Source organism: Cololabis saira, chromosome 1 (genome assembly GCF_033807715.1).
Source record: "Cololabis saira isolate AMF1-May2022 chromosome 1, fColSai1.1, whole genome shotgun sequence".
Classification (NCBI taxonomy): Eukaryota; Metazoa; Chordata; class Actinopteri; order Beloniformes; family Belonidae; genus Cololabis; species Cololabis saira.
In genome coordinates, this window is record NC_084587.1 from 47,912,290 (window position 1) to 47,973,237 (window position 60,948).

Here is a 60,948-nt window from a genome sequence, read left to right on the forward strand (position 1 = left end):
TCCTTTGGTCATTCCTCTTTACAGTTTTCTGTTACAGTCATTAGTACAAGATCATTGCACTTGCTTTTTGCTACACAAATATCAGCTTGAGTGCGGGAAAAGGCCGCTCAGATCGTTGTGTCATCCATGCACACGCTTGCTATTTTGTTGCATTTATCAGTTTGGAGACAACCTTGTAAGTACTGTAAACAGCAACTTTTAGATTTACATTTTACAAAGTGTAACTGGTTGCTGTTATCCAAATCACACTGTGACTTGTTACCAAGTTATTTCATTCGTACAAACTGATTTTCTGAGTTCGACGGACAGTTGTAGCATCTTGCAGCACAATTATGTTTGGCTACATATTGTTTGAATAAAATATAACTTCTGTTCAGTAATTTTAGGACATTTATTTGATTATCTATCCATGCTCTGGTCTTCTTGATACATTTTTAGTTTCCATCCTCAGTCTGACCAGGACTAATGTGGGTGATTTCTACACTCATAAGTCAGATGGTATAAAAGTGCAGGAATTTGTTTTAAAACACTTTATCTCTTTTCTCTGTGGCTGGACTTCACAGACCCCCACTACTGAGGGGACTTCCTGCGTTTAACCCTCCATTTTACAATATAATCCAGCCCCCAGAGCCAGGATACTGATTTTGCAGCAAATCAGAAAATAAATTGTACGTAAAATTATGAATGCATTGTATTGTATGAAGCCCTCTCCTTTAGAGACAAATATTTACACATTCAAATAAAAAATAAACAGTAATATTTGAAAAATTAAATTTATATAAGCAGCACAAACTATGAAAACATAGAAAAGAGGATATGAAAACAATATCACATAATATCAGTCATAAAGTCATTATAATCATCATCCAAAAAGAAAGTTTTAAGTTTGCTCTTAACAGCAGAGGAGGTGTCAGCATCTGGTATCCAGCTGGTTCCACAGCTGGTTCCACAGCATTCAAGCTCAAAGCTCTGCCTCCTATTCTTAATTGGATACTCGGGGTGGGTTAAGCAAGCCTACGTTCTGAGAGTGACGTGTTCTTGAGTGTTGGATCTTTAAGATAACATAAAGACAGGTCATTCAGGTCTTTATGAACTCTTTATGAACTCCATATCTCCAACAAACTTTATTTACTTAAAAAAAGATTTGTTAGAACAGTCACGAGGACAGATTTCCAGGCCCCATCTGTTCCCCTTTTTTCTAAACTCAAGATTGTAAATATTTTTGATATCAATAAAATGCAAATCTCTATTTTTATTTACAAAATTCTGTATTTAACCAGTTACTACCACGCCACTTCCAACAATACTTTTGTATAAAATTCAATATTCACAGTTATCCAACTAGATTAGCATCTCATCTCCATCCACCTCGATGTCGCACCATTAGAGGGCAATGTAATATTAAATACAGAGGGGTCGGCCCGGGGGAATAACATCTCTAACCTAGTACCTAGCACTCCGTCCCTCCTTGTTTTCAAAAAAAGATTAAAAAACAAACTCATAGCTGAGATGTAAAGAGCTGCTGACCCAGTACCATCAACGTCTGCTGTAGCTTGTGTGTCTCTACATGTACAAGTACACTGTACACTGTATATACTATATATCCAGATGCTCTTTGTTTTGGTCTATGCTACATTCTGCTCCTTTTATCATATTTTTTTATGATGTCTGTTTTAACTATTATTTAATCATCTTGTGTTTTTTTTTCTAAAGTATTTTTTGTTTTCCTGTCTGAAGTGTATCATAGAGGGGAGGCCACTCCATAAGCCCTCAGGTTTCTGACCTCTCCAGCACAATTTCTTTCACGTTGTTGTTTTTTTTTGTTTTTTTCTCTCTAAACGCATTCCATTGTATATTTTTCTTTTCTTCTTTCAAAAATGTGCAAATAAATAAATCTAAAAAAAAAAATTGAAGAGGCAAATACAAGAAAGATGTGTTCACCTCCTCCAGCTCTTCTAGGGGATGCTGAGGCGTCACCCGGCCAGCCAGGAGATATAATCCCCCTGGTTGGAGACGCTTGAAACACCCTCCCAAAGAAGCATCCAGAGAGTATCTTTACAAGGTGTCTGCACAAAGTCAGCTGGCTGTTCTGGGTTTGGAGGAGCAGCAACTCTACTCCCAGTTCTTCCCTGATGACTGAACCTCTCACCCGGTAGCTAAGAAGGAGTCCCTGCTGCTGCTTTTATCCTTTATATTTTGGTCACTGTTGACTGTTTGTGACCATAGTTAAGGGTAGGAACAAAGATCAGCCGTTAAACTGAAAACCTAGAGAGCTTCAGCTCTCTCCTCACCACAACAGAACAGTACAGTCTTCTAACTGCAGATGTTGCATCGGTCTTCCTGTCCATCTCATGCTCCATTCTTCCTTCACTCATGCTCCCCTTGACGCAGGACCAGACCCAGAACCTGGTGAAGGCATTCCACCCTTTTCCAAACATTTGTGTTCAATTCTTATGATTATATGCTTTCCTAAAATGTGAGCAATAGAGATAGGATGTTATTTCCCAAAAAGAACTTATTCCCACACAGTTCCCTCTCCTTCATCTCACAGCAACTGAACAATCAGGAAATGGGCACAGCTCTTTCTCATCTACTGCACTGCAATAAGTGCCTTTTTCCATATGAGTTATGGTAAGAATAAAACCAAAACAGTAGCCTGGTAAATCTAACTGATGCTGAACTTTGCTGTTTGGCATTAAAGCACAAGTATACCTGAGGTGATGAGGGATGGGATTAGGTTAAACCATCAACCTCAAAGGGACATTAGAGGAAAACAGAGTTATGAAGTGCGGCCCACTAAGAAGCTTAAATCCTGGACAAATTTTCACTCAATACTTTTTCTCTCTTTTTATGCTGGGTGTATTTTTCCACTCACCACAGACTAGTGTGGTTTGAATTGTAAACATTGTTGAAGCTCATAAATCTGTCTTAATTGTCACCAGCACAAGCTTAAGCACATAGCTGGGGAAAATGGCAAATTGCCACATGTTGTTCCGATTAGTCATTTTGTGCTTGAAACCAAGTATTTACGGTCACAGAAGAACATTCATAGCTTAGGGTGACATGTGACCAATAAATCAGTCAATTGCAGCGCCCATCAAGTTCAAAGCTCTGCTTCGGGCTCCTCCAACAATCACCCAAACAGCTCCTCCCTACCTTTACTCCTTCATCCAATATGTTGTGTTTTTGCTCGGGGGTCATGTTCTGGTTCTCTGCAAAGCGCCTAGAGACAACTTCTGTTGAAATAGACGCTATAGAAATAAAATTGAATTGAATTGAAAAAAATCCAGAGATACACTCCCTCTCAACAGCTACGCCCAATCAGTGAAAGACGCCTGGTCCTTCCAGCGCGACGTGGCATGAAATCAGTAGCTAGACTCTTCTCCTCCGTTGTTCCCCGATGGTGGAACGACCTACCAAACTCTGTCCGATCTGCAGGGACTGTACCTACTTTTAGGAGCAGGCTAAAGACTCATTTCTGCATCTAGTAAACTTTTCTGCTCATCAGAATTAGTCAGAAGAGTTGTCCAGATCTTTGCACGACTCAGCACTGAGAAAGCTGCATGCACTTATGTCAAAATGGTGTCTTTTAAGATTTAGTTTTCTTGTATGAAGGGACTGTTGTGTTGGCAGGAAGGGGACACAAAAAATAAATCCTGTAGCACTGGCATGACAGCACTTGTGTCCAACTGGACTCTCAGCAGTCTGACCAGCATTTATCCAGCTGGATCTTCCTATGGTATTTCCTGCTTGTGTTGTTCTCTCTATAAGTTGCTTTGGATAAAAGTGTCAGTGTTAAATGACAGTAGTAGTCTCCTTGATTTACATGTTTCATCTGTATCAACCAGGTGTGGTTTCAGATTCAGGCAATTCAGACATTTTTCTATCTTCTGATCTCACATGTTGGAGCATGAAAGTTTTTTTTATCAAAAAGTGATGGGATGCCATATGTGTGTATGTTGGGATCCATGTATTATGTAATCACACTGTTCTGTTTTTCTGCATAATAAATGAAATTAGCTTTAGGTTTTTCTTAATGCCTTTGAAGTCAGTAGTCATTACTTCTCAAACAGGTTGTATAACTCACGGCTCTGAAATGTTCTTGGCTCGAAGGATGTGAGAGACAAAAGACAATGAGTACATTTCCTTGCCACAGCAAGGTTAAGTCTGTCTTGCTTTTGGCCTTAGGAGCGTTGCCTTCAAAACTGTGCCCATTAACCGCTATTAAGCACTTATGATCATAAAATTATGGTTTCTCAACAGGAAAAATAAATTAAACCCCTTCTAAATGTGCTCGAATGGTTTATGATGTACACTCAGCTACCCGCCAATATTACAGTATGAAAGCCCCTTTACAATTGCATGTGAAGATATATTTAGGGTAACATGGCGCTCATAGCAACTCTGCGAGCTATTAAATTATTTTATGGGTTCTAATGTTGAGTGATCTTTCCTTTTACATAACACATGTCAGTAAGGATGGGCATCGTTCCATGTTAACTTGACATGATGTTGGTTCAAAGCCAGAAAAAGTCAGTTCGTTACTGATCCATAGGCACTTGAACACAACCCCTAGGGGAGAAAGATGCATCATTTGAGTCCAAGTCCAACAACATGCTGGAGCACGTAAATTCAAGCTATATTTAAGTTTGTTAACTATGTTTATTTATTTCTGAGACTTTTTACGAGGCCAAAACGGCAAAGTGGGCGTGGGTATTGATTTGATTTTGCATGATATCAGTGGAGATGACGTTCAGCCATCTCTGTCCCCTTTGAGTCAGAGTCTTTTCTTCTCGTTTATTCCCACTGTCTGCATATACAACAAATCTTCAAGCATTCGTGCAAGTGTCGGCCAATCAAATCGTAGCTCCATGGCCTGGCGCTGGCCACTGAGGGGTGTGAGGCTGTGCAAACCAGGAAGGGTTTTGTTTGGTTGTTTTTTTGGTGTGACAAAGGAATTTCAACCACATGCACAGCGTAGGGTTGCTACAACAGTCCTGTGTGAGTGTGACAGCAATGGAAACACAAAATCTAAAATATCTGAATCATATAATCTGTTTGAAATCCCAAGTGAAAACACAGTGAAAACTTGGATCATTTGACCACGTTGACCTTGGATTATTTCATGAATGCCACTAATGTGAAAATTCTCCTTTGCTAAACATCATATCTGGTTATACCGTAAGATGTAAACCTTGAATTAACGGCATGGCTGCAAAATTAATGTCACCCTGCTTATTTCTGTGGCTTTCTTTGCATTTGTAATTGTCTCTTTGCTTTGTTCTGCTCTTTTACTTATTTCTTCTATAATCATTTTTATGTAGTATTCCATCAACCCGCCCAGGGACTACAGGTGGAAAATAGACAGCTGATACAACCTGGCACAATGCATATTCTCTTGTACAAGATTAATGTCTTTTTTGTGCACTGTCCCTGTTTTGGAATACTGTAAATAAATTACAAATGACCCTACTTATTTCTGTGGCTTTCTTTGCATGAACATGAAGTCAGTTACACAACTCCTGGTTGAGGTGCTGCAGGGCTGAAACCACACACCGGGGTAGGCCTATTTTTGAATGCAAAAATCACTTCCAATGAAATGAGTAATAGAGCATGTGAAAATGGACTAAAGGAATTTGTTTTGCTTCTGCTCCGCATTTCAAGGATTCCGCCACAGCAGCTCTTTAGTGTGCAGCCATCCTTGGCCGTCTGGAGTTCGTATCATTTCGTCTCATAGAAGGTCTCTGAATATTCTAATAAAGAAAAAAAAAATAGTTTGCGTTGAACCGTGCAACGCAAACTATTTTTGGGGTTGCCACCTTTCAGAAATAGAAATAAGGGACGCCTGCCAGCGCCAAAAAAGGGACATCCCCAAAATGTCTAAAATGCATAGAAATGTATATATTTTTATTTGAAAAAACATAATGCTTTGATTTAAAGTTTAAAGTGCTTTAATAGCATTGAATGTGCATGCCTGAACCTGAGCATGGCCATAGTAATTTTGATGAATGATTTTTTTGATTTCCTAAAATATTCTAATTTTTTGAGATTTTTTATTTGGGGTTTTCATAAACTGTGAGCCATAGTCATTAAAATAACAAATAAATATCTCACTTTGCATGTAGTGGTAAGTAATATATTTGTTTCACCTTTAGTTCAATTTACTGAAATGAATGAAGTTTTGCAATATATTCAAATTTTCCGACCTTCACCTGTAGATTACGACATCAACAACTTTTAATAACCGATTACGTAACAATTCCGTATTTCAAGCAACTTGCACGATTACTTGGCTCCCGTTTTTTAGTCTCTCCTCTTCTTAATGCGATATGACCTCTTCAAACAACATTTTGGCCAAACTAAACCAAAACTAAACAAAAACATTGACATGCCAGCAATGTACGTGTTGAAAACTAAAAATCACGTACTCTGAGGTTTTAATTTCAAACTTACCGACATGCGACACAGAGAAGTTGTGGGCTAATTAAGATAGCACGTGGCCGAGCGTCAGCGCAGCCGGTTCTATGGTGTAATGGTTAGCACTCTGGACTCTGAATCCAGCGATCCGAGTTCAAATCTCGGTAGAACCTGTCTTTTTCTGATAATTACCTACAGCTTGTTGATCAAATGATTAACCTCACGTGTCCATGCAGCTCAAATGAGCCGCTTATTATTCTTGTATATTGAAGAAAACTAATGCCATAACTATTTTCACGTTGTTGAACAGTTAGACAAGATGAAATGTACACTATGATTCATGCATTCAAAACTTTGCATGTAAAAATGTCTTTATTGGGTTGTTTTTACATATTTTTGGTAAAAAAAACAAACAAAACTTTTTTTTTCCATTTTACAAAGCAACAGTCAGCTGTCAAGTCGGCTGGCTTCCACACTTTTCCTCATTTTTTCTGCCTTTTCTTGGACGTTGCTGCCCCCTTCTGGTTGGAACTGAGCCCTGTATTTCTAAATAAAAAAGGGAAAAAGAAGAAAAAAAAAAGACTTGTTTCAATTCCAAGGCTTCACACATACGGATAAATACATACATACGCATATACATACACAGATATATATATATATATATAAAAAACCACACAGATATATATAAACACATACATAAAATCATCTGTTCATCACTAGTTATTAAAATGAAGAAAATTCATTGCCGGATGATACACATTAGACATGTTTTCATCATTCATCGAACAAAAATTAAGCCAAATGCAGAACAATGTTTGAAAAGCCAAGTACTACCCCTGATTTTGTAACATTAAGAACTACTTTTACATGTATAAACTTCAAATACTTACTTTCTGTTTGACATTATGACTTAACATCATTGTGAAGGAATCTCAGTGCAGTGAAGTTCTGTGGCATTTGTTTAATTCAATTACATTTTATTAATATAGCATCTATTACAACAGAAGTTGTCTCCAGGCGCTTTCCAGAGAACCAGAACATGTTTATGAAACACATTTATGTTTTTCTTCCTCAACATGGGATCACATTATTATATTCATATCCTACTTTTCTTTCTTCGCCGTCTCTGGTTGCAGTATCACCACCTCCTCCTCCTCGCTGTCCGATATCTCCACCACATCCCCTGTAAGACAATCAAATTCACTCTCATGTATAGATAACTCTGTTCCTCTTCAATCTAAATTAAGATGAATACTAAAGTAAAAACCTTCTCTGGTGTCATCCTTTGTCTGTTGTTCGTCATCCATCGCTATCACGTCTTCACTGTCGTCTTCTTCCTCCTCCTCCTCCTCCTCCTCCTCCTCCTCTTCCTCGTCGTCCTCCAGTCCCCAGGTGTTCTGCACACTCTGCCCCACCTGGCCGACCCCTGGGACCGGGAGCAGCGGTGAAGTTACCCTGGTGGGAGACGGGTCAAGGAGACCAACCAACAGAAATGGAAACATTTTCATCCGTCTGTGGAGCTCAGACCAGGATACGCTGGAGGAGAAGTGTCCGCCCTCTGCACGATGCCATCGGCTCTTTCGGTCGCGTCTGTCATCTCCACCGCCGTATCGTCCGTTTTGAGGGCTGTGATTCGCTCCTGAGGCATGGACTCTGCAAAACCGCACCTCCCGCCTGCTTTCCTGGAAAATTCAAAATGTATTATTTCACCTGAAAAAAAATAAATAAATAAAAAGAGCCGTGGGCCATGGGCTCCGCCACTCACCTGGCAGTCTTGTCGTTCAAAAGCGCTTTGCTGATGAGCTCTGTGATTTCAGACACCTTGACGCTGGCTACTTTACTGCACCTCATCACCTTTAATGACAAAGATTTAAAAGAAAAAATAATAATTATGGTTTCTGTTCAGGGGTGGGATGATTGCTCCACTAACAATGTTTAGGTTGAATGTTTCTTGGAGATACTACACTTGTGCCCAAACGTTTGCATATGCAAATCCAACTAGGGGTGGGCAAAAATATTGATACGGCAATATATCGCGATACATAGTCTCCCGATACGATATCGATATTCAATGTATGTATCGCGATATATTGCCGTATCAATATTTTTGCCCACCCCTAGCTGCACTTTTTGTGATTTCAGTGTGGGTGAGACACTGCATTTTATTTTGAGTATTTTGTATCTAAGAATAATGCAAACACTGCACTTTTCATTGTGTTTCAGTGTGTTTTTTCATGCAAATATGTTGCATAATTAAAATGGAAAGTTTGAATTACATTGTTTTGACTCAGTCTGTCCAATGCATTATCACTATCATCAGATGTACATATATACAACTTGGATTTTAAGATGTGTAATGCATTTTTAAATTTTTCGGTGAACTATGTAGAATATTGCGATATATCGGGATATATCGCATAATCGGGATATCGCAATTTGTATCGTATCGTGGCTCAAGTATCGTGATGCGTATCGTATCGTGAGGTCCTTCCCAATACCCACCCCTAAATCCAACTGTAGAGCACGACTGAAGACATGATCGTCAAAACAAGTCAAGAAAGGCAAGAGAAGAAACAACTCCTGTTCAAGTGTGCACACACTTAGTTCTTAACAGTGAATTCCCTCCTTTAGCATCAGCATCGTCAGCAACGACCCTAATTCTCTCTGCTGGCACACGTGCCCAGTCCTCTTGGCAAAGTCCCTCCAGGTTCTGAGCCTTATCTGACCATTTTGCATTAACCGCATGAATCTTGCATGATCTCCCCAAAGGGGCTGGCGAACAAGGACATCCGGAGACTCTGGCGGTCGCTGCAGGACCTTCACCTTTGTCCTTCGGTAACAACTGTAACGGCTCAACTTGGACTTGTGGGGTCTCCCATAGCGGTCTGAGGGATCAACTCTCACAATCGGTCATCTCTATCATGCGTTTCCGTGCTGGAGCGGGTTCTGTCAGAACTTCCAGGGTTTCGTCAAGTATGAAATATCTGGGCCAGCAGCGCTCAGCTGCTGCTCAGGTGGAAACGCTCTCTGAATGATGAAAGCAGAGCCTCTTCCTGTTCGTTTGATGTGCTATGTATTTGTTAAAAATAGTGTTAAATTGCTTTTGCTGCACGGTCAGTTATATTTTAAAAATAAACACTAACATTTTACAAAAACACAGACTTGGGAGCACAAATAGTGATGCACCGAAATGAAAATTTGTGGCCGAAACCGAAACTAATAATAAACACTTGGCCGAATACCGAACAATACCGAACATAGTTCTTCAGCAGTTTTTCATTTATTTTGCCAATTTTTTCACCATTGCATAAATCAAATACATTTGATTTAGGCATGTTTTTCAAAGAAAAAAATCTTTTAAAAAATTACAAGTTAGAACATATTTATTGAACATAAAAAACTGAACATTTTTTAATTTCCCAGCATTATGTTGTTTTGGTTCCACCTCCTGGTGAATGTTAAATGGTAAATGGTTAATGGTAAAATTCTTATGGGGTTAGTTTTTGGTTGGCCAACGATTTATGTAGTGCGCAACGCTACGGGACGGAGCGGCCAGTCTATTTCCTTATTTTACAACGCCGTTATTAATTGTTCGGTTTTTTCCCCACTTATTCCACCGAACACCGAAAGTGTTTTTTTGCTATTTTCGGCCGAACAATTTCGGTTACCGAACAATCGGTGCATCACTAAGCACAACCGCCAGTAAAGCGATCGGACGTTAACGCGTGGCGTCTCCCCACCTGCTCTTTAAGCAGCATGATGCCTCCGCTGGACTGGATGGAGCAGATCTCTCTGTGCTTGTTCATGGCGATCATCAACAAGCCGTCCATCACTCGCTCCTCGCGCTCCGACGGGTCCACCAGCAGGTACGTCCTGCAGACAGTACGAAGTCACATGACACAACTGACCCCCCAAATCAGAGCAGAATATCACTTGACTCGACCCCTGAAGGGAAGCTCTACCGCTGCCCCACAGGTGGGATATGGGTGTGCAGGACTGTGTTTGGGTCCATTGCAGCGTACCCTTGTTGGAAGAAGGCGAAGCTGACGCTGATGGGCATGTGGTAGATGCTCAGAGGAATGGGATCTCTCTCCTCCGAGCTGTACTGATGACAGAAACACAAGCCACGGGCTGGGTGAGTCAACGCCGACGTGAAAACACGGCGTTGAGACGGCGCCCACTCACCACTGTGACCTCGTCTCCCTGGACGCCGACGTCGGGCCGCCTGAAGTGGCACAGAGCCGTGATGGCGGCGAGGCTGGCGGCATCCATCAGGTTCCCTTCATTATTCAGCGTGTGGACGTCCACTCGGATCTGCCACACCTGACCACACACATAGATGTGTAAGCATAAGCTTTTGTTTTTGTTGTTTTTTGGTTTCATGAGCCTAGGCATTGAGTTGAAAACAGGTTTTAACAATCGTTTCCAATTGTAATTAGTAGTCGACACTGTGGTAAATTATTTTAATATTGTAGTTTTTTCAATGTTACTACTAGGGCTGGGCGGTATGGAATAAAAAATGTATCACGATCATTTCTGGCATTTATCCCGATAACGATAAAAATGACGATAAAAAAAATACCAATTCAACTCCATCTTTTTAACTATAAATCTATCACCACATTCAGTCTTTGGAGCCCCCAAAACACTGCTCTAAAAGAATACTAAATGCTACTAAACTACACCAATTAAATTGAATTAATAAAAACCAATTAAATTAGTCCACCTGTACTGCAAAACTGTAATGACTCAGATCTACATGTTTGTTACACAAACACGTATCAACTGGAATCTTTCTTTCTTTCTGGCTCATTTCTTTCTTTCAGGCTCATATCTATCTATCCATCCATCCATCCTTCCATCCTTCACGTACGTTGTGCGTTGATTTAACGCTGTCTTCGCTTTACACAAAAAACGGTATTTGGCGGTTTTGACGGTATATCGTGAACGGTAAATTATCACCCATTCCTAGTTACTACCATGTAATTCTATACTTTATTGTTATTCTGTATCTTTTTATTATGTATATAATTGTGTCCTGTGTGAGGACCCAGGAAGTATTATTCCCACAACGGAGTGATGGCTAATGGGGAATCCTAATAAATAAACAAACACACCATCAGAGTGCAGCTGTTTGTCTTGCGGGTGTGTGTGCGGGTGTGCGTGCGGGTGTGCGGGTGTGTGTGTGTGTGTGTGTGTGTGTGTGTGTGTCTCACCTTCTCTCCAGACACCACGCACAGAGACTCCGTATCGATGCACTTGGAGCTCCGCAGGCATCTCTCCAGCTGTCTGTTCAGCTTCACCGACAGCTCAGATTGTCTGGACAGAATGGAAACCCGGCGGACGGTTACGTTTCACACCGACACACCGACCACCCTGTACCAACCCACACCAGACGAGACCGGGACGACTGGGACGACTCGGAAACTACAAACAATTCTTACAATCACTCTCATCAATCTCTCTGCAGACAGTTCAAACACGGGATCCTTCTTAACCGGTGAAACGCATGTTTGCATTAAAGGCCAGTCATTTCCCAAAAAGCAGAAGAAGTTAGTGTGATGTAGTTTTAGTAAGGAGGTGACCTTGTTTCTTATACGACAAGCCAGTTCCGTTGTGCAGCTGAGGACACGTTTTCAGGGCAACGCCTCAAACCACAAGACGTAGTTAAAGATTCATCGTCACAACTTTTATATGGAATGTGTTGCAAAGAAAACATCATCCTGTCTGCAAAGAATTACAGGTTTCTTCTCCCTTTTGTTTTTTTTCCCAATCATCAAAGTAATGGACATGATTAAGTATAAAGCACACGATGCGTTCTCAGAGCCGCAGGCCCGTCGGCTCGTCCTCACCTTCCCTGCTCAAACGCCGGCGAGGCCATCGGCGACAGCTCGATGTTGAAGAACATGATTCCCTCGTTGGGACGGTTCTCCTTGGGCGCCACCAGCTCACACGACACCTGGGCCATGACCCTGACGGATACAGAAACACACAAGCCTGAGGACCCAGCTGCAGCAGGACGGCGGTGCTTTAGGGACACCCACAGTGAAGCTCCAGGACAGGATATCCGGACGCCAACAGCCGTGTGGAAAATAAACTACACTCTCCAGAGAGAGGGGAGGAGTTCAACTGCGAAGCCTTGACTGAGCTTAGGCCTCATGAGGGAGTTCAAGTCCCGTCCAACGCCGAGTAGGCGGTTCTACACCTTTGTGGGGTCAGAGAAGGCATAAATAGGGAGATCCAGTCTGTTTTCACACCGCGACCTCTGCGTGGAAGTGGCAACTAGTGCCCATCTTCTTTTGTTTTGTTTTTTTTTAAGAAATAGATGCCACAAAGTATTCATCTATAAGTATTTTTTTCAATTTCTGCCACAAACTTGTGTGACAGAAGCCCATGACAAGATTACACGCTGCAGGTGTTTCACTTTAAGACATGCTTTTCTGAGGCCATTGCTTATGTCTTTCCCTTATGGAATTGTATTATTTTGGTGACAAGTTAATCAAGGACTAACAATTAGCAGCACCTGGTTACAACAATAAAACCGGTTGAAGCTGTAAGGGGGTACTTAGTACTGCCCCTGTGATTTATTTTTCATGCTATTTACTTACATTTCTGTTAAATAAATGATCACAATGTGAAAAACAGTGCATGTTGTCGGAGGGTGTGTTTGCCAAATTCTAAGAATCATAAAGATCAGAAGATTTTTTAAATGATTTCTACTCATAAAAGCGCAGTATTAAAAAGCTACTAACTTTCCATACGACTGTATTCTGATGGGCCAACTTTTTAATAAAAAATTGTAACCTGAGATCTCAAAAACACGGAAAATGTATCATATTCCCATAGTAAAACACACGGGGGGGGTTTTGTATAATCAGTCTCTTGTCTGCGTGACGGAGGAAGACAAGCGTCCTGCACGCCTCACGTGATAGACGGGGCTTGCTCAATAGACCCTGCATGTGTTTAAAAAAAAAAAAAAAAAAAAAGGTCAGAAGCTCACTTGGTTTGTCCCAAATCCACAAAGCAGCATCCATAGTCCGTCCCGAAAGTGATCTTTATCCTCCTGTAGTCGTACGTCTGCCGTCCATCCAGCCGCTGCAGGGAGAAAGTAAAGCTTTGGTGTCAGGAAAACATCATCCAAATTAGGGCTGTTCGATTTTGCCCAAAAATAAAATCTCGATTTTTTTCTCTCAAAATCCGATTTTCGATTACGATTACGATTTATTTTGTTAATTGACAAAAGGCAAAGAAATGATTTCAAATATGCTGTTTTTTTATTGAACATTTGCCCCATTGGGCTTTAAGTGCAAACTTTGCTCTTATTAAACCAAAAATGAATGAATAAAGTGAAAAACTCTGTAAAATAAGTTGAAAAAAAGTTTTAAAAAATATAATAAAATATAAAGTTTAATCTCTGAAAAAAAAAAAAAAAAATCAGCAAATCAGCACTTGCAAACATACAGTAAGTTATATTTCCAATTAAATAAAACAAGACATTTTCTAATTAAACTAAACTGGGTCTTTGCATGCTAAATAATAATGCAACCCATGAAGGAGGTAGAGGTGTGTAATGTCAGTCATTACATTTGCTATTCACATTTGCAAGTTTTTTGCAAGGAACACGAGCCGGTCTCCCGCATCTGGCTTGAGGGATGCCCGGTGGCATGTTACAACGCCCCCTCCTACACTAAAGAGCCTCTCCGATGGGGCACTTGGCGCAGGTATTGAGAGGTATTTCCATCAATCATTAATATGGTATCAATCATTAATATGTGTGCAGACAAGATAAAAAAAAAAAAAGTGAAAAATTGATTTTACGAGTTTCACGTTTTAACATCGTTCGAATTACATAATCGCGATTACGATTTAAAATCGATTAATCGAACAGCCCTAATCCAAATCAATGTAACCAATCACACATAATGCTTAATCAATGGCTCTGAGAACAGGACATCTCTTATGTCTCCTTGTCACCTTCTCCACTCAGACCAGGACACAAGGAGAGGAATCAAGGATGTACAAATAAACAAACAAGGAGAGGTCTGTGTGTGTGCAGCAGATGGGAGGAGAGAGGAGTCAGTTAAACACGACCTGCTGCACAAGTGCATGGTCTGACTGCTGTTTAAAACTACAGTTGTTGTGTTGATCACATCTGTAATCTGAGCATCAAACCTTCAACATTAACGTGTGGTTATTGTTGAACACACTCCCACCTCCCCATCTGAGCATCCTGCTTCTGCTGCAACCCAGACCTCCTTTAAGGGGTTTTCTGAGCAACATTGGCTCTGATCAACGTGGATCCCATTCAGAGAGGAAGGAGGAGAAACAGTCTCAAACAGAAACAACACACACCAGGAGAGGCTTTGAGCTCACCTTTCTCTCTTCGATGGCCTTCAGCAAGAAGTCTCGTTCGCAGTTGGACAGCGGTGTGTCCTTCATTCTGTGCTCTTTCGGTTGTGTTGAAACGTTTTACTTCACTTTCAAAATAACCATGTGGACGCCATCAATGTTTACCCGTGGCTGAGTCGCGCATGCGCAGAGGGACACCATTTACGGCACTACATGTAATTTCATTAAGGAAACAAACGGGTGTAATTTGTGCTGACCAGGATAACGGGGAAATAACTAACAAGTGGGAAAACGATGTCTTTATTGATTATTCAACAAACAGGTAACCAGAAATTCAAACGTGAATGTTTAATGTTCTAGCAACACTTCATATATCTATCAGAAAGTCTGCCAACATCATGAAACACACAAAAAAACAAACAAACAAACAAAAATGTACTCTATTGACTTTCTGTGCACTCAGTAACATTTTCTATAATGTTGTTTCCCCGCAACGACTGAAGCGTTTTTACGACAACTGAAAACGCTCCTGACTCGTGCTGCATTTGAGGTCTCGCGGAAACTCGGAATTTTTAAACTCCAAGTAAAAGCCCCAAATCCATTCATACGAACGCTCTGTGACCACGTGACTCCATCTAGCATTGAGTTCACAACTGCAAAAAAAACTCCTTTGAAGAAAAAAAAAGACACAGGTAATGATACGAGTTTACAGCTCACACCCAGGACACAGTCTGGTTGAAGCTCTGTACACCAAAACCTCCAGACTCAGAGACAGTTTCTTCCCCCAAGCTGTTGCTCTGATGAACTCTCATCACTCAGAGAGTCTCAGAGAAATCAATCAATCACTGTGCAGCAATAATAATAATAACCACAATCATATGCTGTAACAATGCACCTTTCAATAATCATGTCTACCTCATACTGCTGCACCTTTCACTTTAAAAAAAAGTATATATGTTAATAAGAGCTGTCATTTGTCTATTTACTGTACAATGGGAGAAAATAACCGAGTCAAATTCCCTGACTTGTTTGACCTGACTTGGCCGATAAACCCGATTCTTACTCTGATTCTGATTATTCATTCATTCATTTTTCTTTTTCTTTTTTTTTTTTTTACATAAAGTCTTAATTTTGCCCGTCGTTGCTGTTGTAAGCATATTAATTGACCTACAGTCATGTGAAAAAGAAATGATTTATGTACAGCTGTGGTGAATGTTGTAGTAAGAGTAACAGAAACTGCATTTTTAAATGACTGACAAGTAACTGAGAATTCACTTTGGAAAACTTTTATTTCTGTTCCTTCTGGGTTTGTTTGTTTTTGTTGGGGACTGGTTTAGGGTTACTCTGCCCATGATGTATCCTGGGTCTCATCAGCCCCTGTGAGTGTATAGGCTACTGTACAGCTTCTAGTTAGACCGAGCACCAACCATTTAACATCCGGATTGAGTCTCATGCAGGACTACGTTTCGGTGAAGCCCGAAGGAGCTCGAAGCAAAGCTAACTTTGATTGACAAATGGTGGGTCGTGTCCCCATCTGTTTCTAGAGATTTAAGGACAGAGGTCTAACCCTCAACAATGCAAGCGCATCTTCGAACTACCACAGATCGAGATAGGTGGACATGTGATCACCGAAGCCGTCTGCAAAGCAGTCAGACCTGAGAACGTGATTTCCCTGATGACATTCACACCAAGCTATGCAAACTTATCAGAACTAAGAAGACAGAAAAGCGTAAACACTGAATGATTGTCATTTTTTATACTCTCAATAATCTTTAAGTCATCAGAGGTCAATTTGAGATACTTACACTAGTGTAAGGATATGATTATTGTTTTTACACCAAAGATGGACCAAATGGGACACTGAAGTTGAAACAGTGAAAACAAGTCAACATTTTGAGTTGTTGTGAATATGGTACAGTATTTTGCTGTCTCTGGTGCTCAGGTGCTCAGGAGACCACTGGTGCGTTTCCGCCGACAGTGTTTCTCTGGAAACAGCTGCGCTGAGCTCTGCTCTGTTTGACTTTGCTTAGAAAGTCATCGCCAAGTTTGAACGACGTTAGATGAGAGAAACGAAGAGATTCCCCAATGCGCTTGAGTCAGATGTTTTAAATAAGTGTAGAAACATCGACCGCGATAACTTTCTTTGTTGCTTAGATGAAGGAATTGTTTCCAAGTACGAGTATGACTAATATTACAGTCATGTGAACTCCTCAATCCTTTAGTGTTGTTGTTTTTTGTGTCAAAATATAAAGTCATTAGGCAAATTCAACCTGTTGCACTTTATCAGTCTCTTCCATCCTCGTGGTCCATTCTCCGTATTTGCAATGTTGCTTCAGTTAAATTAGGCTTTTGGATATTTACATTTGCACAGATCTTTTGAGGTTCCCCCACATTTCAGAGTGAAGCAGGTCTGAACTTTGACTAGGCCCCTCCAAGCCTTGAATCTGTTCAGCCATTCCTGTACATCTGCGGGTGTGCTTCGCGTCATTACCCTGTTGCACGACCCAGTTTTGACCCAGCTGTCACACGGATGGCCTCATGGTTGCCTCTACAACAGGGGTCACCAATCCTGGTCCTCAAGGGCCGGTGTCCTGCATGTTTTACATGTTTCGCTGTTTCATTGCACCGTGATAAAAGTGACTGTCGTTAAGAGAATTGTGCAGACCTCAATGACAAGCTGATGACGATGATTAATAAGAATCAGGTGTGTTAAAGCAGAGAAAACTCTAAAACATGCAGGACACCGGCCCTCCAGGACCAGGATTGGTGACCCCTGCTCTACAACTAACTGTACCTGTTCAGTCTTCCTCTAGCTCACAGGTGTCAAACTGAATCCCAGAAGGGCCGGTGTCCTGCACATTTTAGATGCGGCAACCCGGCGGCGTGCGTCCACTTGCGCCCTATGCCGCCGCGCAAACTCGGCGGCTTGCGCCCTGTTGCGGGCCGCCGACCTCGGCGTCAGACCCTGCGCCCTTGCGCGGAGGCAGCACATACACGATGAATGGGAAAGCCGGCGACGGCAGCACCTGTCTACAACTATAAATCCTGGTGAAGCTGTAAGGGGGTACTTAGTACCCCCTTACGGGGTACCGACGTGATTTTCATGCTATTTACTTACATTTCTGTTAAATAAATGACCACAATGTGAAAAACAGTGCATGTTGTTGCAGGGTGTTTTCGGATGATTTTTTAAATGATTTCTACTCACAAAAGCGGAGTATTAAAAAGCTACTAACTTTCCATACGACTGTATTCTGATGGGCCAACTTTTTATAATATATAATTGTAACCTGAGATCTCAAAAACACTGAAAATGTATCATATTCTCATAGTAAATGTATTTAAATGGAAAAAACCCTCCTTCCACGTCCTCAGAGAGTGATCTTTATTTCGCAGATGTAAGTCACTTTGGATAAAAGCGTCTTCTAAATGACAGTAGTAGTAGTAGTAGTAGTAGTAGTATTTCTGCTCTAATGAATGATTCAGACGGCAACACTTTTAAATAGACAAACATTATTCTTTTATTTTAATGGCTGAAAATTGTTCCCTTCTTCCAAAGATAATCAGAACTATAAACAATAGAAACCATGACAAAAAGCTACTTATTTATACAAAATGTATCAATGTTCAATAGTTAAACATCTTCCACATCATCTGTTGCTTGCAGATTGTACTTAAGCAGGTGCATAAAGCGTCATCGTTTTTTACGTTTATGTAGATGTGCATTGTTTTAGAAAAACTCAACATTTAGAGAGAAAACAGATGATTGACTGAACGAATGGAAACCCTTTCAAGGCCTTACAGCAAACACAGATACCAACAGGCAAAGCCACAGCTGCATCGACAGGCTAAGAGCTGGAGGCACACCTGAGTGAACAATTGAACGATAGCACTTTCCCACATTGCCGGCTTTATCCACGGCTACGAGCTCAACAATCTGCGAGCAGCAGGAGGCGTTGTACTGCGCTTGGATGAAGGTAGCACTCAGCGCCGTGTGTGAGATGTTTCCGCTTCCTTGACTCAGGGAGATGCTCTCGATCCCCGTGCCATTCCCGTCTGTCAGGTTGGCCGTGAGCGCCCACCGGAAAGGCCCACACTGGGACACGTCTTGAGGACAGTCATCGGCCAGCACAGTCACCACCTCACACAGCGGTGGATAAAAATCTGTAATCTGGACACGGAACAGAAAGATGGGAGGTGAGTGCAAAGCCTGTTCACTTAGTTTGAGAGGTGCTTTCAAATGTTTCCTGTTTCTGAGAGGAGTTTGGTGAGTAAAAGAAGAACTGAGCTGATCAGGCAGTCCACAGTCAGTGACATCGCTTAATAAAGCTGCTTTATTCATTCAGCGCTGAGTAAGCACCAACAGAAATATATATATTTAGACAGTGTTGTTCCTGTGCAGAGCCGGCCCAAGGCATAAGCGAACTAAGCGGCTGCTCAGGGCCCCGTGACCACTAGGGGGCCCCCAAGAGTAAAAAAAAAAAAAAAAAGTTTTTTTATGTGTGAGTGATGATTCATACATTATCAAAGGTATTTTATTGTAAAAAAAACACAATAATGAATATTATTACGTAAACAATATTATGTTAACAGACTAAAGTAGACTACTGCTGCCTGCTGGCATATTGACTACTGCCTCTCGGCTCTATTTGTTTGATTTTATTTGTTTATTCTATTTAATAATGTCTGTTTATGTACATTTGAATTTATTCTTATATGGAGAACATATTGACAAGGTACTGTTTATCTAAGTTGAGTGACTTGAATTATAGTTCTAGTTTTTGTAGTACTTTGTTGTTGCATATTGCAGTTGCGGTTTATTTAAAACCAAAAATAAAGTAGATAACGTTTTTACAGTAAATGGTTTATAAATGATATATTTGATTATTGTGTTTCTTTTAGGCCTACACTGTAGATGACACTCAGTATCACACTTAGTACTATATCACTTTAAATATTCAGTGTAAATCAAGCCCAGGCTGCTCTTGTAGCTGGATTTGCTCCATTTCAGATTAAAAACCATAGATGGGTAAAAACATGCCAGGCTGACAGTAGGATGATGGAAACAACACGGCTGCAACTGTGCAGCTCTTTGACCTTTTATCTGTTGCTGACTTTGTAAATATTAATTGAAAGATTTTTCTGCAGGTTTGTTAATCTGTTGTAGCTCCCATGGTATCTAGTTTTACAAGTGTATTTGTAATGACAGGGAAGAACATAAAATAAGTTTATAGTGGGTGTGAATGATCAATGATCAGCATTATTGGCAGTAATAGAGGGCCCCAAAATCAGATTTTGCTTAGGGCCCCATGGAGGCTTGGGCCGGCCCTGTTCCCGTGGGACACACAGCAGTGCTGGTGTCAGTTTCCCCGTCACTGCTGGCTTTCATGTTACTATGATTGCAGGAGGTCTGCGCCAGCTTGGTTTCAGTGGGAAAGAAAGACAGTGAAGCTCCTCCCCCAAATCCAGTGTATATATATATATATATATATATATATATATATATATATATATATATATATATATATATATACACCCTGCTGCGGTGTGTAAACAGCACAGAGGCAAAGCAGCGTAGGCATTTTGTTGCATTTTGTCCATTTTGAAATGAGTGTTGTGTGAACTGGTAATGCAGAAAAGCATAACGTGAGTCACAGATTGCAAACTGACGTGCAGAAAATGAATCTGGACTGGCCGTCATATATATATATATATATATATATACACCCTAATAAGAGTGTGAAACCATGTTCAAGTGGCTCCAGTGTTGTAGAGATGATAAATCTCCTACTTCTTGTTTGGGTCAACATGGTATTTATAATCAATTTCACCCCTTTATAAAATTTACTCCGCTGTACCGCTCTACTCAATGACATTTTGATTAACATTTGATTTTGAACTGATTCTGCTTTAGCTTGACCCTTCATCAGTTTCCCGAGACTGTTGGTCACAATGACATGTTATCACTCTGAAAGGAGTGTCAGTGTTTCGATGAATAACATCATGTCATAAATTGCAGTCCTGTTATGTTTATTATTATTATATTATGGTAATCCCTTTTAATTTTCTTTGGTGTTTTGTTTGACAAAATGTCTGAGGAAACGTTTGGTTACCTTGGTGACAACAGACAATCTCAGGACGACGTAATTGGAGTTGGCTCCATCGGATGACTTGGTTTCAATCGTCAGAGTGACATCGGTTCCTGACTTTGTGCTAGCAGGTGGTTTAATCTTCAAAGTTGCATTGGCAGGTTTTCCGGTTGTCAAAGTGAGTCTATCAGAAGAGAAGAAAATGCACTTTTAAGGTCACGTTTACAGGATTCATGGAATTTAAACAAGAAGTAGAAGAGTGTTCATAATCTGTAACCAGGGCTGTCTTCAATAAAGGTTTAACAAACCCTGAGTTAACTCTGAACTCGAAATTAGCTAATCCTGTATCAACTAAACCAGAGCTGTCGGATACAGAACTGGTTATGAATTAGTTTATTTAATCCTGTGTTAGTGAACTAACCCTGTGAAGATATTGTCTATGGAGAATCAAAACCACAATAATAATGATGAATAAAAGGGCAATAAGGTAATAAGTCCCACTGTAATAATGAAAACAGCAACCTAATAAAATGACTGACTCCTGTTAACCAGGGTCTCATGTAATTTTCTGTCTGGGAATCTTGGGTTCCGTTTCTTTCTTTCCAGCCAATTTTCACATCTGATTGCAGGTTGAACAAATGAGCTTAAGAACAACAGGTGGAAAGATGATTTCACCATCAAATTGCAGCTGTACTTTCAAATAAAAAGAGAAAGAAACAGACTTAGCTAAGCAGCTGCCACATAGAAAGGATATTTTATTATCCCCGAATCCAATCATGTCATTGTTTAAAACAGATGACGGAGGGATTCCTCGAAGATGGTTGCTCTCACTTCTTTGGGTATTCCATGTGGAAGTTTTTGTCATTTCTGGCGTCAATGGTGTATGTGCCTCCAGCACCCTGGGTCATCACGTTGAAAGGAAGAGCCAAGGCTTCTCCTGGTTCTACACTGCTGCCCACTGTAGCCTGAAGAGGAGAAGGAAAGGATGAAAAAGATCAATATATATAAATCCCGTGATTTATCGGAAGTCAGTCAAACAAATGTTGCTGAAGAGGAAGTGAAGTTTATGTAATAATTGCTCGGGGATCATGTTCTGGGTCTCTGGAAAGCACCTAGAGACCACTTGTGTTGTTATAGAGGCTATATAAATAAAATTGAATTGAATTAAAAATTGAGTGAGGGGCCAGACCTGAATATTCACTTTGGAGACAGACATCTGGGTGGTTGACTGCCGCTGAAATTCACTGTTTGACACTTTGTCAGTTCCTTTCAGAACGACAACAAACTCCCCCTCAGGGACCGTAGAAACAGTCACCAGGATGTCTCCGTTCCCCATGTCAGTCAGCGTGCTGTGGGTTATGGCCTCAGGACCAGACACAAGAGCCAAGCCAACACCTTCAACAGTCATCGAGGATGCACCTTTTCTACCAATGGCTGAGAGCTTCAATGTGGCTGGCTGACCTGGTTTTCCAGACAAAAGAGACAAATGCAAACGTTAGGGAGGAAAAAGGAAATTAAGTTGATAAATGTAATTAAAATGTTGGGATGCTGTTTAAAATTCAAACCAAAAGAGTATACATTAAACCGCAAATATTCACAATAGAAGAGAAAACATAAGGAAAATCAAAAGTGAGACATTTTTCATTTCATGAAAAATATCAGTGGGTTACAAGTTTGAGGGCAGCAACATGTCTCAAAGAAATTGGGCCATCGATAACAGAGGCTAGAAAGTAAACGATACTAAAAAGACACACCACAAATAACATATTGCAAATAAATAGATCAACTGGCAACAGGTGGGACCAGGCCCCACCAGATGTCGCTATGAAGCTATATGCTGCCTTGAAGTAAGTGTAACAGAATCTGTTCTTATTGCATACTATGTAATTATATGAAGACTGAGTAAATTCTGTTTAATATATTTGTGTATATAAATTGTCCAACGTATTTGTCAGAATGTTGGCAGGCTTAGTAAGTGTATTCCTCTCAAAGTACTTAAAAGTGGGGCTGGCCCACTGGTGCTTGTTTAAGTAATAAACTGCTGAAATCACAATGTGCATGTCCAGCATCGTCTCAGTACATCGCTGTGGGGCACAATTACGGTGGCCCCATGCTGAGACCATAAAATTAAAACATTGGAATGAGGGGTGGTGAGTTGGCTCTGGTGGTGGGGTAAGATGCCAGTTAGACCTGGTAGGCCCAAACGTATTGTGACGGTCTGCTTGGATTGTCTGGCAGAGTCTCCTGTCAACTCCCATCTCTGGCAGAGCTTCAACCATGTCCCTGGGGAGGCAGGGGACATTAAGTCTGAGTAGACCATGTTCCATGCCTCCATTGTCAAGGCAGCTGACCAGCACTGTGGCTGGAATGTACATGCCTATCATGGCAGTTATCCCCGACACCAGTGGTTAGGGATGTTGTCAAGCTGGTTTTTTTTGAGTTAGTCCCATAGGGCTTTTTTGGCCGGTGGGACAACAGAGGTAGCAGATTAGTATCGGCAGGCCAATCAGAACGCAGGGTCGGCAGTTGGTGAAGCAAAAACCTGGGTGTGGGAGGAGTCTGGAGAGGCCATTTCTATACGCCTTCCTATAAGGAAGCAGAGCCTTTAAGATTGGAGGTGGGCTCTCCTATCTCTGGGGCTGAGGTCACAGAGGTGGTTGAGAAGCTACTGGCAGCAGGGGTGGATGAGATCCTCCCTGAGTTCCTTAAGGCTCTGGATGTCGTTAGGCTGTCTTGGTTGACAAACCTGAGAAGCATCACATGGACATTGTGGACAGTGCCTCTGGATTGGCATACTGGGTGGTGGTCTCCTTCTTTAAGAAGGGGGACAGAAGGGTGTGCTCCAATTATAGAGGGATCATACTCCTCACCCTCCCTTGTGGACCATCTCGACAACCCCAGTGGGGTCCTGGAGGGGGCATGGGAGTTTGCCCAACCACTCCACATGTGCTTTGTCGACTTGGAGAAGGCATTTGACCGTGTCCCTCAGGGACTCCTCTGGAGAATGCTCCTGCAGTATGGGGTGCCGGCTTCCCTTACACAAGCTATCCAGTCCCTCTACATCTGGTGTCAGAGCTTTGTCCGCATTGTCGGCTGTAGGTCAAACTGCTTTCCCGTGCAGGTTGGACTCAGCCAACAATACCTTTTGTCACAGATTCTGTTCATAACTGTCATGGACAGAATTTCTAGGTGCAGCCGAGGAGCGGAGGGGGTCTGGTTTGGTGGCCACAGAATTGGGTCTCTGCTTTTTGCAGATAACATGGTTCTGTTGGCTTCATCAGGCCAAGACCTTCAGCTCTCGCTGGAGCAGTTTAAAGCCAAATGTGAATTGGCTGGGATAACAATCTCTTCGGGTTGGGGATCAGATTCTGTCCGAAGTGGAGGAGATCAAGTATCTTGGGGTCTTGTTCATGAGTGTGGGAAGAATTGGTGCAGAAGAATGATTGGCAGATATGCCTCCTGAACGCCTCCCTGGTGAGGTCTTCTGGGCATGTCTCACTGGGAGCAGACACTGGGGAACCAGGACATGTTGGAGGGACTATGTCGCTCAGCTGGCTTGGGATCCCCCAAGATGAGCTAGGTGAGTTCTCAGCCCGTCCTCAGATAAGTGGACCGAGATGGATGGATGAATGGATGGACCCTTTCATGCAAAATACTTTGTTTATATCTGAATTTCACCTGAATAAAAAGATCAGGCTTTTAAGAGGCTTTTAAAAGTAATCATGGGCAAAGGTTCACCAATCTGCAAAACTCTAGAAAAATATATGAATACATTCATTGTAATATTCTTCAGCATAGAGTTGTGAAGACTTGAAATATCTCATTATCTAAAATATTTAATACCATCATCAAAAAATTCCTGGATTCTAGAAAAATGTCTGTACATTTGGGACAAGGCCAAAAATCAATGTTGGATGTCCATGATTTTCACTGGAGAAGAAAAATAACCAGACATAACCCTATTAAGAAAATGACTGGAAGGAATCAGGAACACTCTCAGAGACCTCTGTCTAAAGCCTGAATTAGGCTTCTGTGTTAAACTAACGCAGAGCATACGCCGTTGCCATGACGCTGTCGTGAACCCTTCGGACTTCTCTGTCACTCCATTTCTCCGCGGTGCAGTACCCCCCGAGAGCGCTAGTTGATACTTTGTTTAGCTTCCGGCTTTTCCGGTCACAGTGAACCAAAGATATAAGGACAACTATTGTGCAAAAAACCAAAACAAAAAAAAATCACACACACAAATAAAAGAGTGCTGAAAGTTCACTACTGCGTAGTTAAATTTTTTAGGAGGTGCACGTCAGGCAGAGAGCCTCCCGCGTAGCCGCGTACCCTATGGCATAGGTTTAACGCAGAACCATAATTCAGCCTTAAGAACTGTTTGCAGTGCCATACACAAGTAAATTTGTTAGAACTACACCTGCTTGTGGACGTCCACTGAGTACAGCGTATCCTGGATGAGGTCCCCCGAAGCTCTCCACAAAGTCATAAATGAAAGTGATTGTGCTCTGGCCTGGAAACACAAGGACATATCGTTACTAGAGATACTCAACTAGAACATTTTTAACGACCCAGCTGACAGAGATAAACGGTTTCCACAAACATGAATATGGATCATTTCAGTGTCTCGAGCATTGAGTTTATACCTGCAGAATAAGAAGCCTTATCAACCAGCTGGTGCAGCGCAATCAGAAAGATATTTATCAATTTATTAATTAATTAATTCATTGATATCCATTAATTAATGATTTATCCATAATTGTTAAATATCCAGAACTTGACCTGTGACTTTGAGCGTGTACGGCTGGGGGGATTTGATGTTGATCTTCCACCTTCCTAACTGCCTGTCAGGGTTCAGGCGAATTCTCCTCAGGTTGCCCACCGTCTGAATGGTCCCCAGTTTCCCGTTGGCCTGGTTTTGAGTCTGGCTCACACCTGGAATGTTTATCGCACATCATTAGTCGTGATAACATCTTATCCCCTCTCCTCTGCACCACATCTGAAGCTTTGAGATACCTCCAGGGTTTGTCAGCGTGAAAGTGATGGATGATCCTGTGATGTAGATTGTGATGTTTTTCAGCGATTCATCCAACACGAACGGGAATGTCTCTTCCCGTGCTGCATTCCTTGCCCGCTGAAGAACTGTAACCTGTGGGAAAGACATGCAAAGCTGATTATTTAGTCCTCAGTTCTTGGATTTGGACCGGTCACTTAAGGTTCTGAGAAACTTACCAGGGCGGAAGTCGAACTGTCGAGGATAACATCTGTGGCCTGAGGCAGCTGCGACTTTGATACCTCGATGGCCTGACCTCCAGATGCCAAAGCCAAGTCCTTGTAATCTACAAAGGAAGCAGCTTTGAGAGAACGACGCCTCCTCCTGGTCGGAGTCATGAAGAATGAAACCTGTGGAGTTGTGATGACATGAAGATGATCCATATGAATTGATTTAGACTCAGCCAACATGTGTCACTAGGTGGCATCCATTACTTACTGTTGACTTGGTGGTCCTGATGAGAGCAACTATGCTGTCCTTGAGGTGAATATCTTTGGCTATCGCATCAGTGAAAACATAGATGTGGGACGAGGAAGGGGACCCAGTGAGAGCCAACTGGAGAAATAAACATTGACAGTGTTGAAACAGTCCATCAGTTCAGGTTCATTACATGACTGTTAAAAGTTTTCTGGCTATAATACTGATATGAGTTATACCTGAAGTCCTGAGAGGCACATTTCTGGGACATCACCACCACCATCTGCTTTGAGCTTAGAGATTTCCCTTTTCATCTTTTCAGGATCTGTTGTCCTGACCATAGGTCCAAAGGCTACATGTAATGAAAAAAACTATTCAGCAACAAGTCCAACCTGGAGTTCAAACTAATATTTGTTTACATTATTATACAATATCACATTACGCTAAATTTACCTTACATTACGTCATTTTAAGTAACAATTAGAGCAACTCTACCATAAAGCATCGACCTGACACTGCAAATGGTTTCCAAACGAGATTAATGAGGAGGAATTGGTCATGCCTGGGTCGTTGAAGGGCACCAGGATGTACTCTGAGGGCTCGTCCTGAGTTCCTTTTTTGCTGTCAATGATATCATAAACGACCGATTGGGCTTCTTTAATGTCATCTGACATGCTGCCGGTGGTGTCGATGACAAAGCACACAACGGATGAGCGGGCGATCCCCATCATTCTGTGAGTGTTGGGGAGGGGGCACACAAAAGACCAAAATAAGAATCTGTTCATAGTTCTCCTAAACACAACAACTTTCCTCTGAAGCAATGCTTTTATGTGTTGCTGCTGTTGTACCTCAGGAAGTTATTGTTCCCTGCACTCAAACGGATGTCCTCCAGCAGCTGGAGGCTGGCGTCTCCAGCTGCTGTCACAGCTGCATTGTGGAGGAGCACGTTGTCAGAGCGACGCTGGTCTTTGCTGATGCCTCCCCGTGGAATCGCTGTGCTCGTCAGATCGCCTGCACCTCCATGGCTACACTTACCTGGCACAGGGCGGGAGGAAGAAGACAAACTGGGTCAAATGTTACTTTATGGGTCCTCTACCTGCCTTCGCCTGTTCTTTTATGGGTAGAATACATTATAGGAGTCATTTAATTATGTCTAGTTGTGTTGGGAAATTAACAACTGATAATACTTAACTTGTATGTTGCATAACTGAATTGATGGCGTTAACTGTTTATTTATTTATTGGGTTTACTCTTACTTAAAGGTATTGTGACATGAAAAACACATTTTTCTTGATTTTTTGTGTTTTGTTGGGTGTCTTGACATCAATTACACCCAAAAAACAATGAACTTTTAACATTCAGTGTATTGTGTGCTTTCTGGGATTTTCCGCATAACTGTGCAAAAACGGCGCACCTGGTTTGGTGGCGGGCCGTGACGTCAGGGCCCGCTAAATCACCGCCCCCTCCACCCAGCTCCCTGCCTCCTCTCCTCTCCAGTGCACCATAAAGGCTGATTTATGGTACCGCGTTACACCGACGCAGAGCCTACGGCGTAGGGTTACGCGGCGACGCGCTCGGCTGTTTAGAGCCTCTTTTGTTCTAATCACCGGAGGAAAACTGCTAAGAAGACCCGCGGCCACTGACTGGACTTAAGACAAGGGGACAGTGCTGCTTGCATGCCTTTATTTTTATGATTGTTTGCTGTGGTTCTCCCTGCCGCTTTTCCATGCTTCGCCTGTCGCTTAACTCCCCGACGCCGCTGTGAGCGTATGGCTGGGCTGCAGGAGGTTTGGAGGAGGAGCGGCGCAATGATTGACAGGAAAGGGAGAAAAGGAAGCATTTTTCCCGGCGCAAAAAAACACTGTAATAAAAAGCCAGGAAAAGATTACTAGAGTGAAGTTTTTCTTGTTACACTCTTTTAGACACATTTGAGGGATGTTGGCCAAGACTTTTAATAGTGTTAAAAGCATGTTAAAAATGATGTCACAATACCTTTAAGGACAATGCTTACATGGAGACAGGAAAGTGAATGAAAAAAGCTGAAAAATGTCCTCCCTGAAAACATAATTTTACTGCATATAAAAGCGTAAACATGTATCAGTCTCATGCTTCCTGTTTTTACCATGATTAACCAGATATCTATTCTATAACGTCCCAGTTGTTTGAATCATTCACTAATGATAGTGACATAAGTACAGCATGATTATCAGCTCTATCTCTTATCATTCTGCACATTAAGCTGTTTTGTCAAACAATAATGACTTACACTTTACAAACAAGCTGCTGAAGTCACTATGAGGGCAGGTACACTGACTTTCAGCGTGGTGAACAACAAAGCCACTCTCTGTAGAAATACCACTTCGGGGGAATTTTCACATCAGGGGAATTTATATGAAGCAATACATTTATTTCTAATATGAAGTGTAGCTATTTGATTGGCAGTTGGCTCAGTAGCCATTCTCACCATCATCATGCTGCGAAGGGAAGCAAAGCAATCTGCAGTTTGTGCTAATCCAGTGTCAGCTAAATGCAGCTGTATGTTTTTTATACTGGCCACGGAAACAACGTCTGAAACAGGATATTCTGCTGTTAACATCCATCAGCAGCTCTGCAGCTATTTCAGGATCAGCTGAAGGAGCTGGGACTGATGGGTTGGGATTGATATACCGGGGGTGTGTTACAGTTGGCTTCCTAGGAGCCACGATGACACAGAGTACACGGGAAAAGAGGCTGCAAAACAGTTCTTCAGAAACCTCTGAATCCCATGACTGATGCTTCGTTCACCATGAGTATTCAGAGAAAGAATCAGGTCACCACTGTTCAGCAATAGCAGCTGGTGGGAGTGAAAAAGTCAACACAGACAGAGGACAAGACCGTTGGTAAAAAGACAACACATTAAAGAGAACCATCCAGGGATGGAATGGACGAGGTCCTGTCCAAAAATTGGACAGAACAAAACTGGCCCACCATTGCTTTTTCTAATGAACACCCCCCTTCCTGGAAAAACGATTGTTTTTCAGAAGAAAAGATTACCTCCACCATGCATGATGTCCACAGTGAAATGCCCCGAGAGGCTGGGTTTCTTTTCTTCTCTATTCAATAAAAGTGTATACTACAGAAATGGGTGAAAAGATTGACTGTGTTTGCAGACTCCAGGTGAATTTGCTGTGACCTTTAACCTCCTTTGCTGCCTTGTGATCCTCGTTACTGCACAAATGTGGAGGTTTAATGATATCCTGTGAAAATATGAGATCCATTACCTTTGGGCTTTGCTGAAGAGTAGAGTCCCATGTAGCCCGATGTGAGTGTTTTATCCTTCAGGATCTCGGGGAGCATCTGATTTGGACATGATGCACTGGGGCAGTCAGTGCAGGTGGCGGTGTCCACGTCTGTACAAGCACAACGCAAAGAGGAGGCAGGAATTCATATGAAGTTGTTTTTTTTTTCCACTATTGAAATATGTATTTAGTGTTTGTCAAATGTTGGATAAGTATCAAAATGAACTATGGGACTTTGAACGGTGGCTGGACTGCTGTATCGGGGACAATCTGCTCTTTGGTCAGCTTTTATGCTCCAAGGTACAGAACGTATATATTGTCAATATTGTCTTTGTTACGACATTTGACGCTGTCACCAGAATATGTCGACCTCATTGGTGGAAAGCAATATAAGGCACACTCACCTGCAAGGTTTTCCAGCGGAAGGTGTGGGCGTATGAGGTTGATATACGGCTCCGTGTAGCCCAGCTCCACCCAGTTACTGTGGCTGTAGAAGTCCTGATAATGCACCCAAACACAAGTGTTGTGTAAGATCATAATTATCTGCACTCGTTTCGGGCGTGTCAAATCAATGGGTCCTACACTTTCTTTTTCTTTTTCTTTTTGCATCTCAATGCTTTTCTTTGTGGACTATAAAAATGCTTTTTTTCCAGGTTCCTCACCTGCAGCGTATGGAGGACTCTACCCAGCGTTTCCCTGGCAGCCTGGAAGTTCTCCTGACGGATGCTGGCTTTAATGGCCGCGATGCCCTCCGTGATGAGGCCGCGCCCCTCGTAAAATGCTTCAGAGTTGAAATGATGTGGAGCGCTGAAAGATATTTTGAGCACAGATCCAATCTGGTGCTGCAACAGATTTGCTGAATTCTGATTATCTCTCTCTGACTTTACCTGTTGACAAAGTCACGGTCTACCAGCCCGTTCTGGGCGTAGATCTGTTGCAGAGCTGAGTGGAACTTGGCACCAGACACTTCTCCTGTAGCTCTGGGGCCAAGACAGGCCTGGACCAGTTCCTCAGGAGAAGAACCCTGGAGTTTGAAGACGAGAAGGCAAGACATGATGAGTAAGGGATGTGCAGGGTGTAAACAATGCAAAGTACGCACACAGAATATCTCTTCCAGAAGCACACCACATTTTGACAAGATCTTAGAAAATACTTTGCCAATGACGCCCATTGCTGCTGTTCTTCTAAGACTCATTTAGGTCTCAAGTGGGTTTCTTATAATTAAAACTCAATTTTGTAGGAAATAGAATGAAATGTAGAAATCACAAAACAAGCATTTATTTAATATGATTGTGTGATTAACTGATCTTATTAGACCTGGCTGGTCTTGAGACGTATTTTCACGCAATGCCTTTCAAAAAAAGCACCATCAGCAGTGATCTTAGAGAAACAGTTGTTGCAGTTCAGTAATGTGGGAGGAGTCACAAGGCCGTTTACAAACTATTTGTGGTCCATCATTCTACAATGAAAAAGATCTTTTAGGAACTTTTAGGACATTTGTGTATCTTCACACGAGCGGACGACCCAGCAGGTTTCAACCCAAGGTCAGGCGAGCATTGACCAGGGTAGTAGCAAATAATAAACTCCACGAAGAGAGTTTGAATGAGCAAGACTCCATGTTTAGTGATATTCAAAACATATTCCTGTTTCAGTATGTTATGTGACTTTATTGGTGTGCTTTTCTCATGTTATCTTCCACCTACCGTGGGGTTGAACTCATGACCGGCTTCTTCAGCCACCGCCCGACATGTCTCCTTCACTTTTTGCAGCAGAGCAGATCCAGTTATGGTGACATGGGAAGCTCCGCCTCCTCCGATTGGAGCAAAAGCCAGGGTGGGGGTCGAGAGCGCCAGGGTCAGCAGGGCCACGCCCACCAATGACGGCATGATGGTTCTGCAGAGATAAAGATGATAACTCCAACTCAACTTAACTGTATTCCTACTATACAGAGCAATTAGTTATCCAGCAAAACATCAAAACAAGAAACTGACAACATAAAAGAAAGGACATCATCTTATGTGTAAGAAGATTATAAGCTATCAGAACAAGGACAATTAGCTCAGTTTGTTTTAACTAGTTAGTTTAAACTGAGTCTCCTCTTAAGCATGTTTGGGTTTATTGATGGAGGGAAATCAAAATGATCCTTCAGAGTAATAACAATTAAAAACAACCCAAAAAAGATTTAATAACAGAGATTTTATTCTCCGCATCGAGAGGAACCAGGCGAGGTGGTTCGGGCATCTGCTGCGGATGAACTGGACTGATGTGGTCCACCTTCGTAGTTCTGGTGAGAACTCAGGCAGCAACATTCTGGATCAGCTGTATCTGTCTGATTTACTTTTTAGGCAGACACTTTAGTACGTTTACATGCACTAACAGAAAGTCGAATTGTTGCCTTAATCCAACCGATCAAATCGAAGTTTTAAAAGCCATGTATAGACCTTAGCCGGTAGTCAAACCTAACTGAAGCTCTTGAGATCAAGCTTTTAGTGCCAGATGATGCGTCCTAATTCGAGGTATTCCAGCATGTAATACGCAACCCACGCTTAGCCGAGCTAGTGACTGCCCCGGGACTGCCCTTTCTGGAAGTGACGACACTGCAGCAGGAGAAGATGAAGACAGAACAACAGAACTAACCTGAAGAACGCCAACACAAAAGTGCGTGTGGCGCCACCAAGCATCGCTGAGTCGAACGCACCTCACTCAATAATCGATTGTCTTCTCCGCATGTAAACTTGGATTTCTCTGAAACTCCAGCTTAATCCTTAGCTAGATTGTTGCCAATAGCTTGATTTAGATGTGTGACTGTTGCTGTAATCAATTGGACTGAAGATAGTTGCAGGGAGTCCATGACTGCACCCAGATTTCAGGCCTTATCAGTGGATTGTAGCTGTGATAGCTACGTGATAGTGATAGCTCAACGGATGAAAATTATGGCTCATCCACTCATTGATTTGTTCTCTGCATCTACTCAGCGCCTGTATGGGCTCGTTGTCACCTGGTGACTAAAGGTAAAGATACATTTAAAAAGTAAAGTTCAGCTACTACCAATGACTGATTGAAACCTACTGTGGACAGTGGGAACTGGTTCCAAAGATCAGGATTTCTTTTCTTGTTCTTTTTCATGGGTCTTTTTCAGGTAAAATATTTGTTAAAGCTAAAATATGTTGGAAAAAAAAGTGAGAGAGATAAAATTCCACAAGCAAAAGTCCATGAGTAAATATCGCCGTGGCGGGTCCGAGTTTATCTTCTAGTGCATGACCCTTTTGTGCTTTATCTTGTTCTTGTTCTCTCTATCTCGTTTTCTGTCTCTCTGCACTTTCAACAAAGTTTCCAAACATAAATTAATTAGAAAGTGTGCTGTACACTCGTCAAACAAAGCTTTTATTAATGTTTTCCATTAAGAGTAGAAGTATGGGAGTTAAATAAGAATTGAAATGAATAAACTTTAGTCATACCTGGTTGATTTCCAGCTGAGGGGACAACAATCTTCACGCATCCTGGGCTGCTCCGTTACGGCTCCACTCCTTTTTTTATACAGCACACTGTCCACGGTGGAGGGTGGGGGCCGGGGGCCGGGCCACACACCTACTGTCAGCTGTAATAAAGTTCCACATAACACGTTTTTATTGCTAAAAACCGGGTGTGACCACCGTAGATAATATTTCACCCTGGTGCAATAATGAAATACAAAAAAACACAGATTAGGACTAACGACATTTCCTTCAAGGATGATTGATTCTCCTGTGAGTAACCCTCTTCACTTCTAGGGTGGCTGCCAGTCTTATCAGGAATGGCATTCCCTCAAAAGTTCACCACAAGTTTAAAGTTTTCAGTGTTCAGAGAAGTGAAAACAGAAATCCCTGTGAGGGTCACAGGCCTCACCCAGCAGGCTGCATGTTCAGGTTCATGACAAAACCACCGGAAGAAAACTGGACAAGTAGGATTTGTTTGCGGGGGGGGGGGGTTGTTCAGAAGAAACCTCTTCTCTCTGCAGAGAACATGGCATAACAGCTTTGGTTTGAGGGATTGCATTTGAACGGTCCACGAGATCGTGGGAACTTTTAAAAGATGTGACAAAAGTGGAGACGTGTGGTCATAATGCAGAGGAAATGAGTGAAGTTGGCGTTTATAAGCCCTCGAGTTGGTGGTGGTGGTGGTGGGGGGGGTACACTTTAGACTACCGGCTGATCTTAAAATGAGGAAACTACAACCTCAGACGGGCAGCAATTCATGACATCCCATGCAAGATCCTTTTTAAATTATGCTTTATGGTTTGTTTTTTGTTAAGTAAAAACTTATGCCCAGCCTTCAAATTCACACCAAGATCAGGCGATTCTAAGGGAAGTGGTAAAAAGCAAACAAAACCTACAAACTTCAGTCTCCCCTTCCTTTCTAAGTTCACTACAGTACAACAATGAGAAGACTAAGCCAGCAGCACTTGTTTAGGGGGGGTTATGTTTATTAAGTTAGACTTCTGGACAGACATCCTTTCTGAGAAGATGAGACCTCAGTGGAGGCGTTTGGTCGCGTTTTCTTCAACATCAACCCAGACACTGGAAGGACGTATTTGGCGCCTGGTACCAACAGTGTTGTAGCAGTCCAGTCACACCATAACGTCACTGCTATGCTGTGCACAAACCTCAATAAACTTATACAATGTCAATAAGTAGCACACAAGAGATAAAGTCATAACGACTGTCCCAGGTGTTGATACGAGCTAATGAATCATGTCTTTCTTTCTGTCTCAGCATTATATTTATAAAAGATACATGAAAACTAAAGTGATTTTTTAAACTGACTTATTCTTTATTCTGTTTCTTGAATTTAAGTTGTCATGGCAAATGTCCAGCACTTTTCCAGGTTTCGCTCTCAAAGCTGTTGGTTGACTTTCAAAGTTCACTCGAGTCAGTAAAAGATGTTTATTTGTGGTATTTATCAGTGACCGGCTTCGTCACCCACGATGCACGACCGAGAGGCATCGCAGGTCCTTCCTCCCCGCTGCCATCAGACTATATAACCACGCCTGCTCTCAGTAGCCAACAGACAATAATATGACAATAATATGTGCAATAACTTAAGATGTGCAATATCTACCTCACAGCACTCCACCTGCTTTTCTGCACTGTTAAACTTTATAAACTGTATATACTGTTCATATCCTGTGTTCACATTTTATATTTTATACGTATCTTTTGTATTTTTTATATATTTTTTATTTCTGACTTTTCAGTCTTTTTACCCCTCCCCTATATGTGTGTACTGCTGACAACCAATAAGTTTCCCCACTGAGGGAGAAAACAAAGGATATCTTATCTTATCTTATCTATCTTATCTTATCAAAAATAAAAACCAAAAAGCCCAAAAAGACTTTAACATCTACCGTTGCTTCCAGACACAAAACCCATTTATGTAACGCTTCACCCGGACAGCTGCAGGACTTCTGAGTAGCTTTAAAAACAGACGCCTGACATTCACACTCATTTGAATGGGATATTGAATTGAATCATGTTGTTGCAGCGTAATTTACATAGGAAAATAACACGTGACATAAGAAATTCTAATTTAACATAAATACGATTTCAAAAACTGTTGGGTGCAGTCATATGCAGCATCAGGAGGTAACAGGCAGATACAGTAGCATGGATGAAAAACCAGCAGCTCAACATCTGGGATGCATGTATGCTAAATCTCTGTAACTGGTCACCAGAGCCCCCCGTCCGAGGTTTAAAGTCTTTTGGAGGCCTGTATCACCCAAAATCCATGTGGAGAGGTTCTGGAGTCAGGGATGTGCTTGTGCAGCCACGGACCCCACTGTTTCCAACAATCTCACACATATCATGACGATCAGGAAACAGGATACATATTTTTTTCCTCTCTAGATGATTGAACTTTCCTCTTTTTATTACTCAGCTTTTATCATTCAAGTTAAAACCTCATTTAGCTGCTCCCATGTCCTCCTGTCCTCGTGGCGACCCATCATAATAATCGTTAGATAGTGCCAGGAAAAGTGCCTCAACAGCAAAAATCTATGAAGCGGGACAGAAAAAAATACTCTAAAATCGTAGTTTGAAAAGAAATACAGAAACAATGTAACCACACCTACTGCTGCCGTTTTAAAAGGCACCATTCTTCCTGTCACATATCTCTTCATTCCTAATTCTGCATCCAAGCTTCCTGCAGAGCTGTGAGGAGTTGGGATCAGGAGCCGGTCAGGAACTCCTGACTGATACTGAAAATCAAATTGAAAATATGCCCAACTCTCTGGCCAACCCATCTGGGGATCTGCGGAGGCTGAAGAACCCCGTCCTTGGATGATCATCAGTGAAACCCCCTGTGAGAGTCAGCAGCTTTTCCTGACTGAACCCCTCCCACGGTCCACGGTCCCAGAGTTGGCAGCTTTTTTTTTTTTTTTTTTCTTCCTTATACTCCTCATTCATAGCCAGAAATATCCCCTCACTTCATGGGAATTCTCTCTTGGGAAATCCCTCCCATTCACAGAACGTACTGGTTTTATTGCACCGAGGCGGGGACGGGCTTCATGTGATGACTCACACAGGAGCGTCTTACGCGTTACATCTACATGTTTCCTCGAGCATTTCCACAGCTTTATAGCAGATGATTGCATCGTCACTCATCTGCAGAGATAGTTGATCCTCAGCAGGGCCGGCCCAAGCCTCCATGGGGCCCTAAACAAATCTGATTTTGGAGCCCTCTATTACTGCCAATAATACTGATTATTGATCATTCACACCCACTATAAACTTATTTCATGTTCTTCCCTGTCATTACAAAATACACTTGTAAAACTAGATGTAAGAACTTTTTGTTGTAGTTAGATTGTAATCCACAGACAACAGATTAACAAACTTGCAGAAAAATCTTTTAATTAATATTTTGCAAAGTCAGTAACTGCCCCTACTGGCCACACAGAGAAGCAGCAGATAAAAGGTCAGAGAGCTGCACAGTTCCAGCAGTGTTGTTTCCATCAGCCTACTGTCAGCCTGGCATGTTTTTACCATCTATGGTTTTTAATCTGAAATGGGAGCAAATTCAGCTACAAGAGCGGCCTGGGGTTGATTTACACTTAAAGGAGCTTGAGGCAGGATTGAGGCAGGATTTATGAAAAAAATTTGTGTATGTAAGTTTTCTAGTAATAATGTCAGATGAAGCGTTCCAAACCAAAACGAATGAGCCCTCTAGTGTATCTCTCCTGCTGCAATTCGGTCCCGAATTTCCCGCGCTGGGCTGCGGATGTGACGTCACATGACGCTGCATGTGCGTTCTCCCCGTTCTCCCGTGCCGGCTTCGCTGTTGGCTGCAGTACCCCCGACGGCCGTCGTGGTGAAGGGTGGCGCTAGAGAGTCTCATTTCTTAAAAGGAGCTCCTTTAATATTTAAAGTGATATTGTACTAAGTGTGATACTGATTGTCATCTACAGTGTAGGCCTACTAAAAGAAACAAAATAATCAAATAGATCATTAAATAAATCATCCTATTGTCAGCCTGGCATGTTTTTACCCATCTATGGTTTTTAATCTGAAATGGTAGAAATAATAATATTAATTATTTTGTTTTTGTACAATAACATACAAACAATACCTTTTGATAATGTATGCATCACTCACACATAAAAACATATATATATATATATATATATATATATATATATATATATATATATATATATATATATATATATATATATATATATATATATATATATTATATATTTTATATTAACTCTTGGGGGCCCCCTAGTGGTCACGGGGCCCTAAGCAGCCGCTTAGGTCGCTTATGCCTTGGGCCGGCTCTGTTCCTCAGTAAAGTGTCCGTCCATCGTCTTGTGCCTGGAAGGTAACTAACTAAACTGATCCAGAGTCTGATGCCCACATGACTGAACAACAGGATATGACTGTTTTAAAAACTGATGAGAACGTTTGCTGAAACGTGGAAACTTCTGCTGAAATATTGAAGCCTCTCTGACAACAATTAAGTTAAAAAGAATGTCTGTTAGCATCTGGTAGGAAAGATCAGCTGTTTAGAACGATGACCATGGCCCACGGGATGCTGCCCGCTCTCTTACCTTGTCAGAGCACTTTCTTACCGGCTGTATCTGCACCGACCGTGTCATCTTTATTTCTTATTTTGAGGTTTGTTGCCTTTGTTTGGTCTCCTAGGGGCTACAGCTGAATGTTTCTGAGACACTCAGCATCAGCAGTCAAACCAACATCAGCCGGATCACTGAAACATCACAAACTCACTCAGGTGTGAGAAGTGCTGAGCCTGAATGCTGGAGCCAAGTGGATTCTGTTAGTAAACACGACTTCTGATGAAGATCTAAATCTGAACTGAAAAGAAAAAACCTCTTGCTCCAAACTGGCAGATGAAGTAGATCAGATCCAATCATGTCCATGTTTATGACTCAGCTCTGAAGGAAGAAAGACGCAGTTCTGGAAATAACTAACTGCATTGATTTACTATTAACTTCATCTTGTTAGCTGCCTGGTTTCAAGGCTTGGTTTATCTTTTGACCTGCTTTCATTTAAAAAAAACAAAAAAAAAAACAACAAAGGGATATTTTAAGCAGAATTCAATATCTTCCTCTACATGGAGCTCAGCTGCACCATAGAAGAAACACCACAGTTTTTAGTGTCAGGAGAACAAGTTCTCGCACGCTGAGCTCTGTCCTGCATCATGTTGGACACACAGAGATAAATCTCCAGATATCACGCTTTCGTCTGGGTTCCTACCTGGGTTTCTTGCAGCTGCATCGGCCTCTACTTGTAGCAGTCTGGGGTTAAACTTCAATGACACTTGCATCCTCGTTTCCATGCTGGTTCACTCTCATTTAGTAAAGAAACGAGCGTTTTGGGAGGAGCAAAGGGAGGAGCGTGTGTGTGTGTGTGTTTGTAAGGCTACACGAGCGTGGGTGTACACACACTTACCCAGGATGGTTGCAGAGTGAAAGAACTGGAGGGATGAGTATGTGACGGTTGAAGACACGAGAAGGCTTTGGCTTGGAGCTGACTACGAAGTGCCAGGTGAGTGTTAATCAGATTACTGAGATCAATCCTTTTGACAGATTATCTCCATAATGAACCCGGTTTTAGATTATCTGTGTTTATTGCCCGAATCAATGCTTTTAAAGATTTTAGATGGCATTTTATATAATAGTGTTTATAACACTTGGGTAAAAAGGTAACTGGACTTGTTGTCTTGGTTTTTGAAGATCGTTAGAGCCTCCTGGCTTTACCTGCTCGGCATGTGGGACTTTTGGGTGTCCTGAATCGTGCAACGTTTGTGCAACCTCCCGGAGAAGAGAATCAAGGCCTCAGCGTAAATGTGGGGCAGGTGAAACCTGTTTAATGTACGACTTTGTTGCAAAAAGTTCAGACATAATTTGTTTACGTATAGAAACCAAATCAGGTGCTGCTGGTGAGGCATTTTTGACATTTCAAGTTAATTTTTTTAATATGGTGGCTGGATCTTTTCTCAAAAATCTAAACAAACAGAGCAAAAAATAATCTTTACTTCTATAGTAAAGGGGAGTAGATCGTCTCTAAAGCAGAAAGCCCTCAGGTGTACGCTGTGGGCCGCCCCACCCATATAGTTTGAACCATCCATCCATCAGCTATACGTGCTTATCCCCTTGTGGGTACGACCTGGGCAGGTAGGCAGTCCGCAGACAGACGTTTAGAAACACTCACTAACCCCATGTACAGGTCTTTAGGAGGAAGCTGGTGTATTTGTAGAAAACCCACACAAGCATCTCCACACAGAAAGGCCAATGCTTGAGCCGCTCGGTGGTGCAGTGGGTTAAGCAAGCAGCTCATATAGTGAGGCTACAGTCCTCCTGCATTGGTCGCAGGTTTGAATCCCGACCTGCATGTCATCCCCATTCACTCTCTCTACCCACTTCCTGTCTGCAACTTGAATAAAGGGCCACCAGAGCCCTTTATTTATAATAAATCTTAAAAAAAAAAAGGTCACTGCTGGGAAAACTGCACCTCAAAACAAAACCCAGTATCCCAACACCAAGAAGGAAAGGGGAAAACTGGCACGAGTGACGAGCTGCTACAGGCTTCCAACACTAATCCGTGATGAGTTTGAAGTTAAGTGTAGTCACAGACTGCGATGGCGTAAGAATGACAGGCTAACCGAGCTTGCAGCTTAAAGGTATATGTGTGTATATGTACTTATTCATATATTTTATTTTTTCAACCCAGTATTTCTATTCAGTTGTATGCTGCTGTGATACTGGAATATCCCCAATGGGAGACCAATAAAGTATATCTTTATCTTTAACAAGAGTAAAACAAAAAAAAAGAACTTCATATCCTGGAGCCCAACTCAAAATGTATTTGTAATTTTGGTGTTTTACCACCTAAATCAAATCCCATAGCAAAACTCAAACTAACTTTGTGTCACATTTAGAACATTTTTGCCGTCTCAAGCTGTAGAACCCTGAACTGGAAGCAGTTCCTACCTCGTGACCATCATGTGAAACCTACATTCTTTGATTGATTCTGCTTGGATCTTGCAGAAATGCGCAGGGGCGCCGCTTGTGAACAGGCAAGGCAGGCAACTGCTTGGGGCCCCGAGTTGTTGGGGGGCCCATGAGGCCCAAAAAAAAAAAAAAATATTTTTTTTTTTTTTTTTTTTTTTAAATAATTACTTTTATTACAAAAGTGTTTCCTATCAGGGATTTTGAGGACTAAAAAAGTATTGAAGGCTGTTTTTACTGTACAGATCTCAAAATGTGGTAACCGCAATGACCACACCCTCCTCCTTAAACAAACATAAGGCAATTATCAATGACATCTCAGTAGCCAGTAAGAAACCTCCCTTAAGGGGCCCCATGTTGTCATTCCCATGATCACGGCCATCCACCTGTACGCGGTGTCAAAAAAAAAAAAAAAAAAAAAAAACTACACACAGTGTCGTGTGTGTAAATTAGCAGTGTGTAAATAAATATAAATTTCATAAAGTTTTCGTTGGTGTCAGTTTATTATAACATAACGGTGATGAACGCTGGTTTGAGGGGCCCCCTAGAAATTTTTGCCTAGGGCCCCAACAGACCCTAGAATCTCCTCTGGAAATGCGAATTTGAAAAGAATGAATACATCAAATAAACCCAGTAATTAAGTGTGGTTCTGCAAGACCTCAGTGGAACCGCCATGTGCCACATACAATCTTAGGTGGTATCTCGATATGGGGTGTTTAAATTGTCCAAAGAGGGAGGCTCTCTTATTTACATCTCACACAGCATCTCAACTTTATTTGATTGCAGGATCTACATGTAGTGATAAACAAACATTTCAGGCATCAGAAAAATTTACAAGACTGAATAAAAATAAATAAACACAATACAATACCAAAATTACTGAGTGAGCAAAAACACACATTCAGTAATTGTATTAATGAAAGCCTGGACCTTTTTAGTAAAATAAATCAATATACTTTAATGTTAACAGAAGGGAAACATGTTTGTCTTTAAATCTGAATTCAAACTAATAACGCTAATAACATTTTATAAACAAACTCTTGTTTTCTATGTTGAGAAACATGTCCTGTGTCATGTCCGTTCAGATTAACACAATTTTCAAGCTTTGAACTTTGTCAGAAGAATTTGCTTAAATTTGGTGCAGCGTTTGGTAGACCTGTCTTTAAATCCTTTAACTTGGCCTGGATTTTTGCTGAAGTCCTTGACAAGAATCTCCTGATATCCTGCTGGGAATCTGGTCCGGTGGTGACGCGGCCGGTGGATCCGGGTCCAGGTTGTGGGTCCTGCCTGAACCTCTGGGACTGACATTGGGGGTTTAAGGCGACTTCTCCTAAGTCAGGGGTCGGCAACCCACGGCTCTAGAGCCGCATGCGGCTCTTTAGCGCCGCCCTAGTGGCTCCCTGGAGATTTTTCAAAAATGTTTGACCTTTTTTTTCCTTTTTTCCACTTTTTTTCTTTTTTTATTCTTTTTTTCCTTTTTTTCTTCCTTTTCCTTTCCTTTTTAATCTCGACATTTTGACTTTTTTCTCGAGATTTCGATTTTTTTCTCGAGATTTCGACTTTTCAACATTTCGACTTTTTTCTCAACATTTTGACTTTTTTCTCAACATTTCGACTTTTCAACATTTCAACTTTTTTCTCGACATTTCGACTTTTTTCTCCAAATTTTGACTTTTTTCTCAACATTTCGACTTTTTTCTCAACATTTCGACTTTTCAACATTTCAACTTTTTTCTCGACATTTCGACTTTTTTCTCTAAATTTTGACTTTTCTCTCGACATTTTGACATTTTTCTCAACATTTCGACTTTTTTCTCAACATTTCAACTTTTTTCTCAAAATTTTGACTATTTCCTCGACATTTTGACTTTTTTCTCAACATTTCGACTTTTTTCTCAACATTTCACCTTTCGCCATTTGTCTTCATTCTAAGGCTGATACAAGACTTTTCATTTTTTGCGGCTCCAGACATATTTGTTTTTTGTGTTTTTGGTCCAATATGGCTCTTTCAACCTTTTGGGTTGCCGACCCCTGTCCTAAGTGATAATTGTGACCAAACATTTCAATCTCAATTCCCCTTCAGCCTCCTGGGTCCAGCCTGCACCTTTACGAAGTTTTTGTTGTGGTTTTGGTCTACGTTTGTGTCTCTGGGACACAGAAGCTCTCCCGTCTTACTGGTACGACGTTGACGTGTCCCCATGCCGTTAGGACTCGTGAACCATCGGCTGAACAGATGAACGTCAGAGATCTAAAAAAAGTCCCCCGAATTGTCTTCCTCCACTGAAACCAGCAACGCTTGCAGGTCCTCTCACACGGTGTGAGATTGCATCGCTTATAATGACCATAACTGATGTGTAGCTATCTGCACTTGTGCTTGGCCAGGATTTTTGCTAATGAAAACTGGAAAACACCGGCACCACGTCCTTTTGTTTGAGAGGTCGTGTTTGAGGGGTTAGTCCTGCTAACTCCACTAACTGCTCTGATGCGTCTGCACTCTCACCGCAAACAAGTTAGGAAACAGTGAGCGTCTTAGCGGAGGCCGCAGGAGGGATCAGCGGCGCAGTCACTGGATCTCAATGGATAAAACAAACAACTGCTCCATCTTCTCCTGATCGAGGCTGTCTTGCTTCAGCGGAAAACTTCAGCCAAAAACTTGTCAGTAAACCAATTTGTTCTTCTTTTGTTTTCATTATGTTTCTTTAGTTTTTTTGCTTCCTATTCCTCTTATCTGCATTTCTTTCTAAATAGACTGGCGGGTGATACCCGGCCTCTCCCCTCTACTGAGCTGGGAGAGGCTCCAGCTGACCCCCCTGACCATGCACAGGATAGAACGGGTTAATAAAATGGATGGATGGATTTTTCTAAACACATCCATAGCTACCGACATGACTGCCACGCCCCATGAAGCAACACCTGTTTCCAGGCCCTGTAGTCTGCACATAGCAGGATTACTCCTCTGATGTTTTCAAGTAAATGATCAGCGGTTTCCAAAGCCTTACTTATTCTGCACTTCTCGTCTCATTATCATCATCAATATTAACGTGGCGTCTTTTCACCTTAAAGGAAAACACTAATCAGCCACCGCAAGTCAATTAAATCCACAGTCTCATCAAGTCTGTCTCAGACGTCTGTGTCATGTGCAGACCTGCACTCGCATCATCCTGTGCCGTGTGAGAGGATGTGACCGCAGCTCTGTGCAAGACGCTGTGTTTAGTCAGCTTCAGCTGCCATCATAATGTCAAGTCTCCTTTAACGGGTTTGGGCCTGTTGTCACTCCTCCGACTCGGACCTGACAAGTCCTTCAAACCCTTGAGTCCTGCAACCAAATGAGAAACGCTGCCAATGAATCAGACTCCGGTGTCTCTAACTACAAACAAGGATTTACATTTATGATATATCAGAAAAAGAGAACGTAACAAAGCCTCTGCACAGTGTTGAAAAACACATCATACGTCTGTTATACTTTGAATCACTGAATCTAAGACTCAGAGGACTCAGATCCAGGTGATCAATAACCAACACATCGATGTCAAATCGTGCTGCAACTAGTCTCAGGTTTGGAGGTTTGACTGATCTGTAATCGTTACCAAATATGGATCTGACTGAGTCTGTTCAAGTCCAAGCAGTTGGATGAGAATTACTCATTCTCTCTTATATCACATAGTCACGTATCAATGGATTCAGATTAGTCCACAGTCTCGAGTCCGGGTTCGTCAGCCTAGATCTGTCATCCATGTTGTGTCTACCAAACATCCGGATGGCCAGGATGCAGCTCTCATCCCATAGATGGGTAATGACAGTAAAGCACAGCCAAATACTTTTGATATGATGACGCACTTGCAAAGATTTGCTTCATAATGTTACATCAGAGTGGCCTCCGTCTCCCATAACTGAGCGGGGGGAAGCATTTTCTAAGTAAGAGGAAGTCAGATGCTTCTACCAGGAAATAAATAATAAATGCTGTGTTGGATTAGCCGAGTTCTGAAAGAGCATTGTCTCAGAACAAGAATGCAACAGGTCCTGCAACTATGTGCATCCTTGTCGGTCGTTAATTCGACCATGTTATCAGTCTTCAGCGTGTCAGCGGTTCAAGTTTGCAGTTGGTTTGTGTGAAGAGTCACATGACTGAAACCTCTGAGATTTGACTAGTATACCAGTTTACTGGATGTTTTAGGAGGGAAAAAAGCCAAAATCCTGTTATAATAATGGAAATTTATGTCTGTTTGAGTCTGCAAACCTAATAATGTCTTTATTAAGGAATGCCTAGCATCTTTCAGCAAGACGCAAGGCAGGGCCATTATATAAATAAAAGCACGTTACTTTCTATTAGATACAGACCTGGATGAATATCATCAGGAACTTTATCTGATATTTTGAATCAAAACATACCTTCAGACAAATAAGCCAGAGAATCTTCAGGTGATTAACCTGATCTGTTTCCTCCTGAGAAGAGATTTCACTACGTTTCTGCCTCTTCTACTTTACCAGGGGTTGTTCTTTGAATGCTTTATTAAAAGCAAGGTTATTTTCATATATATATATATATATATATATATATATATATATATATATATATATATATATATATATATATAATGTTTTGAATCATTCTATAAATAAGAGGGCATCGAACTTCTTTTTGCATTTCTCCTTTATAAGCACAGACCTTTATTGTCTGATCCACAAGGCAAATATTTTTAAAGCTGAACAGGCACATAACATTTGCATATGTGTTTCTGGTGTGACAGTTTTCAGGCTTTTTAACGACTTGGATCACCAGGTTTGACAGGTTTACACAGTCAAGCATTTTGGCTTTCACTACAACGTGGTACTGTCTCCGAGATGCCAGGCATTCCCCGTGTGTGTCATTGCACAAGAGCTGGTATGTGACCCGACTACGGTAACAAGCTTTGACAAGTCACTCGTGTTTCATCTATTTTTGGCATTTGGGGAGGAAAGCCGTAAACACAGGCTCGTCTAACCTCCAAGACGACGTTGTGTCTTCAGGCCAAACGCAAAGCAAACGCTTGCCTTGAGCAATTTAGGCTGCTGTTTTTTTTAAACCCCAACTAAAGATGGCTGGGGGTGGTGGGTGCTCTTGAACTTGAGTCTAGGCCTGTGTTGAAAAAATCCAAATTTTTCATCATTACATTACAACTTTTGGTATTTTGTTGTTTATGCCAAAAAAGGAATGTTTTGTGCTATGTTTTTGCCTTTAAATATGTGTAAAGGTATGAAAATATTAAAGTTTTCAGTTGTAATTGCATACATTTTCTATATGTCATTACTTTATATACTGTCTTGGGGTTACATTTGCATAAAATGCTAAAAACCAAATTCTCAAAATTTAAAAACCGAAATACACCAAAAATGGAAACATTTTTATCGGAATGTGGGAAAAAATAAAACCAATTTCATACGGCCCTATCTCTGCCCTGGATCTGTTTGGTAATTCTGCCCCACACGATGTTTCTGAAAGCAATAATATCAGCATTTAACTACACAGTCATATAATTCATGCAACAGCTCAAAAAACTGTTTTAATAACACTAATGCAAAACAATATCGGAATCGAATCGGATCTAATCAAATCTTGATAATTGATTCTGAATCTTAAAAATTGGAATCGAATCGATTCTTGACATTTGGATCCCCAGCCCTACTTGAGTCCACACTGGTGTTTCACCAAATTCTGTAACCCGTCAGATTCTGGGACTTCACTGTAAAAACTTGTTTCTGACTCATCTCTCGTTTTGCAGCAGTTGTCCCTCTTCCTGCAGTCGATCTCCAGAGATGCTTTGCACCTCAGCAATATTTACCAGTATTTCATTGGTGGATATTTTTTAGCTGTTTTACCCCTTTGTGAAAACCTGTCATTCATTGATCCGTTTAGATCTGGGACATCACAGATCTGAGCAGAAATTTCAAGCCTGCTCATCTCTGACTCAGTTTCGCACATGCAGCTTTGCTTGGCACTGTAAACCCCTAATGCTGGACGTATCATTTTGGAGCCTGATTTATAGTAAACAGGGCCAAATAACACAGCAACACACCCAGATAACACCGCTAACACCAATGCACATACTTCACAAATTCCACCGTTGATTTTGAGCCATGAATACTGGAAGAAGTCAATACAAGGTGATACATAGAGGAAAATGAAAAGTACCTAATATAAACGTGTTCAGTTCACTGTTGGCCTTTTTCTCAATTTGCTGCCACCAGCTAAACCAAAGATGTATTTGCTGTCTTGTACTGTACCTCCTGTTGTGGCAGAGAAAAATGTCCTCTCCCAAATGCTCCCCACACCAGTTGGCTTTATTGTAACGAAAAGTGTTGTCTTTACAGTTTCACTAACAGCAGTGGAGGTTTGTATTCGTCAACCAAGATGGTCATGGAAGACGTTATCGTTTCACTGAGCCACAGAAAGTCAGTGATAATACGTCGGCTGTCTCTTGAGACTTCATCTATCTTTCCCAACATCACTGTTGACTGCAGCTGTAATTTTAAAACAAAACTAAACACTGCTGCAGGAAACAGCCACTCAGGCGCCGTTTCCACGTAGCAAAAACGGTGGTGTTTTCATGCGTTTTGGCCGTTCGTTTACACGAAAACGAAGCTCAAAGTCACCACAAACGATTATTTCTGAAAACACTTTGCAAAAACTCAGTTTTCACGTTTGCTTGTAAACAGAGGAAAAAATTTAAACTTCAGAACATCACATTATGCGACAGAAACGTCACCAGCGTCATGAGTGCGACCCGTGTTTACAATTAGTTTGGTCACCGTCAATATTTTCTTGTATTTTACTTGTTTTATATTCTAACGTCACACTTAAAAGTAACTCCACTTCTCTGTCACTCCAAACCAAAGACTCTCGTTCATCTTGGAAGTAACGGAGTTACTCGTGTCATTTGTTGATGTTTTTTTCCAGGATTCTGATTGGCTAGCATGACTTTATCTTCTCGTTACACTGCCCCCTGTAGGTTTGGCTGCTCATAGCACCGTAACAGCATATTTATGCAGGTTTGTGTAAATTATGGTATTTTTCAAAACGTAGAGGGGGAAATATCAGTTTTTGTAGATACATGTAAACATGGTCTCAGAGGCTGGGGATGTATTGCTCTGGGGTTGTTTTATTAAAATCCTCAAAAGTCTTCTTTCTGTTGCAACCAAACCAGAGTGGGATCCAGCAAAAAACTCAATCCAACCAAAGCTGTAATTCAAAGAGTACATAACGTCCCAATAGTTGGAGAACACTGATGTCGGGGAAAAAACTAAATTCCCAACTGCAGCGCTACCAAATATGAAATGAACAACTGAAGGGGTTTGAATGAAACGTGCATTCAAAGGCAGATTTAATTGGCTCCAGGCGTGTAAGCCCCACCCCCCTGCTGTGACAAAATGGAAATAAAAAAGTATTGGACTAACTCTTAAAGGAGCTGTATGTAAGAGCAATAATAAAACAAATCATAAAATGACCCCGATATGTCAACAGACATTTAAAAATCATGTTCATTTCAAATACTTATGTCACTGACAACAGCACTCAGGCCAGGATACTCCAGTTTAAAAAGAGGAGTTGCAGCCCTCAACTGATGTTTATGTTGTCATTTTTTGTTTTGGCCTGAAGCTCCACCCTCCACCTATCTCCCAATCACCAAGTCAGTATTGTTTCTGAAGCTCCACCCTCCACCTATCTCCCAATCACCAAGTCAGTATTGTTTCTGAAGCTCCACCCTCCACCTATCTCCCAATCACCAAGTCAGTATTGTTTCTGAAGCTCCACCCTCCACCTATCTCCCAATCACCAAGTCAGTATTGTTTCTGAAGCTCCACCCTCCACCTATCTCCCAATCACCAAGTCAGTATTGTTTCTGAAGCTCCACCCTCCACCTATCTCTCAATCACCAAGTCAGTATTGTTTCTGAAGCTCCACCCTCCACATATCTTCCAATCACCAAGTCAGTATTGTTTCGGCATCCGGGTTGCCAGCTCGGCTCTAATTATCGCAGCCATGGCAGCCTACGTTCCTGCTGCATTCTGCAACCTACCTGGCAACCTCTGGTCGGGGGGAGGAGGGGGAGGGTACACGCCGCTCAACAATATTTTGAAAGTGACTGCAGTACCAGTTTTGGACATTTCTTACAGACGGCTCCTTTAAATTAAACCTCATATCTCTGTCTTTTCTTCGTCTTTCAGAGTGCCGAGGATGAACATGGCCTCTCATTTGAACGTCTCAGATGGGCCGCTCTACTGCCCGCTGCTTCAGCAGATGAGGAACGACACGCTGAACAAAAGCACCTCAGCCAATTTGATGGTGGTCTGCATCCACGGCCTGGTCTCCTGCTTTGGGATTCTGGAAAACGCCCTGATCATCTGGGTGGTGGGATTCCGCCTGCGCCATCGCACCGTGGCGTCTGTCTGGGTTCTCAACCTGGCCCTGTCGGACTTCCTGGCCACCCTGACGCTCCCGCTCTTCACCGCCTACTTCTACTACTCCCAGAGCTGGACGTTGGGAAACCCTCTCTGCAAAGCTCAGGCGTCTATGTACTTCTTCAACATGTTTGTGTCGGCCTTCCTGCTGGCGGCCATTTCCCTGGATCGCCTGCTCCTGGTGGCCAAGCCGGTGTGGAGCCAGAACCACCGCTCGGTGGCGGGAGCGTGGAAGGTGTGCGCGTTGGGCTGGCTGTGGGCAGCGCTGAACACCATGCCGTACTTCCTGTTTCGCTCCGTAACTGTGAGGATGGATGGAAGGAAGTTGTGCTATCACAATTTTGCCTTATATCTATCCTCCAGTGCGACGATGGAACGGGACTGCAATGTGAGACAGGGTGTGACGGCCGTGTCCAAGTTTCTGCTGGCGTTCCTGATCCCTCTGGCCGTAATTGCCGGGAGCTACATCACAATAGACCTCAGCCTGAGAAACAGGAGGAAGAGGAGGAAACTGAGTACTATCAAGCTAACGGAAACCCTGATTATGTCGAGAAGTGATGGAGAATCAGAAGCAAAAAATCCCCCCAAGGCCACAAAAATGAATAATTTCTGGACCAAGCCCTCAAATTTTGCTGTCTCTTTTAAATCCAAAGTCTCATCCTTGTCTCCCGTGTCCCCTAGTGTGTCCCATCAGAACCAGCTGTCCCAGAGTTTCAGAAAAATGGTGACGTCTGTGATAGCAGCATTCACGGTGTGCTGGGCTCCTTATCACATCTTCTGCATGATAGAACTGACGTCCCACTACAACGAGGGGAACCGCAAACTGGTGGAGCGCTGGCTTCCTCTAGCCGCAACCATCGCCTTCTTGAACCCCATCCTGAACCCCATCCTGTACGTCTTCAGCTGCCCACATTTCTGCGTGAGGATACGGCAGAGTGTGGGGGCCGTGTTCGACGGGCTGGTGGAGGAGGGAGTGGGGCTGAGCATCGCTACGGGGAAGAACCTGAGAGCTGGCATCAGGCGCAAGAGCAGCGGGGACGTGAGCGCCGGGAACCTGGGGTCACCCAAGGGTTTGTACTCGCAGAGCCAGAATCCTGACGCCCAAACACACTTCCCATCAACGCCTCTGCTCGCCAAAGGCCTTAAAGGCTTGACAAGACAAGAACTAGACAATGAAGAGGAGCACAACTTGGACCATAGTTGATGCTCATGTCTAATACAGTGGAAGTACATGTATTCAGAAAGGAAATGTGAGGTCCAATTCAGAGTTTCTGGCTTCTGGTCAACCTCTTTGGATCAGACTGAAACATCCACAGAAACATCTGACCATTTGCCAAAATATTCTCTGCTAAAGACTGAAAGTCACTGACTTAGTGGTTCCCTGACCTCTCTGCATCATGAGAGGGAAACTTTGTGTTTTTGTTTTTATATGGTTTTATATAGTTTTATATAGCTTTCACGCTGAACTTTGTCATGGATATTTTTTGCTCTCAAGGGATGCGTTGCCATAACTCTGCCAACCCTGTTAAGCTTATGCCATGAGGGGCAAGATTTGTTTTTATTTATCCATACCTGTTTTTTTTTTTTACTCCAGCTGAGTTTGGGGTTCCAGTTCTTCTGCCAATCCTTAAGATAAATGGTGAAGTAGTCACAAAAGTAATTATTTGCACAAACAGGTATAAGTTAGGACGTTTTTCCTTCAAAGAGATCCGCTTCACAGGGAAGTCTCACTTCAGAACCACATCTTCATTTTGCAGATGGGAATCACCGGGTATGCCAGGAAATGTCCATTTTGAACATACAGGACACATTAAGAGAGGATCAAGTCGTTTTAGAAAAGGTCAAGTTTAGAAAAAGGGAAATAAAGACAGATGTTCAAGACCGTTCAGGACGATTTGACAGTCGGCAGATGAATTAGAGAGGAATGAGTGGCCATAACTGGGAATAAAATGATTAAATGACATCCACCAAACACTTTGGTCGATGTCCAGATTAAAAAGGAGAGGAGATGACATGTTGGTTGGTTTTGAGGAGATTGATACTCCTTTTACTAATTGTTCTTCATCATATTCAAGCTAAATAAAAATAGCTGTGATGACAGTCAAAGTTACTGTTTCCCAGTATTCATCATCTCCAACTCACAAAACATGTGCTTGATTTGCTCCTTTGCCATGTCTGAGTTTCATAAATGTAAAGAGGAGGAAGATCAGCGCTGCAGAAGAGACGCCACACCGCCACCTAGCATATGCTAGTGTAACTACAGAGAAACAGCTGTGACAAACCAGCTTTAAAAGACTTCTATGTCATGTGTGTTTATGTACAGAGCTGCTTTGTTGTGTAGCTTTGTTGAAACATAAAGCAAACTTAAAGTGAGACACTGGAAGAACCTGTAGGAGTCAGTGAAGTGTTGAAAATGCATAATTCAGAGTAAAACTCCCTCCCATTAGAGACGAAAGTACACGGATGAGTAATGTCTGTTTACTGAAGAAAAGTTTGACAGAAAAGCGAGGAGTTCACTGACTTCATTCACATCCCTCACAACGAGCAGATGGCATTTTTTGCCCCCACAACTAAATAATATTTGTTTTGATGTAAGACCTTCTATTTGTTTGCTTTTGGAGCATAAAGAACATTTCAGATAATATAGAAAAACATGCCCTACCCAACTTTTACGTAAAAGAGTAAAATACTAAGGAAACTTTTGAGTCTTGACACTGATGTGACCAAGCCATGAGTGACTTTTGTACATTTCTAACTTAACAAAAGTGTTTCAAAGTTATTTATAGGTTAATTGTATTTATTATTCTGCTAGAATATAACATATTTTCATTTTTAAGTAATTTTATCTTAGATCTCTAATTACTTGTAAGGGTACCAAATATTTGCTTTTATCAGAGGTCTGTCTTTTTACAAAATTGTTATCTAGAAAATGTTTCCTCCTCTTCATCAACCTGAGCTTGTAGATGAAGCAGCTTTATTTAGCTCCTGCAACCAAAGGACACAACTTCAACTTCATATCATACTGTCACTGTTTTGTTTATGCAAGGATAATGTACAGTATGATTCTGATGGATTGGATTGATTTCTGGGACTGATTTCTGTTCTGAGATCTGGGAGCCAGGAAGCCCAGGCCAAACAACATAAGCCAGGTTTCCCTTAGTGGCGTTCCAGGTTAAAACCCAGGAGCCTGAACCTAGAACCTTGTTCCGGTAAGCGGGCCGACCACCTCCTCGTTCCACCGTTACCATGCAATGCCACATGTAAACACAAATGCACAACTTTCACTGTTTCTCATCAGCCAATAAATAAAAGAAGAAGATGACTACAGCATAAAAAAACATAAAGAACATCTACATCTAAGTTACTTTTGTGAACGTGTTGTATCCACTACATGTTGTATTTTATGATCGCTGCGTTGTCCCTCCCTACTTGGCTAGGTCTCCTTTGCAAACGACATTTCAGTCTAAATGGTCTCACGTTTTGTTAAATAAAGCTGAAATAGAAGAAACAAAAAAGGGAAGCAAACTTGGACCGGAGGTGACTTTGTTCAACCATTTCAGCCTTAGCTTCTCGTGTAACGTGTTCATGGGATCCAAGTTTCCCTACCAGTGTCTGCAGTCATGATGCTGCACAAACGTGATGTTGTCATGGTCACTGTGAGGATGTCAGCGAGCAGCTGCTCGCTGTCACCAGAGTGAGGGATACTCATGCTTTTCAGTTTCTCGGATGGATCCAGAGCTTCATGTCAATCTCAAAACTTAATTCAAACCATCCACATGAAGATTATTTGTAATACCTTAGTTATCCAGTTTTGTTTGTCTTAAGAGCATTGTATTTGTAAAACATTAATTGCACTTTGCTATTGATCAGTATAATGACTTGGAGTTCAGAAACACTGAACTATGCTGAGAATGGTAATAAACAAACACCAGACTGCTAAAACTGAGATGTTAGAGCATGTTTGCATTCCAGTTTTAGAGTTAATTCAGAGGTGGAGCCTTAAAGAGCTGGCTGTTCTTTTTTTAAGGACGTATCTACATCTCTAGCCAGTGTTTGCAGTGATTGCATGTATACGTTTGTGTTTTTTTCCACATAGCACTAAATGACATCAGTGCTCTACATGAAATGTAATCTAATCTTATTCTGCATTGAACATGTTCTTTTTTTAATGTATGAAAATGAATAGTTGACTGAGCTGAGCTGGCCTCGTGACGTGAATACTTTCTGATTTTTCCCTTTTGAAGGGAACTACAAAAATATGGAAAAGTTAGTACTCCATCTTTAATTATCCGGTTTTTGTATTTAGTGAATCTGTAAAACATCATGAAAAATCTTGTGAACATACTATTAAGCAAAGTCAACTTCTTACAAACAACATATTGTATAACATCATATGACCTTTTTCACCATGCCATTATTTATGTCATCAAATTATGTGAAAAAGAAGAAAAATCACAAAGATAATATTTTATTGCGTCCATGGACTTTAAGAAGGGAAGTTGTGGCCACTTGAGGCCTCATAAGCCCTTGAATTGATGTGGAGACTTCTGCTTTGACAATTTTTGTCAATAATGTTGTTTTGTTATAATAATGTTGCTTGTAAATGACAAATAATGGCAATATGTAAATGCTGTTTATCATCTGAGGTTGTGTTTCTGTAATACTAATACCATAAATATTATGTGATTTCGTTATTAGACAAAAGAAATCATAGGACTGAAAGAGAAAGTACTATTTTTTCCAAATGACTGTGAAATCATGATGTTTTGTTTGAATAAAAAATGTATTCATGTGACAGATCAATATAACAGATAGATATAAAACAAAACAAAATACACATCTCTTTTAAATCCTTTAGTTTTATCAATTAAGGCCTAATCAAACATCTCTCAATAAAAGGAAAAGCACGTGTAAGTTTTGAGAAGCAACTACAAAAGCCCAACTGATAAATATGTACGTTTGTTTAGTTCTGACTTCCGCCACCAGAGGGCAGCAAAGACACGCATTCAATAAACAAAACCAAACGATAAAATAGGATTATGCTTTTCAGGTTCTGTAATCCAAGAGCACTTCAAATCTGCTGAATGTCCAACCACTTTTCTGAGTGATTGGATTTTATCATATCTGATATCCATTTTGATTGACTGTGTCATCACCACCACTGCAACTGTGTGGGTCAATCACACTGAGCAGACTGACTGGCACACGGACTGGGCTTTAAAGTAGGCCACAGCAGTATGGGATTATCACAAAGGTAGTTGTCATTTGGAGAGAATATATGGGAGTAAAGATGAAGAGTATAAAGCAAGCTGGGATTAAACATGGGGACAAACTGATAAAGTTCAGTTTCATCTTAACTATTCACTTCTATCAGATTCTCTTCCTCCCCCTGTATCCCTGTATGTCATATGTCAGTCAGGATGCTGAGCAAAATATTATCCTTTAAAAGCAAAGGAAGGCATAGTGAACATACAGAGCAAAGGAAATGCTGCAGAAATGTGGCATTTTGTTAACAAAATTGCAAAAAGAAAGCACATGGTATGTTTATATATATATATATATATATATATATATATATATATATATATATATATATATATATATATATATATATATATATATATATATATATATATTTTTTTTTTTTTTTTTTTTTTTTTTTTTTTTTTTTTTCCAGTGACACATTTCATATCAATACAAACACCTTCCAGAAATTGAGTTGAAACCCAGGTAGAGGCCACACCTGACAAGACTCCAGACGGTCCAAAGATGTCTCAGAGACAATCCAGCCCTTAAGAGCAGGATGTAAGATGCTGGCAGGTAAAGCATATGCTTTAAACAAACTAATGAAATATGGCTTGACAAAAATGATGGTACCCATAACTTAATATTTTGTTGCACAACCTTTTGAGGCAATCAATGCAATTAAACAATTTCTGTATTTGTCAATGAGCGTTCTGCAGCTGTCAACAGGTATTTTGGCCCACTCCTCATGAGCAAACTGCTCTAGTTGTCTCAGGTTTGATGGGTGTCTTCTCCAAATGGCATGTTTCAGCCCCAAAACATTATACCATCATTTTTGTCCAGCCCCATTTCATTAGTTTGTTTTTTTTAATAATTATGTTAATCAACAATTCAAAAGTAATGGCTGATTTTGATTATTTAAGTTTCAATACATTTTTATTTATTGTTACTTTTGTAAGTTTCAAGTGATTTCAGTGAGAATTGTGGGTTTTTCCTTCTTTAACTGAGGGGTACCAACAATTTTGTCCACGTGTGTATTCTTCTTTAATCAAACAAATTTCTTGCACCTGTTTTAGACGTCTGCATGACGTCACAAAAAAATGACCCAACCAGAGGTCAGATATTGAACTGCATATTGACGCCGTATGGACGTTCATATTTAGACGTCAAAGAATTGCACGTTGTATGCACGTCTAGAAATGGTCTTTGACGGACCGACCAAATATAGACTAGATCTGGACGTCACCCAGACGTCCAATGTTTGCTGGGATACGAGTAATGCCACAACCTGGTTTTAGTGTACAGGAACATCTGCACTGAATATGGGCTGGAAATCCCAACACCGAGCTGGGAGATTCCTTCAAGAGTGGTGGAGAATGAAAGAACAAAGATCCTGTGGGACCTCCAGATCCAGAACAATAAACTGGTGCTGGCTAACCAACCAGACACTGTGGTGGTTGACAAGCTCCACAAGAGAGCAGTAGGGACGGATGTAGTGGCAGCAATATCAAGAAGGAACACTGTGTTGTGCCACAAATGGAGCGCTGGTTCAGTTATCAGAGAATTATTAATAATTGTCTCACAATAGTTATTATTAACAAATAGAGAAGATGACTTATCAAAATGAATTATCAAAATGAATCAATCAAAACAGAGAACCTCCTGGAAATAATAACTAAACAGTAAAATCCATCTCAAAGTAGCTGTTATTCCATACGTGCCAGTCTGTTGCCAGGGGGGGCGTTACAGAATAACAGTGAAGGAAGGAGTCCGAGCACAGACCTTTGCAACCAGCAGCTGTAGCAAATATGTATAAAATAAATACAAACAACATAAGCAACAACTAACTAAAGAGTAAACATGAATTAGAATCAGAAAAAAACAAAAAAAAACAAAAAACAAATGAATGAACAAGACCACGACCCAGCGTACAGATGGATTAAGTCCCTAAATATACCGTGATTGCAAATCAACACTTGGATTGAAATACTCTTCAATGGCCAAGTAATTCGCCTAATCTCAACCCAGCAAAGCAGCTTTCAGGTGCTGAAGACGAAGAGCAGAAAGGTTTGCAAACAAGCAACAACTGAAGGAGGCTACAGCGAGGGTGTGGAGGAAGCTCAGGATTGGGTGGTGTCCATGTGTTTCAGAACGCTCAAGGATTTCCATCAAAGTATTAAATTATGGTTATATTTATATTAACGCTATTTTGTCTCAAACACCTTTGAGTCTTGGAAAATGGAGGTACTTTGTTTAAAATCGTGTAATTTCGGCGCAATTTATGCCATTCCTTCGGCCGTTTCTTCGCCCGAACCGTAACGTGCACCCAGGTGTGTTATACATCAAAATGTGAGTCTTCATCTTGCGACGATGCGCATTACTTTTTTCAGTCAAAAGCGTTACCGTGGCGACGATAGATGCCAAAAAGCGCGCCCACCCTTCATCTGATTGGTCCATATTTGATAGGTACTTTCTGCCATAAAACGTTTGAATGGTTTGACATAAAGACTCGTGGGTGGTGTCATCGGACTCGGTTTTGAGTCCTTGAACTTAATTGGCGCAAATTAGCCCCGCACCTCCATCTGATTGGTCGATATTTGATAGTTCCTATTTTCCGCCATAACCTTTGAATGGTTTGACATAGAGAGTCGTGGGTGGTGTCATTGGACTTAGTTTTGAGTCCTTCACCTTTATTGCTGAAAATTGCACGCGCAAGGGCCCATTCATCGCTGCTTGCAGCTTTAATTATATATTTTATTTGGATCAATTGGAAACTAACGTAAAAAAAAACTAATGTGACATGAAACTCCAATAGAGAATGAATTTATAATCAACTTTCAGTCGAACCAAGAAAAGTTTAGCCAGTCTTTATTGAATAATTTAAAGGTCCTGTTTCAATTATTCTGCTTGACATTTTCTTAAATTAAAGAAATACAATTGTAAAACAAAAATGAAAACGAAATCCACCTCTTCACAATCAAATTGAATTGTATGCAGCCTATGTCCCTGACTCAGTGGAAAGACTCCTGCTCTTCACCCACATGCAGCCCAACTGTCTCGGGGTCTCTCCCTAATTCAGAAAATGCCTCCAAAGAGTCATGAATGGAATAATCTAGATACGCAATAAAGATTAGAGGTTACACAGGCTTTACTTCGGGCTGCAGGCAGATCAGAAAAGGAAAATGAAGTAAAACAGAGAGAAGATGTTTGGAAATGATACGAGCAGCAAGATTACATAAAGGGTTGTAAAAAGCATCTGGTTCAGATAAGAGATGAGGAAATGATCAAAGAGAGGGTGGGATTGTTGGGAGTGTTGCTTTTAAAGGGTTTATTGCTCTGCTGTAGAACTCATCACTGACAGTCGCTGACAAGAGCATTAAAGCTGAGCTGCATGTCAGTGATTTTCTTTTCGTCGTGTATTAAATAATACACTCATACCGTGTGTGTGCTTTCATACAGAAGAAGAGTAGGCTCAGGTGAAGAAGGTTGATAAAAATGTTATTCTAATGTTGAATGTAATCATTTGTCACTTACATGGGCTATTTAAAAGCAGAGCAACTTTAACTTGTACCTTCAATACAATATGCTGAGCTTTTCATTAAATGTAATTACAAATGCATATTTGTTAGTCTTTATGGAAAAAGACACACTTCCTGTCAAAGTGCTGCATCTGTCAGTCCCAGTTTTGGTAAAGGTATGAGGATGTGTGCACACAACCACATCCTCAATATCCGGTGAACTTTACTGACCTCATGAGTCGATGTGGATTCACCTGTACGCAGTTCAAGTGGTTAAAGATGCGTCCACCTGCAAGTCAAGGCACTGCTTCCTGAAATTACTGCACGATCGTGCACCACTACTTCTTCATTAAAGCTGCTATATGTAGAAATTACACCATACAATGTTTAAAAAAGTCAACCTAAAGCTCTGGTCACACTACAGTAGCCTTAATGTTTAATGTTACCATGGCAACTTATGCACATATTAACTGTAAATTTTGTCACCTGGTAAAATGGGATTTGTTTGTTGGTTAAATCCAGTTGTAAAGTATGATAAGAACCTCCAGTTCAATACTTCCCCTTAACTGGGCACAAACATGCCTGCATTCATGTCAAGATCCAAAGTTTTTAAACAATCTTTACTATTTTACAGAACAGGAAGTCTGGACAACACACCTGTGGGTTTACGTCTGTAAATTATAGTAAAACACAGACTTTGCTTGTCCCGTATAAATGCACTCCACAGAATACAGGAACCAGGGTGCAATTTCTCAATTACTGCAGGTCCCCACGAATTCATCATCAAGATGTCTGCTTTGAGAGCTTTTTTGTATTTCTTCTTCTTTTTTGCTTGTTGTTTTTCAGTCAGAGCCCAGTAATACACAAACACTCAACTCACAGTTCAGTTCAAGAGCTCAGTGTGAAATATTGTTTTAATGGAGCTCTGGCATAATTCAGTTTGACGATGAAACTATGCAGGTTCAGCAGAAGACTTTCACCTCGTCTGTACGGTCTTCACATCTGCATCAAGTTGCTACTCAGATTCTAAACGTTTCCACTTCATTTTATTTTATTATAATATGAATTTTTGCCTACATAAAACAAGTCTAACATAGTTTAGGTCAAATGCCACATTCTCAGTTATTAAAATTCATACCTGCTGCTAATGCTAAAATCTAAAATGTGAACTCTTGCAGGTGATAGTGTATAAAGAGCAGATCATTTAGATGAGTAGAAATGTGAGGATCAAACTTAACGCTGTGCTCCAGAAGAAGACCAGAGTGAAGGCGGTGTCCTTCTGTCTGACTGCGGAGGGAAGATCTTCAAAGTGACACGCCTTCTCTTCTTTATCTTTTTAATTGTGTGAAATCCTGAAAGATTAAATCTTTTCTTTTTGATACAGGTCTGGATTTGTTAGTGAACACAGTATTAAGCTGCTGCGGCACGCAAGGAAGACTTCCTGCAGTCCTTTGCTCCGTGCAAGTGATCTGTAGGATTTTCGTATGAATTTTACTAATTGTTTGGTCTCAGACATCTTAAAAAAGTCACTTCCTAATATGTTCATGGTCTGAAATAAAGAGGGGATGCAAAAAACTCTTCAGAAAACTGTTGCACAAATAGTGGATTTTCACATCCCCATGCATTGCTTTACAAGCAACCAGCAGAGTTGTTAAAGTGATTATTTTCAAAATGTTTTGAAGCTGCAACGAAGCGCAAACAAGTTGCATTGTCTTACGCAAGCAGCAGGAGATGAGAGGAGTAGAAACAAATGATCAGAAAGAGGCGTTTTATCACTTGTATTCCCCCTATAGACACAATAAAATAAATAAATAAAATGAAAATAAAGTCTTGGCTGTGGCCTCAAACATCTGGGAGAATTCTATGTGATGTTTTGGTATTAGAAGCCTCTGAACCAGTAACTGACATCATTTGACTCAAGTGCAGAAATGCTTCAATTAACAACAGTTTACGTACATCGGCTGTAAAGTGTCAAGTTCTGTCACTGCATCAAATCACAAAGATCTACAAGGTTTCCACCCCTTTAATCTATATTATCAAGTTCATTAGTACATACATGAAAGGAGCATGGTTTGAGTCAAATGCCTTTACAGACTTTAATCCACTGTTACTGATGAAATCCAGAATGTGAACTCTTGCAGGTGATAGTATATAAACTACACAATGAAACCAGAAATATGAGGATCACACTTACCGCTGTGCTCCAGAAGAAGACCAGAGTGAAGGCTGTTTCCTTCTGTCTGTGTTCTGACTGTGGAGGGAAGATCTCCAAAGTGAGACGCCTTCTCGTCTTTATCTTTTTAATTGTGTGAAATCCTGAAAGATGAAAGCTTTTCTTTTTAATACAGGTCTGGATTTGTTAATTAACACAATACTAAACTGCTTTGGAGAACTAGATGCAGCATTGCAAAATAACTTCCTGTCTTGCTCTATTTCATCTTAGAGGAAGTAGAAACTATCTTTGTAATCACCCTGTGAGTGAAGTATTTCTTTAGAAAGCTCTTTCCTGATGACTTTATGTTACTGGAGCAAAACCAGATGCAAACAACTCATCAGAACACTGTTGCATAAATTCCTGATTCAGTACTTTCACAATGACCTATAGAGTTTTTCATGTGTTCGTAATTTTGTCCATCTAGCGAGAGCACAAGCAAAAAACGCTGGGTGGTGGGAGGAGAAGAAAGAGACAGCAAAAGCTTAAAGGCTTTTAAACAAGTTTCTTTTGATTATATGCCACAGAAGAGTTAATGCTCCAGCTAATCATCAAATGTAAAACCACACACACACACACACACACACACACACACACACACACTCTCTCTCTCTCTACAATGTAGAAACAAAATTCAATCGTTTGCATATCTCAAAAACCCATATTTTACAATAGAACATAAACAACAAATCCGATCCCTGATAGATAACTGACTTTTTGCCACTTCATGGAAAATTTTTGTCCAGAATTTGATGGCAGTGTCTCAAACCACGTCTCAAAAAAGTTGGAATAGGGATGACAAAAGGCTGGAAGAGTAATTGCCACAAATCAAAAACAACTGGAGGAGCATTTGAGGAGTAATTAGGTAAATTAGTAACAGGTCACCAACAAGACTGCATATGAAAGGACCGTTTCAGAGGGACAGAACGTCTCAGATGTAAAATTCGGCAGAGGTCACTAATGCAACAAACTGTGTCAACAAATTGTCGACTAATTTACGGAGAAATCCTCGGTAGGAATCTGTGCACATGGGGACAAGGCTGGAGGTCAAATGTTGGTGATTTTCAGACAGCAAAGCAGACTTTATTCTCTATTGAAACCACTAGGGGGGTCAGAAACACCTCCAGAGATCACTGTCTGTGAAAACAGGTCACTGTGCCACCCACAAATGCAGCTTATAATACCAAGAAGAAACCATACGTGAACACCGCCACCGCCATCATTTGGGCCAACGGTGATTTGAAATCATCTGAGGCAAAATGGAAAACAGTTCTGCGGTCAGATGAATCAAACTTTGTAATTCTTTTTGGAAACCAGACTACAGCAGAGAGAGAGCATCCAGCTGGCCATCAGCCTGCATCTCTGATGGTTTGGGTTGCACTCGTGTCTGTGGTGTGGGCAGCCTCCACATCTGGAAAGGCTCCATAA

The 60,948-nt window shown here is 41.3% G+C and overlaps 3 protein-coding genes and 1 non-coding gene across 6 annotated transcripts; 2 read left to right on the forward strand and 2 right to left on the reverse strand.

Annotated features, from left to right (window-relative positions):
* Positions 1-6,518: 6,518 nt before the first annotated feature.
* On the forward strand, positions 6,519-6,590 carry trnaq-cug (transfer RNA glutamine (anticodon CUG)). The gene has a single exon. It is a non-coding gene; the product is annotated as a tRNA-Gln (tRNA).
* A 187-nt stretch (positions 6,591-6,777) lies between these two features.
* Positions 6,778-14,971, reverse strand: exosc9 (exosome component 9). Its single transcript, XM_061733107.1, has 12 exons — positions 14,791-14,971; positions 13,418-13,512; positions 12,270-12,389; positions 11,634-11,736; positions 10,603-10,740; positions 10,440-10,522; positions 10,158-10,290; positions 8,183-8,271; positions 7,953-8,099; positions 7,685-7,872; positions 7,525-7,600; positions 6,778-6,963 (listed from the first exon to the last, which is right to left on the reverse strand). Exons 1-12 carry the CDS (start codon positions 14,854-14,856, stop codon positions 6,900-6,902), a joined length of 1,302 nt encoding a protein of 433 aa, XP_061589091.1. The 5' UTR covers positions 14,857-14,971; the 3' UTR covers positions 6,778-6,899.
* A 3,291-nt stretch (positions 14,972-18,262) lies between these two features.
* vwa11 (von Willebrand factor A domain containing 11) lies at positions 18,263-59,626 on the reverse strand. 3 transcript variants are annotated; one of them, XM_061724840.1, is made up of 19 exons: positions 59,503-59,626; positions 33,062-33,201; positions 31,307-31,496; positions 30,491-30,627; positions 30,266-30,410; positions 30,008-30,101; positions 29,586-29,714; positions 27,174-27,360; positions 26,888-27,057; positions 26,565-26,677; positions 26,347-26,463; positions 26,088-26,258; positions 25,872-26,004; positions 25,638-25,790; positions 25,276-25,368; positions 22,045-22,316; positions 21,687-21,820; positions 20,880-21,039; positions 18,263-18,937 (listed from the first exon to the last, which is right to left on the reverse strand). In XM_061724840.1, the coding sequence occupies exons 2-19, from the start codon at positions 33,100-33,102 to the stop codon at positions 18,557-18,559; spliced, it is 2,820 nt and encodes a 939-aa protein (XP_061580824.1). In that variant the 5' UTR covers positions 33,103-33,201; positions 59,503-59,626; the 3' UTR covers positions 18,263-18,556. The 3 variants fall into 3 exon arrangements, with proteins under 3 accessions (XP_061580824.1, XP_061580815.1, XP_061580806.1); XM_061724831.1 differs by lacking the exon at positions 59,503-59,626 and adding an exon at positions 38,357-38,392; XM_061724822.1 differs by lacking the exon at positions 59,503-59,626 and adding an exon at positions 37,690-37,752.
* Positions 48,316-49,758, forward strand: LOC133453604 (prostaglandin D2 receptor 2). The gene has a single exon (XM_061733108.1). It carries the CDS (start codon positions 48,323-48,325, stop codon positions 49,748-49,750), a length of 1,428 nt encoding a protein of 475 aa, XP_061589092.1. The 5' UTR covers positions 48,316-48,322; the 3' UTR covers positions 49,751-49,758.
* Positions 59,627-60,948: the final 1,322 nt, after the last annotated feature.

Bases quoted from the DNA above. Each gene is read 5' to 3' on its own strand.
- LOC133453604 (XM_061733108.1), top strand. From the start codon at position 48,323: ATGAACATGGCCTCTCATTTGAACGTCTCAGATGGGCCGCTCTACTGC.
- exosc9 (XM_061733107.1), bottom strand. From the start codon at position 14,856: ATGAAGGACACACCGCTGTCCAACTGCGAACGAGACTTCTTGCTGAAG. The intron at 12,390-13,417 runs GTGAGCTTCTGA...TGTATCCGTCAG, and splicing joins GTGGATTTGGGACAAACCAA to GGTCATGGCCCAGGTGTCGT. The intron at 7,601-7,684 runs GTTTTTACTTTA...ATTGTCTTACAG, and splicing joins AAAGGATGACACCAGAGAAG to GGGATGTGGTGGAGATATCG.
- vwa11 (XM_061724822.1), bottom strand. From the start codon at position 37,737: ATGACACGGTCGGTGCAGATACAGCCGGTAAGAAAGTGCTCTGACAAG. The intron at 21,040-21,686 runs GTGAGAGCAACC...CTCTTCTGATAG, and splicing joins CACATGGAATACCCAAAGAA to ACTCACTTTGACAACCGGAA. The intron at 18,938-20,879 runs GTAACCAAACGT...TTCCGTGTCCAG, and splicing joins GATTGTCTGTTGTCACCAAG to ATTACAGATTTTTATCCACC.